General features: G+C 38.8%; 1 protein-coding gene across 1 annotated transcript; it reads left to right on the top strand.

Moving 5' to 3' along the window:
• The first annotated feature begins 39,777 nt into the window (after window positions 1-39,777).
• On the top strand, window positions 39,778-62,737 carry LOC136865694 (CDGSH iron-sulfur domain-containing protein 3, mitochondrial). Its single transcript, XM_067142425.2, has 3 exons — window positions 39,778-40,053; window positions 45,855-46,034; window positions 61,786-62,737. The coding sequence occupies exons 1-3, from the start codon at window positions 39,955-39,957 to the stop codon at window positions 61,957-61,959; spliced, it is 453 nt and encodes a 150-aa protein (XP_066998526.1). The 5' UTR covers window positions 39,778-39,954; the 3' UTR covers window positions 61,960-62,737.
• Window positions 62,738-72,089: the final 9,352 nt, after the last annotated feature.

Genomic DNA, 72,089 nt, shown 5'->3' with positions numbered 1-72,089 from the left:
ACTTTTCTAATATAATAGAAGAATATTAAGACAAGTACAGTCCCCTGCTGGGGTTCTTAGCCAATACCCGAAGGTAGGTTCATAGTTTTTTGTGTCGGTAACCACTCCATTATTAGTAGTCAACGTCCGTTTTCGTTCAAGCCAACCAGTCGACAGGCACACTCAGATCAAGGCCACAAGGAGCGACACTGCACAGCCTCGCAACACTTTCTAGGTCGTTGGTCAAAACACACCTTGCGGTAGCAAAGCACGTACATAATAGCGCAAGAGTACATGTTGCTGTCCACAGTACGATCAAACACACTAGATATAACTTGCAGGAACGTTACGCGCTGTCATGTCGCAATAGTCATACATACATACAATCAGTAGTATTATCATCCACTTAGTCACATAGTGTTGAATTCCAGTTTCAAATAGATTATGGCAATATTACCGCTCATCACATCGGCACATTGTCAATAAAGCAGAGTCCAACAGTAAAATGCCTAATTCACAAAATGTTACTTGTGCGCATAGTGCACACAATTTAACAAGTGTCGCGTAGAAAGTTGATAGTACAAATTGTATTACATAATTAATGTTTCTTTTGCGTAATAACGCCTCAACTCAATGATGTATCTTTGCAGTTATGCAGTGACTAGGCGATTATTATTATTATTATTATTATTATTATTATTATTATTATTATTATTATTATTATTATTATTATTATTATTATTATTATTATTATTTTTATAACCTCTGTAATAACAAGTATAGAGTAACTAGACACATATTATTGTTAACTAATTGTTTCATGTTCTCTCTTTAACAAGCAGTTCTTTTAAGTTGTTGTTTCATTAGGAGCTTTGTGACATTGAGGTCATCATCGTCGTGTACTTGCACACATGTAGAATTTGTCTGATAACCTGCATTTCTGTGGTAACTGTAGTATTGTGCTAAAGTGTGCCAGGGCCAGGGATTGGGGTAGACACACTAAGGCATAAAACATTGTACCATACTGGCATTTGCCTAAAATGAGTATAAAAGAACCAACCAAGGAAACCATACTCAGGATGACTGCTGCTGACACTAAAATTTAAACCTGTGGTCTCAAGACTTGCAGCAGATCTCCAGTACAGCTGTAGTACATGAATTAATGTGCTTGGTAATTCATAATGTATCTCAATACCTGTGCGAGATATAATTATGTACTAAAAAAATGCCACATCAAGTAATATATACTCTGCACACTTTTAAATCACATGTCCTTGTTGCTATACCTTGTGTGTATATTACACCCTATTACACACCAATCTACACAGCAGTGCATGTAGCATAATCATAAAGAAGCATACTACTGTAAGCTAGCTTTAACTTTGAAATATATCTCTGGAATGAGGAACCCAGAAAAAAATGAATAATGGTACAAAATTTGTCAAATAACATCCCTTTTCCAATTGAACACATTTTCATCCTCTAAATGAGTATACTAATAACATTTGCAAAGAGCATCTACATAAGTTCCTTTTAAATATAGAATCATATTCTATTCATCTTCTCGTGTAGAAAACGGATTCGGGATTTACACCCCAATTTCTCAGAAATTTTATAAATCCAGGACCGTTCATGCTAGAAAAATGTTTTAGCTTAAAATTCATAAAAAGAATCTTTTAAACAATGCATTGCCTACATATCAAATCACTCCTAACTGTTTCCATTCAAACTTTCACATAAAAATAACTTCTAACATTAAAAAAGCTTTCTCAGATTATACTTCAAATTACTTTTGGAGTAAAAAATACATTGGGGGTGAAAACATCCCTTAATTTTTTTAAAAAAATCATTCTTTCAAACTGGCGGTCCTAGAAAGCTGTTCTTTTACTTCAAATATTTCGATTGACCAGATCTACATCTTCGCATAACATTTTGACCCTTCATCCGTATGTTTTCAAAATATTGGGTGAGGGTGCTTAGAATATTAGCAATATCACATTCATTCTTGGTTGATATGTTACTTAATGCAAAATTTGATAGGGGTAAAACTACTACAATTTAACATTTGATATCCTGAGAACTACTAGTCTAACAGTAGTCACCTACAGCTTAAAATGCATCGCATGACGCACCCTGAATCTTTATCTACCGTTTACTCCTCAGTCTACCTCATTTTGCTATTTATTGATCTTTTCTGGCGGCAGTGTAACTCGTATTGAGCATTTTAGAGGACAGTTCCCCACTGAAAGGGGAATCAATGGAGTGGGGGATCGGCCAGCATGAGAATGGACTGACAAGGTAGGCAGAATACCAAGTGATTTATCTGCATGTGTATTTTTAGAATTAGGTGTCGACTATGTTCCAATATGTAGAGTATCATGTTTACATCACACATGGTTTATTATTATTACAGACTTTTCCTTGGTTCGCAGTGGGAAGGAAACGTGAGGGGTGAATGGCTGGACCAAGCAATATTTACAGTTCAAGAAAACCTATTACAATTTCCCTAAATATGCATGTAGGTAAATCACATATTTGGTATTCTGCCTACGTACGTTGTCAATCCATTCTCAAATTGGCCGACCCCCCATCTGCACCGATTCCCTTTTCAGAGGGGGAACTCCCCTCGCAGATGCTCAATACAAGTTACATCATTACCCCAGCCCGGCTGACAAGACTTTCACACCCGCAGAACGCTTGCGGCCTTCTTGGGAAGGATGTTGTCAAGCTGTGCTCAGTGTTGACAAACTCTGTACTTAGGAACTAATGAGTGAGTGGTGCTTTGATAGCTGGTGGTAGTGATTATTGTTACACGATTGGTGAGGAGTTGTTCTTGCCGTGTGGATGTTAAGATAGGACCTGGACAAGAACCAATGATACCGGGACAAGCAAAGGGGGTCTGGAGGCGAAAGCCCCCAGGTTAGAAGCCGCGAAGCGGCCCTAGGCCCCTAGTTTCATGTGGAAACACGATTGGTCTGGACTTCTGGTTCTTGCCGTGTGGACGTTAGGATAGGACGTGGACAAGACCAAAGAGGATGGAATAGAATAGAGATGTAACTCAATGATGAATTTCGGTGCCAAGCCACAAGGCGCTAGTAGTTCCAGTCCAAAATTTGAGATAGCGTCACAGTGCGCTTTGTGTGCAATACCTTACTGTTATTATCAACAGATAGTGCAGAGAAGTAACATCCAGCGTACTGACGCACATCCGGTTATGCTTATAGCTCCTTCTCTACCTCCTTTTCCCCTGACTCTTCCCCCTCCCCCTCCCGGCGATTATACTGCAGTTCTACTACTTCCATGCCCAATACATTGTAATTCATATATTTTTATTTTCAAGTACCGGTACTTACTGTGTTGTAAATAATGATCTGATACCCCTAGTTCGTATGGCATACTATGTTATTGAGAATATAACCTCACACCGCAGGTAGCAGGTAGGGACCCTCCTCGGAGACAGCCCTACCCAGGGAGTGGTGCCCCTGCCCATGTAAGTCCCAGAGCGCACTGACCCGGTGTGTATTGTGTATTATCTGGTAACGGTCCCAGCTCAGGGTTACGAGTGAAGACCTCAACGACATCTATGGCGGAGAAGATGGACTTCGGTACGGTATAGATGGCAGAAGTGGCAGCCCAATACTCGGGATTAATAGAGTAACCACCGGTATAAGTGGTTCACCTCTTCCAAGTGCCAACGGCCTCTTTGAGGGCGGATGAGTGGAAAAGAGGGCAGGGCACCCTGATGTCCTTGGAGTAAGAAATTACTTCTTAAGGCGGATGAACCTAATTGTAAGTCAACGGCATAGAATGTGGAAGGCAACGGGAAACCACCTCATTAACGATTCTTGTGATATCCCAAGAATAGAAAGCATGATGATGCCTTAGAACGTAAAATATTCCAGAGTAGCCCCCTATTCGGAACTCTGGAGGGGGATACAGGAGAAGGCAAAGAGCAAATCCTACAAAGTAGGTGCATGGAACGCGAGATCCTTGAAAAAGTGTGGTAAGCTGGAGATAAAGAATTGAAATTAAGCGACTGGGAATGGATGTTTTGGGAATGAGTGAGGTAAGATGGCCAGACAGCGGAGATTTCAGAGTTTTGTACTCGGGCTGTTCAGACAAAAAAGGTAGTGTTGGATTTATACTGACAAAGCAGTTAGGATAACGAGGGTCAGGTATTTGGGGATATGATGAAAGAATACTGCTCATAAAATTAAAGACAGAACCAAGAGATACAACTCTAATCCAGGTGTACATGCCCACCTCTCCATACACAGATGACAAAGTGGAGGAAGTGTACGAAAAACTGGAAGAAGTGTTACTAAAGGTCCAGGATGAAGAAAATCTCATCATCCTCAGTGACATGAACGCAGTTGTTGGAGAAGGCAGAGAAGATGATACGGTGGGCGATTATGGTCTTGGTTCCAGAAACAAAAGGGGAGAAAAGCTCATTGAATTTTGTTGAAGTCACTCCCTTGTAATTACAAATACTCTCTTCGAACAGCCAAAAAGAAGAAGATATACATGGACAATGCCTGAAAATGGTAATAGATATCAAATAGACTATACAGTATAATAGTTAGAGAACGGCATTCAAATCAAGTAAAATCAAGTGAAAGCTATCCTGGGGCTGATATTGACTCCGATGATAACCGCGTAGTAATGACAGGCCAACTAAAACTTAAGAAAAGAAGAATAGAAAGACGCCCCCAAAATGGAATTTGAGTAAATTAAAGAATGACAGCGAGACTATCAAAATGTTCAAAGAAGAAACTAATAACAAAATTAATACTGGAGTACTGGCTGGAAGCAGTGCTCATGAAAAATTGGAAGAAATCAAGAAACAAATAACTAATGCAGCAGAAGATTGTTTTGAAAGTAGAGAGGAATATCTATAAGCCATGGGTTACAACCCACATTTTGGAACTAATGAACGCGCACCAGATGGCCAAAAGGAAAGGAAATCATGAAGAATACATGAAAATCTCTCTATATAAAATAACTTGTCCTGACTGACTGACTGACTGACTGACTGACTGACTGACTGACTGACTGACTGACTGACTGACTGACTGACTGACTGACTGACTGACTGACTGACTGACTGACTGACTGACTGACTGATTCATCATCGCCAAGCCAAAACTACTGGACATAAAGAAATGAAATTTAGGGGATACATTCATATTACAATGTAAGTGCTCACTAAGAGACGATTTTCGATATTCCGTCGCTAAGGGGGGTGAAAAAGGGGGTGAATATTTAAAATGAGTGTATTTATATCTCAAAATCTGAACAGTTTAAAGACATATAAAATGGTATTTGGAATCTCCTTTAAAAATAAAGAAACACGTATTTTTTTGTTTTTTGGGATATCCTGTTAATAGGGGTGAAAAAAGGTGAAAAAGTGGTTGAATACCTTTCATGTGGATACTTGTATTTAAAAAACTGAAGATCTTACACTAATGAAAACTGGTATTTGGAATCTCCTTTAAAAATAAAGATACACGTATTTTTTTATTTTTGGAAAATAGACCTAATGGGAGGTGAACAGGAGTGACAAGGGGGGTGAATTTTTAAAATGAGTATATCCACAGTATATCTAAAAAATGTAAAATGTTACAGACGTGATAAGTGGTATTTGGAATCTCCTGTGAGAGCAAAGGAACATGCATAATTTGTTTTCTGAAAATCCACTAAGGGGAAGTGTTAAAGGGGGTAGATTTTTAAAATGAGCGTAAATACAGTATATATATCAAGAACTTAACATGGTACAGACGTGAATATTAGTATCTTTAATCTCTTTTAAAAATAAGAGTAACAATTATTTCTTTGTTTTTGGAAAAAAACACTTCAGTGGGTGTAAAAGGACTGAAAAAGGGGGAGAATTATTTTCATGTTGATACTTATATCTCAAAAACTGGATATGTTACAAACATGAAAATTTTTATTCGGAATCTTCTTTAAGAATAAAGAAATGCGTATTTTTTGTTTTTGGAAAATCCACTTAAGAATGTGGATTCGGTGAAGAGAAGTGAAGAAAGAGTTGAATTCTTTTTATGGGGATACATATACATCAAATACTGAAGATCTTACAAACATGAAAATTTGTATTTGGAATCTGCTTTGAAAATAAAGAAACATGCACTTTTTTGTTTTCGGAAAATCCATGTAAGGGGTGCGTGAAGAGAAGTGAAGAATGAGTTAAATTATTATTATGGGGATACTTCTACATCAAAACTGAAGATGTTAGTCATGAAAAGTGGTATTTGGAATCTCCTTTAAAAATAGCGAAACATGTATTTTTTGTTTTTTTGGAAATCCTACTTGGGGGCGGGGAGGGGGGTGTGGTGTCGAACAGGACTGACAATGGAGATGAATTTTTAAAGTGAGTATATCTAAAAAACGTAACATGTTACAGACATGAAAATTGGTATTTTTAATCTCTTTGAAAAATAAAGTAACACATACTTATTCGTTTTCAGAAAAATCACTTAAGGGGGTAAAAGACTGAAAGAGGGGTTGAATTATTTTTATTAGGATACTGGTATCTCAAAATCTAAAGAGATTTCAGAAGTGAAAATTTTTATAAGGAATCTCCTTTAAAATTATAGAAACACGTATTTTTTGTTTTCATTAAATCCACTTAAGGGGGGTGTAAAAAGGACTGAAAAGGGGCTGAATTATTTTTATGAGAATACTTATATCTCAAAAACTGAAGATGTTACAGACATGAAAATGTGTATTAGGAATCTTCTTCAAAAATAAAGAAACACGTATTCTTTTGCTTTCGGAAAATCGAATTAAGGGTTGGTGTGCATGTATGTTCAGTCTTCAGCCTTACGGCTGGTTGGATCCTCAACAGCTCCGCTATCAGCTGTCATACATGGCCTAGGCATCACTGAAGAGGCGTACTTGGGGAATGAGGAGTGAGGTAGTTTCCCGTTGCTTTCCTCACCAAGCCAGACGTTGCTATTTTATATCAGTCTGCCAAACCCACTGAAATGTGTGCACCAACCGACCCTATGAGCAACTTTTTCACACCAGTCATAGCAGCGACTAGCTGCAGAAGGAATGGCACTACTAGCATCGCTCATTCCTCAGCCAGTTTCATATTGCCAAAGCCGAGGTTAAGACAGAGACAGATCAATGAAAGTAACGAAATTTCTCTAGCCCATACTAGAAGACATAGTGCACTGTAAACACTAGGCCCTGCCAGCAAAGGCATAAATGAATTGAAAAATGAGTTTAATTCTCTGTATGAGGATACTTATATCTCAAAAACTAAAGAAGTTACGGACGTGAAAATTGGTGTTTGGAATCTCCTTTAAAAATAAAGAAACACGCATTTTGTTGGGGGGCGGGAGGGAAACAACTTAAGGGGAAGGGGTGTAAAGGGAGTTGAATTATTTTTATGAGGATAAAAATAAGAAGAGGACTTAAAGCAATACACCCCTAACGGGTTTTTACTAGGGAATGAGGAATGATGACAAAATATATGTTTATATGAAACCGTTTGAATTACGAAGTTAAAATGTCAAATATATTGTAGGTGTTAAATAACAGAAGGTTTGAAACAAATTTAACCACTCAGAGATTTCCTCAAAACAATTTAACGCACGAAGACAAAATTCCAAATAGCTGTATATATTTTAAATCCTAGGTGTGAAATAGGAAATATTTTTAAACATTCCACCGCTAAAGTATTAAAATGAGGTTAGCTCCGTAAACTAAATTATTCATCCCTCCAAAACTGTTTGGCGTACAAAGTTCTAATTTTACGACAAGGGTCTTCTTTACGTTCTAGGTGTAAAATACAGTATACTTCAAAATATTTCTCCCCTAAGGGGTTTAGATGGTAGTTGACTCTCAAAAACACAATAGGCCTATCCATTCCTCCGAAACAGTTTCAGGCACGAGCATAACTTTTTTTATGAAGGGTGGTTTCTATATCATAGATGTTAATAAATATTTCAAAACATTCACCCCTTAAAAAGTACTTATTCCTTCATTACTGCTCGACGTACAAAATCAAAATTTGATGGGTTGGTTGCTTTTACGACCTAGATGTTAAATAAGATATGGTTTAAAACATTGAAATTCTTCTGTATGGAGTTCAAATGAGTGGTAGATTATAAAATAAATAATCATTCCCCTAAAACCGTTTGACGTATGAACTGAGGACATTTTACAGGCTCAGCTGAAAGTGGACTCTCCAAAATGTAAAACTTTGAATAATAACTTTCATTTTAAAGCCGTGGCGAAGCATGGGTATATTGCTAGTGGGAAATAATATCCATCGGGAAACTAAAAAAGCAAAAGAAGAGTGGATTGAAGCACAATGTAAACAGATAGGTGAAAATATAACCAAAGGTAATACCGAGAAAGCTTTTCCAGAAGTCCGGAGGCAGTTCCACAGTAAAACCCTTGAGTACAATAAAATAAAGCAATGGAGATGTGATAATAGAGCAGGATTACATCGCTATAATATGGAAAGAATATGTAGAAGGCCTGTGTGAGGGACAAATAGATGAAGATGTAATAGAAAATGAAAGTTGTATAGAACAATATGATCTGGGACCATGTATACTTAGAGAAGAATTTGATAAAGCTTTGAATGAGCTAAAACAACGGAAAGCTCTTGGAGTAAACTCAATTCCATGTGAAATACTACAAGCTCTAGGGGATAAGTCAAAAACTACTTTATATCAACTAGTAAATGATTTTATGCTAGCAGATAAATACCGGAAGATTTTGAGAAACCTGTATTGATACCTATCCCAAAAAGTAATCATGCAAAGTGATGTCAAGATTATAAAACATTAAGCCTGGTAACACATGGCTCCAAAATTATTACAAGAATTGTTTACCATCGCATTTAGAAAAGAATAGAAGGAAATCTCGCAGAGGATCAGTTCGGGTTTAGATGAAACAGAGGAAGAAGAGAAGCAATTCTGAGCCTTAGAACAATTATTGAACAAGCCCTAAGAATCAATCAGAACATCCTAATTGCTTTCATTGATATAGAGAAAGCGTTAACTGGAATATTATGTTTAAAGCCCTTAGAAGTCTGAAAGCGGACTACAGAGATCAGAAAATCATCTATCAGCTGTACATGAACCAGACAGCGCTTATAGGAAATGAGCAAATCAATGCGAAAATAAGAAAATGAGTAAGGCAAGGATGTGGTCTGTCACCTCTATTATTCAATGTGTATTTAGAAGAAGCATTGAAAACGTTTTCAGCCACCTCCACCCATGGTATAAAAATAAATGGCCAACTATACCAAACAATATGTTTTGCGGATGATATTGCCCTTATAGCTGAAACTGAGAAAGAGATAGAGACCTCACTAAAGAAATTGATTGATCTACTAATACTAAAATGTAACATGAATGTTAACAAAACAAATACCAAGATAATGAATTGTACTCCGGTTGGTAAATAGGATGTTAATGTTTGATTGGAAAGAGAAAAATGGGTTCAAGTAAATCAGTTCATTCATTTGGGAAGCATAATTGAATCTGATGGGAGGTGTGAAAAAGAAGTCAATTCTCAAATAGCCCAGGCTAAAGAAGCTTTCAATAAAAAAAAGAAGCCTGTTGACCTCCAAGGCAATATCCCCACCAGTAAGAAAAGCATTTCATTTGGAGCATTGCAACCTATGGCTCTGAAACCTTGACTCTATTAAAGGCTGATAAGAAAAGAATAGATGCATTTGAAATTTGGGGCTGGCATCGAATGTTATGAATACCCTGGACTCACAGGCTAACAAATGAAGTAGTTCTCAAGAGAGATGAAGAAACCGTCAGTCTACAGAAAATGATCACGAAAAGAAGATGTAGTTGGATAGGTCATTTACTCTGGCATTCATCATGGTGCACCACACTGCTTGAAGGGAAACTGGAAGGAAAGACTAGGAGAGGACGACCAAGAGCAGGGTTCCTCGATGGCATTAAAGGGCGATATCCATATCAACTAATCAAGCAGCTGGCTCAGGATAGAAGGTTGTTGGGCGAGGACAGTGACGTTACCCACCAACCATCAGGTTGAGGAGAATGAGAGAGAACCTCACACCACAAAGCAGCTTTAAATTCAAATGAATGATTGACAAATTAACACAAAGCTGATATTATAACAAATAAGAAATCCCATCAAAAGCAAGACAGAAGAGCACCCCATATGCAAGAGAAAGGAGTATCACATCAATATCCAAGTACCACATGAAAATAAAAACAGAATTCAATCAATTGACACAGGAAATATATAGAAATACATTATTATAGTATCATTCAGCTTTCAGTCCCTGACGTGTACTCAAACAGGAAATACAGGATTTCAGGATGACTGGCGAACATATATTTCGAATAAACAAGCACAAGGAAGAAAGATTTACAGCGCAAACACATGGGCACTTGTAATTCAAACCAAAGAGGATAGAATAGAGGGATTCAAACCAAAGAGGATAGAATAGAGAAGTAACTCAATGATGAATTTCGGTACCAAGCCACTAGGTGCTAATAGTTTCAGTCCAAAATTTGAGATAGCGCCACAGTGCGCATTGTATGCAATACTTTACTGTTATTATCAACAGATAGCGTAGAGAAGTAACATCCGGCACAGTGACGCATATTCGGTTATGCTTATTGCTCCTTTCTCCCCCTCCTTACCCCCTTTCCATTGTTTGTAATGCAGTTCTACTACTTCCATGCTCAATACATTGTAATTCATATATTTTTATTTTCAAGTATTTACTATGTTGTAACTAATGATCTGATATCCCTAGTTTGTATGGCATACCATGTTATTGAGAACATAACCTCACACCTCAAAGCAGCTTTAACTTCAAATAAATGATTGACACATTAACACAAAGCTGATACTATGACAAATAAGAAAAAATCCTTTCAAAAGCAAGACAGCAGAGCACACCATATGCAAGAGAATGGGGGTACCCGGTATCACATCAGTATCCAAGTACCACATGAAAATAAAAATAACATAATTAAATTAACTGAGACAGGAAATATATAGAAATACATTAATAGAACCATTCAGCTTCCAGCCCCTGAGGTGTACTCAAACAGGAAATACAGGATTTCATGAGGACTGGCAAAGATATATTTCTAATAAACAAGCACAAGGAACAAAGATTTACAGCAAGCATCGTCAATCAAGAGCGAAATGCTTTTGGAGCCAGTTTGCTCCCCGCTCTCGAGGAAAGAGAGCAGCTTAGTGAGCAAGTAGGGGAAGAAATAGGGGAAGTGCATGACGTAGTACGTGCTGCAGGCAGTGGCGCAAAGGTATAGCACATCTTTCTGAACAGATTAGATTGCGACTCGATACGCGTGACTCATGAGAGGTGACACTAATGTGTTTCCGTCTTTATCCTCACACCCCACAACGTTCAGCTCTAGTCGGTTAATGTTGCATTTACTATGGAAGAGATTTCAGCACAGCGTAGGCCATAGATGCCAACAAGTTTCAAACCTTCTTGGGAAGAAGAGTATTTAACAGTTCAAGAAAATAATACAGTTAAATGTGTAACATGTAATAAAATACCGAATCACATTTAAAAAACTTTAGAAGAATATAAAGGGGTTTTAATGTCACTGTGAGAGTAGGTTTCACGATATTCAGGCGTTAGAAAAGGATCTGCAGGTGTTCGGTATTTCCTTCTCAGTGGATGTGCAAACTGTTAGACCAGAACTGCAGCTAGAACTAATTGACTTACAGTGCGATACTCAAATAAAAGGTAGGTTTGCAAACACAAACAGTTTGACTGAATTTTATGTTTGTTTTCCACGAGAGAGATTTCATAGAGTGTACACATTTAATGCTCATATTGTAAGTATATTTGGATCAAATTATTTATGTGAACATATGTTTTCATTAAAGTAGATTTGTAAATTTAGACACAGAAGTAGGCTCACCAATGAAAACTTGAAATGTGTTTTGCGACTTACCAGTACGCAAATGATAGTACCAAACATTGACACACTATTATCTAAACGAGCCAAAAGGTCCCGTGAAGGAGGAGTACAGCATGGATATGTTTCAGTTCGTGTGTTTAATTTGTTAATAAGATAGTGTTTGAGGGATGTTCCACCATTCAACACATTGTACAAATATATTAAATTATAAGAAGACCGGTTTCGACTCCCTCGGAGTCGAAAACATATCAGATGTAAGGCTTTTCAGGCGTTTGCTCTATTAACCAGCGTTTCGTCTTAGGTCTGACACTAGACTCATCAGAGTGGGATGTGTCAGACCCTACCCACTGACGCCGGGGTGTATGCAGGTGAATTTATCAGAAGCCACTTATCAGAAGTACCCTTGGCAAGCAGAACCTGGAACTTAAAAGTTCCCAGTTCTGGCTCCAACCGTCTTGTGTTCATGGAACGTTGCATTTCAAGGTAATGTCTAGAAACACATTGATGTGTTTCCATGTAATCACCTATAGGTACATGGTGTTTCTTTATGATGATTGTCATCAGATTCCCTCCCTTGTTTTGACTTTCACCAAGAACTGATGATGACTCCAAGGGAGTCGAAACCGGTCTTCTTATAATTAATATATTTTTACAATGTGTTGAATGGTGGAACATCCCTCAAACTCTATCTTGAATCAATCAATCAATACTGATCTGCATTTAGGGCAGTCGCCCAGGTGGCAGATTCCAAATCTGTTATTTTCCTAGCCTTTTCCTAAGTGATTTCAAAGAAATTGGAAATTTATTGAACGTCTCCCTTGGTAAGTTATTCCAATCCCTAACTCCCCTTCCTATAAATGAATATTTGCCCCAGTTTGTCCCTCTTGAATTCCAACTTTATCTTCATATTGTGATCTTTCCTACTTTTATAAACGCCACTCAAACTTATTCGTCTACTAATGTCATTCCACGCCATCTCTCCGCTGACAGTTCGGAACATACCACTTAGTCGAGCAGCTCTTCTTCTTTCTCTCAATTCTTCCAAACCCGAACTTTGCAACATTTTTGTAACGCTACTCTTTTGTCGGAAATCACCCAGAACAAATCGAGATCCTTTTCTTTTGATTTTTTCCAGTTCTTCAATCAGGTAATCCTGGTGAGGGTCCCATACACTGGAACCATACACTAGTTGGAGTCTTACCAGGGACTTATATGCCCTCTCTTTTACATCCTTTCTACAACCCCTAAACACCCTCATAACCATGTGTAGAGATCTGTACCCTTTATTTACAATCCCATTTATGTGATTATCCCAATGAAAATCTTTTCTTATATTAACACCTAGATACTTACAATGATCCCCAAAAGGAACTTTCACCCCATCAACGCAGTAATTAAAACTGTGAGGACTTTTCCTATTTGTGAAACTCACAACCTGACTTTTAACCCCGTTTATCAACATACCGGTACCATTGCCTGCTGTCCATCTCACAACATTTTCGAGGTCACGCTGCAGTTGCTCACAATCTTGTAACTTATTTATCACTCTATAGAGAATAACATCATCCGATAAAAGCCTTACCTCCGATTCCACTCCTTTACTCATATCATTTATATATATGAAAACATAAAGGTCCGATAATACTGCCTTGAGAAATTCCCCTCTTAATTATTACAGGTCAGATAAAGCTTCACCTTCATCTTATTAGTTAAACGTCAACACTGAAGTGAAGATCATAATCTACGATGTTTAATTTGTTGTCATATTCATAAATGCCATACAAATATTGAAATGTATGTTAAGGAGAGTGTAAAGAATATGTACAAATCACATAAAATGTCTTTTCTTTCGGCAAATGTACGTGTCCCAAAGCTTCAATTAATCGTGAAAACGTATTTATTCAGGAAATATTGCACACTACTGCATATTTCCTTTGTCAATGAGTAATTTTCTTGTCCTGTTATACTCCATAATCTGTGCCCTGTTCGTCTCATATGATTCATCCTGCAAATAATAATAATAATAATAATAATAATAATAATAATAATAATAATAATAATAATAATAATAATAATAATAATAATAATAATAATAATAATAATAATAATAATAATAATAATAATAATAATAATAATATTATATATATTATAATATTATATATTATCCATAAGAGATCCATATTTTACCAATATACTTACTAAAAATATGGACCTTACATCAATTGATCTAATATACTACTCCTTAAACACAGAGGCTACCCCTCACTTAATTAAACTTTATAATAAACCCAACCACCTCATTACCTTAATATTAGTGAACTACTTACTTCTTACCTTAATCGTAATTGTAAAAATTACAAACATCTTCCAAGGTCCTTTGCGACAAAAATTTTAATGGCCAAACCTATACGAGTATCCCATCCTCTTTTTAAAATTGCTAATAACGCTTTAGTAGATCTACCTGCCCCCTCAAATATCTCCGCTTGATGAAACTTCGGGTCACTCCTCGGTCTTTGTTTAATAATCCAAATTGCCACAGGTCTTTTTTTAGCTATACATTACACTGCTAATGTAGATTTAGCTTTTTCTAGTGTAGCCCACATCTGTCGTGATGTCAACTACGGTTGACTACTACGCACTTTACATGCTAATGGTGCTTCTTTCTTCTTCATCTGTCTTTACCTCCATGTAGGACGGGGAATATACTATGGTTCATATAATTATTATTTTCTAAGGAGGGAACATACCCTGTAGCATCAAATTATTTAATATATTATTTCTCTCCTGTTTTTAGATTATTTTTGGCTTTGGTGACTTGAATAATTTATCCTTTTTTAACAACTTTATTTACTTTTAATTTGGGAATTTTTTTTAGTATGTACGAGTTTAGGAGTGTATACTGTAATGATTGCGGGGTGATCATCAAATTCTAATTATGCACTATTAGGAGGGTTGCGGGCTGTTGCTCAAACAATTTCTTATGAGGTGAGATTGGCATTGATTTTATTAAGATTTATTTTTTTAGTAGATAATTATTGTTTAATAAGATTTATAAGTCTTCAGGGCTATGTGTGATTTATGTTTTTAACTTTTCCTCTTATGTTAGCATGATTTTCATCATGTTTAGCGGAAACCAATCGAACTCCTTTTGATTTTGCAGAAGGGGAGTCTGAATTGGTTTCAGGATTTAATGTTGAATATAGAAGTGGTGGGTTTGCATTAATTTTTTTGGCTGAATATACTAGTATTTTATTTATAAGAATGTTGTTTTGTGTAATTTTTTTAGGTGGAGATGTTTTATCATTTTTTTAAGTTAACCTTTTTAGCCTTTATGTTTGTTTGGATTCGAGGAACTCTCCCACGATTTCGGTATGATAAATTAATATACTTAGCATGGAAGGCTTATTTGCCTTTATCACTTAATTTTTTATTATTTTTTCTGGGGTTGAGGGTTTTTATACATTCTTTATTTATTTAATGGATTTAATTTAGTAAAGTTAATAGAAGAATTGAACTTCTGTCTTATGTTTTCAAAACATATGCCTTCATAAGCTTAATAACTAATTCACTAGGTTATCTCAAATATAAAAGATTAAAGGGTTTAAGATGTAGTAGAGGAAATATAGGACGGTGAGGATTTGGGCGGTTAGAATATAAGGATCTTCTACAGGTCGGGCACCAATTCATGTTAAAAGGATGACAATAGAAACTATAGATCAAAATAGAATTTGATTGATTGGATAAAATTGGATTCCACGGAATTTATTGTTTGCAGTAAAGGGGAGAATGAGGAGATTCGCAATGGATATTACTAACGCAATTACTCCACCCAACTTGTTGGGAATAGATCGTAAAATTGCATATGCGAAAAGGAAATATCATTCGGGTTGAATATGAACAGGTGTAACTAGAGGGTTAGCAGGAGTAAATTTATCAGGATCTCCTAATATATAAGGTTCGAGAAGGGTTAATAATAGTAGAATGGCAACTATAATGATGAACCCAAAAATGTCCTTAAAGGTGAAATAAGGATGAAATGGAATTTTATCCGAGTTTCTATTTAAACCTAAAGGGTTATTTGACCCTGTTTGGTGTAGGAATAAGAGATGAATTATAACTATTATAGCAACAATGAATGGTAGAACAAAATGGAAGGTGAAGAATCGGGTGAGGGTAGCATTATCAACTGCGAATCCCCCTCAAACTCATTGTACTAAATCAATACCTAAATAAGGGACAGCTGACAGAAGATTTGTAATTACAGTTGCCCCTCAAAAAGATATTTGACCTCAAGGGAGAACATATCCCATAAAAGCTGTTCCTATGACTAAAAATAAGATTACAACACCTGTAGATCAAGTGTGTATATAATTATATGAACCATAGTATATTCCCCGTCCTACATGGAGGTAAAGACAGATGAAGAAGAAAGAAGCACCATTAGCATGTAAAGTGCGTAGTAGTCAACCGTAGTTGACATCACGACAGATGTGGGCTACACTAGAAAAAGCTAAATCTACATTAGCAGTGTAATGTATAGCTAAAAAAAGACCTGTGGCAATTTGGATTATTAAACAAAGACCGAGGAGTGACCCGAAGTTTCATCAAGCGGAGATATTTGAGGGGGCAGGCAGATCTACTAAAGCGTTATTAGCAATTTTAAAAAGAGGATGGGATACTCGTATATGTTTGGCCATTAAAATTTTTGTCGCAAAGGACCTTGGAAGATGTTTGTAATTTTTACAATTACGATTAAGGTAAGAAATAAGTAGTTCACTAATATTAAGGTAATGAGGTGGTTGGGTTTATTATAAAGTTTAATTAAGTGAGGGGTGGCCTCTGTGTTTAAGGAGTAGTATATTAGATCAATTGATGTAAGGTCCATATTTTTAGTAAGTATATTGGTAAAATATGGATCTCTTATGGATGAAATCATTAGAATTAATGTTATAAATAATAAAAAAATGACAAGGGTTTTTATAGAAGTATAAAAGAGTTCATTGGAAGCCAAACTAGTGATGTAAATAAAAAGAACTAATATACCTCCCAGGAAGATTAAGAATAGGATGTAGGAAAATCAAAAGGAGGAGGATATCAACCCAACAGTTATGGAGATAATACATGTTTGTACAATAATGATGAGGGTTATAGCAAGAGGATGATTGGCTTGTATAAAAATCATACTATTAAGAAAATTGAAGACAAGAATTCTTAAATTTAAAATTCAGAGGGTAGTTTAAATATAAAATATTAATTTTGGGGATTAGTGAAAAGAATTTTTCTTTCCTCTGAGTTTTAGAAGAAAATCTTAATATTGGTTTACAAGACCAGTGTTTTTATTAAACTACTAAAACATCATATTATAATATTATAATAATATATTATTATTATTATTATTATTATTATTATTATTATTATTATTATTATTATTATTATTATTATTATTATTATTATTATTATAAAAGCTGTTGTTCATAATTATGGTAACATTTCCGAGCGGCAAGTACAGTACGGTCACGGTAGGCCACCTGCCTGTCCGCTGCTCTCTTGTCACGTGACCAACACCCGTCCAGAGTGGAACAAGTAACACCAGCCAGCGCCTCCTAGAGAACAAGGCCTGGCAATACGAATGAGAGTAGCTGATGACGTATGTTGAAGTTGGCCCATGCCAGTAACTCAGTTAGCTTGTTGCTGCTTGGTGTATGAGGACGCGTTTCCCTATTATGTGTGTTTTTCATCGATTATATTAATGTTAATCGAGTCTTGTGTGTTAACACTCGCTTAATATTCCTATTAGTGTAAGTTCCGTTAAAGGTGATAGTACTTATAAATTGTTAATATTGATAAATTGTGTTTAAAGTGCCGGCATGGCCACCACGTGAGGTTAGAACTGAGTTTATTTTTAATGGTGTGTTGTGAATTGCGATCACTGTTTTTCAAATTATGAATAACGATGCCTCAGAAATGCAGTGTTCCAAATTGTAAGGGCAATTATCGCACTGGCCCTAAAGTGAGTGTTTTCTCGTTTCCAACTGACGACTCGGAAAGAGCTAAGTGGTTACGAGCTATTCGCCGAGATGATTTCGTTCCTTCCAAAAATGCAAAGGTAAGTCTTAGTTATTAGTGTATTATATATGATTTCAATCATTCAATCACTTAAGTTGTGGAATGGTCCTTGAAATGGAGCCCTGTGTTGTAGGTGTGCGAGCTCCATTTCAAAACTCATGAGGTTGAAAGGACAACCAGCATGTATGATGAGAGAAATGGGAAATTATTGACTGCACCTTTATCTCATCCAAGGCTTGTGAAAGGTTTGTGGATAGGTCTTTTATATCTTTGCTATTTATAAATGAAATAGTAGATTTTTCCAGGGTGATTTATATCTTACTGATTTAAGCGTTTGCTGTATTAAATTGACCAGTTATTACATTTAGTTTGGGATGTGCTGAGTATTCACATTACTTCATAGGACTACTATTGTGGGTATGGTGATATTCTGGAAAAACTTGTAGGGCCTAAATTATGAAGGCATGTAAGGTATTGGCTTTCAAGTATTCCTTCTGTGCTGGACCCTTAACTGCAAGTGAGGCAGTTCTGTTTATTACATCGCATGAGGGAATATACCTCTTAGTGTGGGTTAATATTTTTAGTTCAGGCTAGACAGCAATGTTATTGTGTTTATTGCATTTATGTTAAGTTCTGTATAATTATTATAAGTTACATTCACTCAATGATTTTCTCTGTCTCTTGGTGTGTTATTCACTTTATGTTAAAATCAACCAGATATATCTAAGACATGACATGGTCCTGTGAAGTAAGTAGTGCCATGAATTAATAGACGAGCACATTTATATCTAGGCGAATGCATTCTAACTTGGTCTAAATATTTTAGGAGCTGTTCCTTCTCAGTTTCCAAACTGCCCAGAGTACTTGTCTGATACCACATCTGTCCACCGAGAAGCTCCAGATGATAGGCGTTGTCGAGTAGACAATGAAAGTTTGGTCAAGGCTCTTGCTCAAAGTTTAGAGACCTATGAAGCTCATGTCAGTACTGTTTCTTTCAAGAACTTCCAGGAATTTAAAGAAAAATTAAGTTCAATATCTGTAAAACAAGACTGGAACTGCATTGAAAAGGAACAGTGTGTTTACTTTATTTTAATCAAGGACGAGCCTATCCCACATCTTTATTGCTGTGTTAAGGTAGGAAGTGACTTACGTGCCTCTTTGTTTGTGAAGAATGTTGAAGTAAGAAGATGTAGAAACTTAAATCTCCCTATGCCTGTTGGCTCACTGATGGATATTGAAAATATTATTGACAGTGTGCACTCTGTATATGGTGGGTGTGATCAGTTTGGAACTGACAGTGTTGAAGACTCGATGGTTATTTTTAATACTATATTAGATAATCTTGAGAAAAAGTTTCCTCTAAGGAAACATATGGTATCATTTTTACGGGATCAAATTCATTTGCTTCACAAGCCTCGAGTTAGGAATTATTCATGGGAAATGCTTGTTTTTTCATCTTTAACTTATTCTATTTCCCCTCATTGCTACAAATTTATTCGGTCATCTGGTAATATGATTCTTCCTGCACCACGGACTTTGAAAATTGTTTGTTCAAAGCTGCTAACCAACCCACTAAATGAGCAAAGTGGCAATTTTCTTCTTTACATGAAGAACAAATTTTCTGTCTTATCTAAAGAAGATCAGTTGGTTTTACTTTTAATGGATGAAGTCCATATAAAACCTCAGTTAGACTTCAAGCAGGGCAGAATTGTGGGTAGTGCAGTGAACAGTAGTGAATGTGCCACTAGTGCTTATGTTTTTATGGTGAATAGTTTACATTCACCATACAAGGATGTAGCTCACATTGTGCCTGTAACTAATATCAGAGGAGAGGGACTGTTTAAAATTCTAAAGGACGTTATTCTTGGTTTGGAGGAGATAGGGTTTGAGGTTCTCTGTTTGGTTGCTGACAACAGTGCTCTAAACAGGAAAGCTGTATCTTTCTTGAGTGACCCTCCTGAATTGAAATTTGTATATGCTCATCCTAAAGATCCTTGCCGTAAGTTATTCTTTGCCATTGATTCTGTCCACATCTTAAAATGCATTAGGAATAACTGGTTAAATGCCAAAAACCAGGAACTATACTTTCCTAATTTTACAGATCATAACAAGATAGAAACAGCCTCATTTGATTCATTAAAGGAACTTCATGCTCTAGAGAAGAATAATTTGCTAAAGTATGGATTTACCCTAACCCTGAAGTCATTGTATCCAACAAACATAGAACGCCAGAATGTTCAGCTGGCTTTACAAATATTCAACAGCCCTTTAGTTACTGCAGTGAAAGAGATAGGACCAAAGAAGAATTTGACCAACTGGGAGAGCTCAGCACATTTCATAGATTTGATTTGCAGGTGGTGGGATGTAATGAATGTAAAGACACTGTGGAAAGGGAAGCGTTTCAGAAATCCTCTTCAGGAACCCGTAACATTAAAATCATCACACACAGAATTTTTGAATGAGATGTTGTCATGGTTAGATGCCTGTAAATCTTGCAAATCACCTGGAAAACTCAGCAATGAAACCCATAAAGCACTTTCTTTGACTACAAGATGTGTGTTAGAAATGGCCCAATTTTGTCTTACTGAGAAAGGACATAGTTTCTTCCTACCAGGGAAAGTGCAAACTGATAACTTGGAGGCACGATTTGGAAAGTATCGACAACTGGCAGGTAGTCAGTATAATATATCCCTGCGGCAAGTATTTGAAGTTGAGAATAAGCTGCGACTTCAGAGTGTCCTAGATTTTAAAGCTGACGTGAGTAACTACATTGAAGAAGAAGTGTCATGTGATGTCAGTGCCTTCAGTACCTGTGTTGCAGAAGAAAGTGATGTGGATGATTTACAAGAGGAGTATTGGCCTCTTTTAAACTACATTAGTGGTTATTGTGCTTATAGCTTCTTGAAGCGGTACAGTTGTAACTATTGTGAAGTTTTTCTTTGCAATGAAGCAGGTCATGGGAATCATTCAAGTCTTATAAGTGCAAACAACAGAGGAGGATTGAACTATCCACAGGATGATGTTGTCAAATGCTCAGCATTTGCATTTATAGTGATGAACAAACTTATTACGAACTTCAAAGAAGAATTTTTGCATCATCAGGACTAGAAGGCTGTGTTAATTTTGGTAACACTGAAGTGTTTGCCACTTGGATTGTTTTCAGGACATGATTGCCACCTACATCCTTCAACTTTTATCAAGAAAACTCTCCTAGGTACTGCTAGCAATATCCTGATTAATAATTTTGTAAGTGATGTTAATGATAAGTTCTCACAAAAAACTTTAGCTCAACACAAAAGGAGGAAAATGGATTAGTTCCTTCCCTGTGATAGTTGAGATAGAATGATTGCATGTAGTCATTGTCCTGATGAAATTGGGTGTGGACCACAACTACAATTCAAAACAGTGTAAATGGTACAGTGACTGATGACATTGGATACTCTCTGGACTAGAAGCGTTGATTTAAACTGGTATGTTATTTACTAGCTTAGTGTGTCATGAAAAATAATTGAGATATAATTGTTAGATCTTTTGTGATTTTGTATTTCCAGTTAATATGAAGTGCATTTAAATGTATTTTTGTAGTTGCAGTAAGCTTCATAGCAGATTATTTCATTTTAGAGCATATAATCAAGAACTGATGCCATGTAGCCTACTGTATACATCTTCAGGCAAATAATTGTTGTGTCACAGTGACAGATAGTAGTGAATATTTTCTAAACTAGAAAAAACTTGCATTTATATTGGTGCGTTATTTGCTAGCTTTGTGTCTCATGGTAGGCAATTTAGGTCTTACAAGGTTTTTCACTTCTTGTGTTGATATGAAGTATTTATAACTAAATTGGTGTGGCACAACTACAATTCAAACAGTGTAAATGATACAGTGACTGATGACATTGGATACTCTCTGGACTAGAAGAAGCATTGATTTAGACTGGTTATTTACTAGCTTAGTGTGTCATGAAAGACAAATGAGATTTAATTGTTAGATCTTTTGTTACAACACAAAATTGTTATAACTTCATCCTCATATATTTCATAGGGTACTTTTACTACTTATGATAAAGTAATACTGTCTACTAAATCTCTCAATGCAATGGTTGGTTGCCTTTGCTAATTTAAGAATGGCAATATTTTTGTTTGAATTGGTAACAAGTGTTTGAGTACCTGTGGCAACACAAGTGCTCCGTTACTCAAAATTGTGGTAATTGTACTACTTGTTTTGCAACAAATCATCCAATACAAGAATTGCTTATGCTGGGGTGGGTTTGTAGGTTCCAGAAACTCCTACGTGGTATGGGTATGGTATTACTGAACTTGTGGAATACTTCAGTGTGTAAGATGAAGGGGTTGTATTTTAATATTGTGCATGCCATATTATTTATTATGTTGATAATGTGACAATATTTAGAAGTTTGACCTTTTTTTGGGGGGGGGCAACAAGGTCTCTGTACAGTATGTACTTCTTGACACATTGCCAAATTTAGTAGCTCTATTTTCCATAGTAGTTTCTTTAGAAGAGAACACAGTAATAACACAAGGGCACTTTTATTTTATCGTACTTATTGCCAGGTGTTATGTTTTCAGGGAGTGATGTTACATTTTTGAGAGGGCACCTTTTATGTTAAACAGGTATTTTGTCATTTAACAAATACGGTTCATTACCTTGGTGGCACATATCCTAAAAAATCATTAACCATCCTTTCCTTTTGTCTGTGGTAAGCTGAGGCTTTCTCATTGTTTTAGTACATTAGGCCTACTATTATTAATTACTGAGTTGATGAACCTCTATGAATTCCATTCAAAGGGAATGTGTAAACTCTGAATTCAGGGCTATTCACTGTAAGTTCCTTCAGTAGTAAACATTCCTGTTTGAGTAATTGTGAATTCAATTATGAATTTCCTCTTGGAGAAAGCACTCCTCCCAGCTTTTGTTATGTAATGAATCTAACATGCATCTGTGAAAAGTTGGGGATTAATTACTTAATTGATCTCATGTGTGTCATATATATATAATGCAGCTGGTTCATAAAGCATGAAATGAGTAGTTCAGTGTGTGTTCTGCTACTTTTTTATTAATGTAATGGCAGGGATGCAAGTTCTTAATATGATTTCTTAGGATTTTAACAACTAATGTTCATAGAGATTACCATTTATATTTTCTTATATCATGTTCACCTCATGTCCATTTCAATTTTAAGCAACCTGGTGAAAAAAACCTGAAAACAATTTCAGAAAATGTCTGGGTGAACTTCAATTTTTCCCCTGTTCTGGTTATTTTAATCAGGGTCCAAAATCATATAAGTACATTTATATACACTAGGGAATGTGAATATAATTTTGATGACTTGATGAACAAACTATTGTTGGCATGTACTGCAATCATTCTCTTTGCATAACAACCAAACTGTGTGAGCTCTTCACCCCCTTAATTTATGTTAGGCTTCTATTGTAAAAAAATGTTTACCTGTTTTCATGACCGACAACACTGAGCAATACAGCTTGTATGTTCCTGGACTGCTACTAATATATTGCAACCCAGATAGGTCTTATGGCGAGTTTTGTAAAAGGGACTAATAATTTTTTACTCTGAAATATACATAAGAAAGTGTCATATTGGCATTTTATTAAAGTTGTTCAGTATTCTCTTAAATAACTGAATTCTTTTTTGCATTTTTGATTGTTCTTTCTAATTATTACGGTATATTACTCATTACGCTTCCGATATGCGCGTCTACGAGAAAGAATATTCGAAGAATGTACTTTAACCAGCGTATTTTTCAATTTTCGTAAGGAATTAGCTTCATCTACTAAGCACTCGCGCTGAGCCGTGGTGGTCAAGGCTGAGCCCAGTCGCGTGACGTCACGAATCGTATTGCCAGGCCTTGTTCTCTAGGAGGCGCTGCACCGGCTGTCCAGAGCAACTACGTGATGACGTCTGATTTACAGTACAAGCACATGGATAGAGCGGGGAACGGAGCCGTTGCTCCTATGATTGCAATCGGTAGTGCGAGTGCAACGCTCCATCCGGTATTCTCCGGTAGTAAACTGTTGCTTAAAAACCAATTGGTGTTTCGGTGCGTGAGCGCAGGGCGAGCGGAGGATGGAGGAAGAGTACTGAATGTGTGCTCGCTTGCAGTTCCAGTGGTGGTGTACACAGATGTGTTAGCGACGTAGTAAATACTGCTTTATAAGTACGAAGAAGGCAAATATATGAAATATATACATTCTCATTTATTGATAGTGTTTAATAATAATATAATAACATAATATATAATTATTATACATTTATAACCATATAATTATATTATATTATATTATATTATATTATATTATATTATATTATATTATATTATATTATATTATATTATATATAACAATTATAATTATAGTAATTATAATTTTAGAACATAATATTCTTTCATTCTTAATCTGTTTACCCTCCAGGGTTGGTTTTACCCTCAGACTCAGCGAGGGATCTCACCTCTACCGCCTCAAGGGCAGTGACCTGGAGCGTGAGACATTGGGTCAGGGATACAACTAGGAGGATGACCAGTACCTCGCCCAGATGGCCTCATCTGCTATGCTGAACAGGGGCCTTGTAGGAGGATGGGAAGATTGGAAGGAATAGACAAGGAAGAGGGAAGGAAGCGGCCGTGTCCTTAAGTTAAGTACCATCCCGGCATTTGCCTGGGGGAGAAGTGGAAAACCATGGAAAACCACTTCCAGGAAGGCTGAGCTGGGAATTGAACCCAACTTTACTCATTTGACCTCCCGGGGCTGAGCGGATCCCGTTCCAGCCTTCGTACCACTTCAAATTTCGTAGCAGAGCCGGGAATCGAACCCGGACCTCCAGGGCTGGCAGCTAATTACACTAACTACTACACCACAGAGGCAGACATAATATAATATAATATAATATAATATAATATAATATAATATAATATAATATAATATAATATAATATAATATAACATAATATTATTATTATTATTATTATTATTATTATTATTATTAATATTGTCTACCTCGGTGGTGTAGTAGTTAGTGTGATTAGCTGCCAGCCCTGGAGGTCCGGGTTCGATTCCCGACTCTGCCACGAAATTTGAAATGTGGTAGGGCTGGAATGGGTCCACTCAGCCTCAGGAGGTTTACTGAGTAGAGTGAGGTTCGATTCCTCCTCAGCCATCCTCGAGGTGGTTTTCCGTGGTTTCCCACTTCTTCTCCAGGAAAATCCTGGGATGGTACCTAACATAAGGCCACGACCGCTTCCTTCCCTCTTCCTTGTCTATCCGTTCTCATCGTCACATCCCGTCACAAGGCTCCTGTTCAGTATAGCAAGGGAGGTCGCCTGGGCGATGTCGTGTGTCTTCGCGCTCCTCGCACGCAACAGCCTGGATTGTTCTCGACTCTACGAGACGTCTGCACTGCGCTTGCCTGTTACATCAGCCAGCTATATAAAGGCGCTGCCTTCCAGCCACAGGGAGGACTTGCCAGTGGCCAGCACCAGATTACGCCGAATGTCGAACACGGAGGCTATCCCTCTTAAAAAGGTGTCTCGAATAGGTGAACTGATTCTGAGTGTTTGAGGTTTCACCTCGGGTTACTGCCTCCGCTCTCTTTTCCCGCAGCCACGTCGAGCCCGATGACAGTATTCCCTCAGTCCCACCTAGGCTCAAACACATCAATTAGTATTCTACTAATTATGCATTTCAATGTCAGTTCCTGACAAGTTTACAGAAACAACTAATATTCTATTAGTGCAAGCTTTCGCTACTAATTACACTTGTGACGGTATAGAACAGATAGTTTTCACCTATCAAGAACTCTAGCTTTTCAATGGACTTTCGCATCAAGATAGATTCATGTATATATGTATATAAAGTGTACATTCTTTTGAACTTCAGTCTGCAAGCAACGTTAACTGTTTATAATTTTCATACTGCTTCGAGGAAAGTTTTATTTGAATGTATGTATATATGTTGTTAAGACTATCTGAAGCAATCAAATATAGATGTGTTCCTGTATACCTGTTCTTGTATACAACACAACTAAAATTGGCGACGAGGTAAACTAACGCGCGCAGCCCTCGCCAATTACATTTAAAATTGGCGACGAGCAAAACTAACACGCAGATTTCGCAAATTACATTAACATTGGCGACAAAGTACACACAGTACTACGTACCTCACTTACCACACAAATTCGGCGAAGAAGTAAACAACGTCATCGTACTATAACCAGCACATCGGGACCAACTGTACTCTGCCAACAGTTCGCATTTATCCAGCACAATTCTACCTCGCAACGACTCCGTCTAACTACGGACAGTCCGCTTCCTTTTCACGGCTCGCCCTCTTCCAACACCTGTTCGGCGCACGCCAAGCTCTCTCTCACTCCCAGCTGCTTGCGTGAAGGTCAGGTTGTCCGCCAGTCTCAGTACACGCTGCTTCATAAGTTATTCTCTCTCTCGCACTGCACACCATGGCTACGACGGAGCAATTCGCTGCTATATTACAAGCTTTACAACAGCAGCAACAGCAATTCATGCAACAACAACAAACAGCATTGCTTACAGCTATACAAGCTCTTTCTGCTTCTGCACAGCCCACAGCAGTCCCAACATTTTCTGCTTTTGACCCGGCTCACGAAGAATGGTCAGCCTATTACGCCCGCCTTCAGCAACACTTCATCTGCCATTCAGTCACGGACGAAAAGCGACAACGTGCTCTATTTCTCAGTTCAGTTGGAAATTCGACGTGTGAATTATTGCAAAAATTAAGCCCTGAGGAGCAAATTTCCGAAGTGGCTTTCGCGCAGCTATTAGCTCGTATCAATGAGCATTATACTAGAGATCTCCATCCACATCGTACCCGCTCGCTACAAGTTTTTTCAAAGCAGGAAGCAACCGCACCAGACTCATGCCGAGTGGATCGCGGAACTACGTGGTCTCGCCAAGCCCTGCCAGTTTATCTGTTCCAAGGACGGTTGTGGTACGCCCTATACATATTCTCTCATTCGGGACATGGTCATTCTCCATACTCCCCAGGACAAAGTTCGTTTTGACGCTGTTAAGAAGAGTAACCCTTCTTTAGAAGAAGTACAGCGTATAGCTACTGTATATGAACTCACTACAAAGACTGCCGCGGAAATTGCTAATAAACATGAGGTCGCTCACGTCTCGCAGCCTGCCCGCCAGTCATCTGCTCCTTCGAACCGCCCCAGCAAATCGCTTTCTGCCAAGCGTTCTCGCCAGGTTCCCTCCCGCTCTTCTCCAAGAAAGCCTCCTGCTCAGAAGACGTCTCACCTCCTGCCTTCCTGCAGAGGATGTTTCAAACATCACGACCGCCGTGACTGCCGTTTCAATCAATCAATACTGATCTGCATTTAGGGCAGTCGCCCAGGTGGCAGATTCCCTATTTGTTGTTTTCCTAGCATTTTCCTAAATGATTTCAAAGAAATTGGAAACTTATTGAACATCTCCCTTGGTAAGTTATTCCAGTCCCTCACTCCCCTTCCTATAAATGAATATTTGCCCCAGTTTGTCCTCTTGAATTCCAACTTTATCTTCATATTGTGATCATTCCTACTTTTATAAACGCCATTCAAACTTATTCGTCTACTAATGTCATTCCACGCCATCTCTCCGCTGACAGCTCGGAACATACCACTTAGTCGAGCAGCTCTTCTTCTTTCTCTCAATTCTTCCCAACCCAAACATTGCAACATTTTTGAAACGCTACTCTTTTGTCGGAAATCACCCAGAACCAATCGAGCTGCTTTTCTTTGGATTTTTTCCAGTTCTTGAATCAGGTAATCCTGGTGAGGGGTCCCATACACTGGAACCATACTCTAGTTGGGGTCTTACCAGAGACTTACATGCCCTCTCCTTTACATCCTTACTACAACCCCTAAACACCCTCATAACCATGTGCAGAGATCTGTACCCTTTATTTACAATCCAATTTATGTGATTACCCCAATGAAGATCTTTCCTTATATTAACACCTAGATACTTACAATGATCCCCAAAAGGAACTTTCACCCCATCAACGCAGTAATTAAAACTGAGAGGACTTTTCCTATTTGTGAAACTCACAACCTGACTTTTAACCCCGTTTATCAACATACCATTGCCTGCTGTCCATCTCACAACATTTTCGAGGTCACGTTGCAGTTGCTCACAATCTTGTAACTTATTTATCACTCTATAGAGAATAACATCATCCGCAAAAAGCCTTACCTCCGATTCCACTCCTTTACTCATATTTTTTATATATATAAGAAAACATAAAGGTCTTCAAAGCCACTTGTAATCTTTGTCATAAAATCGGGCACATCAAGACAGTCTGTAACAGTTCGCTCCGCACTGCCAAGACTTCTTCGACACGAAAGCCTAATACTCAACCCCGACAGGACATGGAAATAGATCAGATCAATCTCATTCTGCCTACCAAGAATTCCAGCAAGATACTAGTTCCACTCTCTTTCTCTGATCGCTCTATTGAATTTCAGTTAGATACTGGCTCACCTGTCTCTATCATCAACCTGGCTAAGTATCATGACTTAGGCTCACCTTCGTGCTCTCCGGCTGACATGCAGCTTGTTACGTTTAACAAGAGGAAGATTGATATTAAGGGCCAGATCACTCTTCCAGCCAGCTATAAGGGTATTCAGAAAGTCATTACCTTACTAGTAGTAAACAACTACACAGCTTCTAATATTCTTGGCATGGATCTCTGCAATTTATTCGGCTTCCAAATTCATGACAACGTCAATGTAGTCTCTACCTTGCAACCTACCTCTGATGTTACGAATCTCCTGGAGCAATTTCCTGAAGTCTTCGACTCTACACTAGGCACCGCCAAGGACTACACTGCTCACATACAGCTGAAATCAGGAGCCAAGCCTCGCTTTTTCAAAGCCCGTCCTGTTCCACTTGCACTTCAAGACCAAGTTAATGACGAGTTAAACAGATGGATAGAAGCCGGTATAGTGGTCCCTGTTCCTTCCAGTCAATGGGCTACTCCTCTGGTCGTCCTTAAGAAACCCAATGGCAAGGTACGCCTTTGTGGTGATTTTCGCTCTACGGTCAACTCACAGATTGAAACCGACGTCTTTCCAATTCCCCGTCCGGAAGAATTATTTCGCCGTTTAGCAGGTGGTCAATTTTTCTCTAAAGTGGATCTAAAAGAAGCCTATCTACAGCTACTTTTAAACGACGAATCCAAGCAATTTCTCACACTCAACACTCCTATCGGACTGCTCCAGCTCCAGCGTCTCTCCATCAGCTGCTATTTTCCAGCGCTATTTAGCGCAGCTCACCGCCTCCATTCCTGGTTGTGCGCATTACCTTGATGACATTCTTGTGACTGGTAAAGATCATCAAGAACATCTCCATAATCTGCGCTTACTTCTCACTAAATTGAAAGAAAATGGTCTCCGCGCGAACTTAGATAAATGCACTTTCTTTCAACCGCAAGTACACTACTTAGGTCATATCCTCGATAAGAACGGCATTCGACCTAGTGAACGGAATGTCTCTGCGATTGTCAACATGCCTGCACCACAGAACATCAAGCAGCTCCAATCTTTCATAGGCAAAGCGAACTATTATAACAAGTTCATTCCACGCTTCGCTTCAGTTGCTGCTCCGTTGAACGCCTTACGCAAGAAAGGTGTTAAATTTCAATGGTCTCCGCAATGCCAACATGCCTGGCAAGCTATCAACAAAGCCCTTGTTCAAGCTGTCAAACTTACTCACTTTCAGCCCGGCAAGCTCCTCACGCTCGCCACGGACGCCTCAGATTATGGAATCGGCGCCATTTTCTCTCAGAAGGATCGTCACGGACAAGAACATCCTATAGCTTTCGCTTCAAAGACGCTCAATGAGCATCAACGTCGTTACTCTCAGATTGAAAAAGAAGCTTTAGCTATCATCTTTGGTTTCGCCGTTTCAACGAATATCTCTATGGCAACCAGTTCCTGATCATTACTGATCACAAGCCTCTTGTACACTTATTCCATCCTGGTAATAAGATCCCTGAGCATTCGCTCCGTAAACTTCAACGATGGTCCATATTCCTTTCTGATTACTCCTATCAGATCGCCTATCGTGCCACATCCCAGCATTGTAATGCTGATGCCCTCTCTCGCTTACCAGTGGGTCCTGACACCACCTTCGATTCCCAGGAATCAGAATGTCTCCAGTTGGACATCGAACTCGAAGACACTGTATCCAGCTTTCCCATTGACGCTACCTGCATCGCTAAAGCAACGGATAAGGACAATACGCTTGCTACAGTACGTACTTACATACGCAATGGTTGGCCTCTTCAGAACAAACTCCCTTCCAGCCTAGCGCCTTATCATCGTCTTCAGCATCGTCTCACGACTCGTGCCGGAGTTATCCTCTTAGAGACAGGCTCCCTCTTCCGAGTAGTTATCCCACTGAGTCTACGACAACGAGTTCTCGACTTGTTACATCAAAGTCATTGGGGAATATCCCGCACTAAGCAACTTGCACGTCAACACTGCTACTGGCCCGGTATTGACACCGCCATAGGGAAGCTCATCCGCCATTGTGAACAATGTCCAATTCATCAGAACGCCCCGTCCTCTGACCTCGCTCCATGGCCTCCTTCTACTTCTCCATGGGAACGAGTACACATCGACTTCGCTGGACCTTTTCTTAACTCCATGTGGCTCATCGTGATAGATTCTCTATCTAACTTTCCCTACGTAATTGACATGCATTCTACTACTACTACAGAAGCTACCATTCGTGCACTTCAGAAGATATTTACAACTGAAGCAGGGGCGTATTCTCCTTGAATGCAAGGCATTCATTGCATGCGTTATGATAATACAAAGAACTGTCTGATGTACGATTTTAAGTTGTTTCAAATCAAATATTAACGATTTCATCTCTCAGAAGTTCAAAAGTTACGCGCAACTGTACTAGTTCCGTTGCTTGACTGCGTGTGGTGCTGGTGTAGTCTCGCCGTCTACTCCACTCTAGGAAGAAAGAGACAGCAAACGGAGTAGTTAAGGATGAAAGGCATTCAATTTTAAGATTGCATTCGGCGGCATACATAGTTCTGAAACCCTCCGAATATGTCGCTGCAATTGAAACTTAGCCGGACTTTGTCACCCCATACACGTGCTACCGTCTGCCATCTATTAGCAACTTGGAGAAAATCATGTCCAAATTTACACCTAACGGGATCCACGGATTACCCCAGCGAGAATCCAATGTGATGAAACTGACCAATGCCACTGGGGTGACTTAGACCTACCTCCAGTGCTTGAGTTCTGGCTGACTAGTGAGTTCATTCATTGTGTTTTTTTTTTTTTGCTGATTAGTGAGTTCATTCTGTGTGTGCTGTTCCTGTGCAATTCGTCGTTTTCGGTGCTCTGTTATATTTTATGCCTATGTGGTATTAACGATGGATGAGTCTAAAACGGATATAATTGTAAATCTGTTTGAAAAGCCATTTGCTGGCCGTTCGTTTTATGAAAAGATTAAAATAGTTAAAGCCGGGAGACCTCTCCCTTCCCTCGCAAATTTAAAAACAGAAAACAAGAACTTCGTTCGCACGTTCAATCCAGAAACTTACAGTAAAACGGTTTGGCTCTGCGGCTCTGAGTCACTAAACAAATTATTCTGTTGGCCTTGCGTATTGTTTGTTGCTGAAAATTCCCCTTGGAACAGCAAGAAACGTGGATATGCAGATCTAAACAATCTGCACACTGCTATTGCGAGGCACGAGAAATCAGATTGTCATATCCACGCATGGATATCCTTAGGTACCTTTGGAAATACTAGGATAGATTTGCAGTTGGATAGGCAGAAGCAGGAAAATGTTCTAAGGCATAACGAAGCCGTTAAGAAAAATAGAGAAATTCTGAAACGGCTGACCGCGGTGACATGCTTTTTGGGGAAGCAAGAGTTACCATTCCGTGGTCACAACGAGGCTAGTGAATCCAACAACAGAGGGAATTACATAGAACTAATTAAATTGTTAGCCGAGTTTGATGAAAAATTAGACAGTCACTTCACAACAGCGAGTGTATTTACAGGACTCTCTCCACTCATCCAGAACGATTTAATTCAAAGCATCTGCACCGTAATGACTGCTGAAATAAAGATTCAGGTTGGGGAAGCTAAATTCGTAGGAATTATGATCGATGAGACTTCTGATGTTTCGAACTTTTCACAGTTATCTATTGTCCTCAGATACGTTCATGATGGTGATGTTGTTGAAAGATTTGTTGGTTTCTATAATGTGAGTTCTGATAGGACAGCGAATGCATTGGTGAGACTTGCGATTGAGTGTCTGGATAACTTCGACTGCCGCGAAAAGTTAGTTGCGCAGACTTTCGATGGAGCTGCGGTGCTTGCAGGTCAGCTGAATGGTGTGCAGGCTAAATTAAAAGAAGTAGTTCCTGAGGCTGTATTCACCCACTGCTACGCTCACAAGCTTAATTTAGTCCTCTCTCAAGCCGTATCATGCACAAAAGAATGCCGTATATTCTTCGCAACGATGAGTGGCTTTGCGACATTTTTTAGTAATTCTTCTAAGAGAACTAACCTGCTGGACAGTGTCCTCAAGAAAAGGTTTCCTAAACTAGCTCCAACAAGGTGGAACTATTCTAGCCGTTTAGTACAGACCATCGCGGAATATCGTGCTCCTCTCCAAGAGCTTTACGAAAGCATTTTGGAGGAACCTGGAAACTGGGATAACAATACAATTAATGAGGCAAGCGGGTTTCTTGCGAAGTTAGTAGAATTTCAGTTCAATTTTCTTCTGAACGTTTTTAATGAAATATTTTCATTGACTGATGTTACATATAACATCCTTCAATCTAAGACACTAGACATTGCATATTGTACCAGAGAAGTGAGCTCTTTAGAAACTAAAGTATCTATAATGCGAAACAGTGGATTTGCTAACATCTGGGACAGAACAGAAGAGAAATGTGATCCACCAAGGAAGAGAAGAAAGGAAGAAACTTCATTTTCGGTTAAAGATGAGTATAAGAGGGTTTACCTGGAAATATATGATATTATTCTAGCACAGTTAAAATATCGCTTTTGTTCATTAGGAGATCTGTACTTCATTGAAATGCTTGATTGTAAGAAATTTTCATTTTTTCCGTCGATTTTCCTGAAGAGCAATTCAGTAAATTGATTGAAGTTTATGGAAAATATTTTGATATAGTACGACTTAAATCCGAATTGAGGGCAATGTTCACTTCTGAACACTTCAATGATAAGACTGTGGCTCAAATCCAGAAATTCCTATTGACCAGTGGTCTCCACAGCGGTCTTCCCGAACTTTATAAGTTGTGCACATTGATTACAACTATTCCCGCTACATCATCATCTGTAGAACGCTCTTTCTCGGCTCTAAAGCGAATAAAATCTTTCGTCCGCAACTCTCAAGGTCAAAGTCGTCTCTCTGCATTAGGAATGATGTCTATAGAGAAGGACCTTCTTGCCGAGATGAAAACACGTGAGGACTTCTACGGTGACGTCATCAAGGAATTCTGCAAAAAGAATCGCAGAGTCGAGTTCACCTACATGTAATTAGGGTGAGTACTATTGAAATTTACTGAATACATTGTGTCACTGCATGGTTACTAGTTGCATGCCTTGGTGGAGATTCCAGGATACGCCACTGAACTGAAGGCTTACCTCAACTGCTAATTTCCGACAATGGACCGCAATTTACTGCTACTGCTTTCCAGAACTTCTGTACATATAATGGTATTCGGCACATCCTAGCACCGCCTTTTCACCCTCAATCTAATGGTGAAGCTGAACGTTTTGTGCAAACTTTTAAGAAAAGTATGAAGAAAGCCGTATCTTCAGGTTTAAGTAAAGAGCAAGCCTTGTTACAGGTCATAGGAAATTATAGAACTCTGCCCGGCGCTGACAATGTAACTCCCGCTCAAAAGCTCCATGGACGCCCTCACAGAACTTTACTTTCTCTGTTGCAGCCTCTTCCTGCCCAGCCGAAGCACTCTCCAACGAAGTTTAATGTCCACGACAAGGTCTACATTCACACCTTCAAGTCCAATCCGCTCTGGCTATCTGGTGTCATCTGCCGCACCTTAGGTCATCGTCTCTACGAGATTCAGACTGCTGAGAAACGCATCTGCCGCCACCAGGACCAGATACGCCTCCGATATCGTCCATATCCTACTATTGATTGTATTGTTAAACCTGCCAAGTCTATTGCTGAACGAGCTCTAGATCACTTAATTCATATGGGTTCCTTTCAGGAAGATCCTTCTCCACTTCGCCCAGTCCCGGCTCCAGACAACACGACAGAGACGGCCGAATCTCCTGCCCAGCATCGCTGCCGCCGCCAACGCCGCCGCCGCTTCGCGCCGTACCGGCGTAATTAGGAGGGGAGGGTGTCGTGTGTCTTCGCGCTCCTCGCTCTGCGCCGCCTGCTCCGCGCACGCAACAGCCTGGATTGTTCTCGACTCTACGAGACGTCTGCACTGCGCTTGCCTGTTACATCAGCCAGCTATATAAAGGCGCTGCCTTCCAGCCACAGGGAGGACTTGCCAGTGGCCAGCACCAGATTACGCCGAATGTCGAACACGGAGGCTATCCCTCTTAAAAAGGTGTCTCGAATAGGTGGACTGATTCTGAGTGTTTGAGGTTTCACCTCGGGTTACTGCCTCCGCTCTCTTTTCCCGCAGCCACGTCGAGCCCGATGACAGTATTCCCTCAGTCCCACCTAGGCTCAAACACATCAATTAGTATTCTACTAATTATGCATTTCAATGTCAGTTCCTGACAAGTTTACAGAAACAACTAATATTCTATTAGTGCAAGCTTTCGCTACTGATTACACTTGTGACGGTATAGAACAGATAGTTTTCAACTATCAAGAACTCTAGCTTTTCAATGGACTTTCGCATCAAGATAGGTTCATGTATATATGTATATAAAGTGTACATTCTTTTGAACTTCAGTCTGCAAGCAACGTTAACTGTTTATAATTTTCATACTGCTTCGAGGAAAGTTTTATTTGAATGTATGTATATATGTTGTTAAGACTATCTGAAGCAATCAAATATAGATGTGTTCCTGTATACCTGTTCTTGTATACAACAGGCGAGGTACTGGTCCTCTTCCCCAGCTGAATCCCCGACCAGCGGGTGAGTTGGCTCTGCGGTTAGGGGCCCACAGCTGTGAGCTGCATCAGGGAGATAGTGGGTTCGAGTCCCACTGTTGCCAGCCTTGAATGTGGTTTTCCCATTTTCATACCAGGCAAATGCTGGGGCTGTACCTTAATTAAGACCACGGCCGCTTCCTTTCCACTCCCAGGCCTTCCCTATCCCATCGTCGCCATAATACCTATCTGCATCGGTGCGACGTAAAACAAATTACAAAAAAAGAAGTATCCGCGACCCAAAGTCTCGCGTTCCAGACACTGCCCTCGAGGCGGTAGAAGTAGGATCCCTCGCCGTGTCCGAAGGTAAAACCAACCCTGGAGGGTAAACGGAAAGAAATATTATTATTATTATTATTATTATTATTATTATGATTATTATTATTACTATTATTGTTGTTGTTGTTGTTGTTGTACGTCCCACTAACCACTTCTGTGGTTTCCTGCGACGTCAAGGTGCCGGAATTTTGTCCCACAGGAGTTCTTTAATGTGCTGGACACGTACCGATATGAGGCCGTCATATTTGAGCACCTTCAAGTACCACTGAACAAAGTCGGAATTGAGACTGCAAACTTGAGCTCAGAAGGCCAGCGCTCTACCGTCTGAACTACTCAGCCCGGTGAAAATGAAAACCTACAACCTGTTTTCCAGTCATTGACCGGGTCAGGGATGTAATGAATGAAGCACATATAGGCTGTTAGTACGATGAGGTCACCACTCCCAAAGTGATTTATTAATGAGTGAGAAGGGAGCGTGTTGCTGGAATGAAAGATGACAGGGAAAACCGGAGTACCCGGAGAAAAACCTGTCCCGCCTCCGCTTTGTCCAGCACAAATCTCACATGGAGTGACCTGGATTTGAACCACGGTATCCAGTGGTGAGAGGCGACGCGCTGCCGTCGGAGCCACGGAGGGTCACTCAGCCCGGTACAGCATATAAAAGAGTCCAACAAGTTCTTCCTCTTCAGTAATAAAAGAGCTACGAGTATAATTCATGTAAGAGCATTGTAGGCCTATATAATACATGTTCACATGCAATGGAATAGAATTGTTACTTAAACATTTTTACTATTAATAATATTGTAAGTGCATTAACAAGGGCATAATATACCGGTATGGCAATATTCAATCTACATTATTCTATCCACCTGCACCTATTGCAAACTGAATTTCAACAGATCAACATCTGTTATTCATAGCGTAACAAATAATGCCGCAATCTTCAAACGACTGCAGCATTTGAATGACAAACGTAGGAAAACACATGCATGTGTGGAATTAGTACTGAAACCTAAATTGTAATTCCACCTAAGATAGTGTTGCCATAAGGTTCAAGGATGAAATTCAGGACTCCAACATCGACAAGTACCAACCATAGGCGCCGACTCCACGGGAGCACTTGCCTCCATACATATAGTAGTACGCTAACGCAATCGTGCTTTTGTTGTTGTTGTTGCTATTTTGCTTTACGTCGCACAGACACAGATAGGTCTTATGGCGACGATGGGACAGGAAAGGCCTATGAATGGGAAGGAAGCAGCCGTGGCCTTAATTAAGGTACAGCCCCAGCATCTGCCTGATGTAAAAATGGGAAACCACGGAAAACCATCTTCAGGGCTGCCGACAGTGGGATTCGAACCTACTATCTCCCGGATGCGAGCTGATAGCTGCGCGCTCTTAACCGCACGACCAACTCGCCCGGTCAATCGTGTTTTTGCTCCCGTAAGAATATTTGATATTTCAACCTTGCCCCCGTGCTCAAGACCAAAAATCGGCGCCTATGGTTCCAACGAGTGTATTTGGGTAATTCTATATGAACTGCTCCGTCCGTTACCAAAATACACACTTGTTATATGACGTTAATGTTAAAAATCAAATAGAGAAATAATAAGAAATCATACTATATGTAAAACTCCTACTTTACAGACCACTGTCCGGTTCCATGCTGGCCTTTGCCCACAGGGGTCCCGGGTTCGATTCCCGGTAGGGTCTGGAAATTTAACCATCATTGATTAATTTCTCTGGTACGGAGGCTGGGTGTATGTGTTGTCTTCATCATCATTTCATCCTCATCACGACGCGCAGGTCGCCTACTGGTGTCAAATCGTAAGAACTGCACCTGGCGAACCAAACATGTCCTCGGACACTCCCGGCGCTAAAAGCCATAGGGTACGCCATTTCACTTTTACAGACCACTCCAAAATTATATAATATTCAGTGTTATTTGCACAGATTTTTAAGCAACAGATGGGACAGCTCACGTGGAATTACTCATTTCTTAATAACACGAATAAATGGAAACTAAAACCAGATTTTTTTTTAACTTTGCTTAAATATATTTATGGCACAGAAGTGCCCTGATGCTGATACCAATCATACTTTTGACACACTTTTTAGCAACTAATTTTTAAAAAATGTAATCGTTAAATTACTACCAATATATTTCTTTAAAATTCCAATGCAGCAATAATATTGATTTAATAGATTCTACTGTCAGTCTTTTCTGTCATCTGTCTATTGTGAATTCATTAAAGAAAACATTCTTAAGAGGATAGAATTAGAGCTGGGAACGGAGCCGTTGCTCCTATGATTGCAATCGGTAGTGCGAGTGCAACGCTCCATCCGGTATTCTCCGGTAGTAAACTGTTGTTTCGGCGGGCGAGTGGAGGACGGAGGAACAGTCTTGAACGATTTCTCTTATATGATCCAAGACCGACTCCAATCCTCAGACCTTAATGCAACTCTCGATCGTTCAAAGATGGCGAATCGAGTAGCCGGAATTGTTGGAAATGTGGGTTTGTTTTGGTTTGTTGTTATCGTATGTAGTCGGTGTAATTTTATGGAAGTTGACGATAAATGTTAGTTTCTTTGTAGAATATAAGTGTGCGAGTGTATTTATATGAGTCAGTGGACACATAGGATCTGTAATTATACACAGTAATGTGAGAATGTGCTTGTTTTGATCGTGTTTTTACCTATTAAAGAACATGAGTGCACTAGGTGTACCAGGTTTTAGTCTAACTATGGCAATGCCTCTCACACAACTAATTCTTAAGTTTTCTACGGAATAGAACATTAAGAGAGAAGTGGATTACGAATATACATCGTGATTATTTTGAAGTCCATGAGAAAACTGTGGCGTGCATACATCATTTTGAGAATAGGTCTGAGGTTAGGGAAGCCATTTCTCTACTTCCAAACTGTTCGTGTTCCTCGAAAAATGTTAATTTAGAATATACCTGATATTGTGTTATTCCGTCAGTGTCTATGTGCTTCAAAATGTCGAGTGATTTAGACGAGAGTGTATTTTACAATAATCTGTGCTTTGCCTGCGGAAATGTTTGGCTGGATCTTGGAGTATAACAAAACTTATAAGTGTGACAGATGCAGCAATCTGTATACGGTTACACAGAAAATATAGTGACTTGAGGGATGAGCTGGGTTTGTGACGTAGGATTTTACACTACCAACACCTTCAGACTCATGCTGTGGTTATATGTTATCAAGCAGACAGCGCCAAACTGAAGCTCGTCTATGTTGTCATGATGCTTGTTGTTTTAAGGGGCCTAACATCGAAGGTCATCGGCCCTCCATGTTGTTAAATATCAATGTTTAGTCAATAGAGTTTTTGCACTCGTGTTGATTAATGGGTAAAAACCAATTATATATTTAGTGTCTGAACGTTTCATTACTAAGGTTACTATCATTGTGTGAAGCGCTGTTATGTCATATGTCAACATTATATTAACATTACCAGGGCCGTTCATTGGGTTAACATAATCATTTCGGTTGTACTTGGGCAGAGTGACTCAGACGGTTAAGGTGATGGCCTTCTGACCCCAAGTTGGCAGATTCGAACCTGGCTCAGTCCGGTGGTAATTGAAGGGCTCATATACGTCAGCCTTGTGTCGGTAGATTTATTGGCACGTAAAATAACTACTGCAGGATTAACTTTCGGCACTTCGACGTCTCCGAAAACCGTAAGAAATGTAGTTAGTGGGACGAAAAGCCAATAACATTATTATTTCGGGTGTACTTCCCATTCATTGGGTGTTAAACTTAAGAAATTGTCCACCACTTCAAAACTAAGGTAACAAATTACGTTTCACAGTTCTCATGAGAGCGAATAAATCAAGGAATTCCGCACCTTCTTTTAATTTGAAACATTCAAAATGATGTTATAAATATAATTTTAACATTGTTATCATGTATTTTCATCTATCCAGCGAAGTGAAATCTAAGAGAAAACGTTATTTGAGGAATTGACATTTCTAAATAATCACAATGTTGGGCTCTTTTCTAGTAGAATATATGTGATTCTAGTTGATTATATGTGGTGCGTACTTGTTGCCGAAGCGTTTTCATGCGTTTAAAAGTGATTTTCCCTATGATGGTGCATTTATCATGTTAAATTACCGCCGTTTATGTAATATGTACCGGTACGTGATATTTTCGTGTTAGCCAATACCAGCAATCCGGCTACTTCGGCCGCCATGTGTTTTATACATTACGGTCTGAGGATTGGAGTCGGTCTTGTATGCTCCTTGCTTGAATGTGTGCTCGCTTGAAACATGCCAGTAGAAGGAGAAGAAGAAGAAGAAGAAAGAACGAATGGTGCAGTAAAATCAGCTGTTGGCGAAGCCCGATAAACAAAACAGAGGAAGAAGACATCAGCTGTTGGATAGTACTTTTTTTTTCTTCATTCTTAACGAGCCCATATCAACTTCACGAACAGAACAGAACTCTTTTTTTCATTCTTCTCTGCTTTCTACCTGTTCGAAATGAATTTTAACTTCGTTGCCAGTGTTTGTGGCAAACGTATCTTAACACTGAATCGGAGTTGCTTTAGTCATTGCAGAGCGACTAATACCTTTGTTAGGGTGGGTATTTACTCTGTTCTTTGATTTCTTAATTTCCGGACCTAGGTGTGAAAAATTATTAGATGTGTTGAGAAGGTTCGAGTGTAGTACAGATCTGGTTATGTGTCTTGAAGATACCAATGTGAAGAATGAGGGTAGAAATACAGTATAATACCTGCCCCGCAGAGCCTCCGTGGCTCAGACAGCAGCGCGTCGGCCTCTCACCGCTGGATGCCGTGGTTCAAATCCCGGTCGTTCCATGTGAGATTTGTGCTGGACAAAGCGGAGGCGGGACAGGTTTTTCTCCGGGTACTCCGGTTTTCCCTGTCATCTTTCATTCCAGCAACACTCTCCATGGTAAAACTTTACATCCCGCAGCCCAACGTTTATAACATTATAGGGAAGTGAAAATAATGTAACCAAACGACAGTCGTTCCGCGCGCAGCTGAATGTAGCGAGTGCTGGGCTGCGAGAAGTAAAGCATTGATGAAAAGAGGTTGTAGGTTTTCATTTTCACCTGCCCCGCGAGGTTTACAACATAATATTTAAGTTTCACTGCTGCTTTTCTTACCTAAGAATCATTCATTATAGAGGAAAGATGTGTTCGTTACGGGAGTCACGAAACGAAGGAGCACTCACTTGACATTAGATGCTCTAATATCACAGAGTCTGAAGAAAACAAAATGTGAAGCCCTACAATATAGAAAAGCTCATATAATTGATCAACAATAACATTTCATTGACCATTGTTTGTTGTGATGTGCTTTATGTCTTCTGTTACCACTCATCTCCGATGGATGGGATTACTGCTGTGTATGGGGTATAACAGCCTGCCTGAATATTGGCGGGAAGTAGCTGGGGAGTTAGATAACTCTCTCTTTTAGCATGCCACTCCTCTGGTTCATAAATTTTCTGATATTACTGGTATGTAACACACTGGTTCATCATAGTATTCCAGCTGTTTGATCCCTACTCTGAGGCACTGATTGGAATGAGCAGTGTACACACTTATAGGAATAATGAAAAATCATCAACTTGATTGTGACATGGTAGGCAAGAGGGCCTGCCTACCATTACATTGAAAATTCCCTAACCCAGTCTTCACATGAGAAAAGACGCATGGTGACTTCCTCCTTGCGTTTCTGAGGTAACGTTAAGAGCTGTGCAATTTAATACAATCTTACAACATGTATACTACTTAACATAGAATTCTGTATTCAGTGTAGAATTCCGTAGTGAAGCATAGGTATAGTATGCGCACTTTTTAGTGATAGATTTTTGTACTCGTTGGAGAAGTAAGAAGGGGGTACTGCCGGTTCCGGTAATACTGCCAACTGAATGGAAATGAAATCTGAATTGAATTGATAATATGATCAATCGATATGAATTTTCTAAACTTTTATTATTTTAAGCAAACAACTGTGTCACACACACAATATATAATATTATATAACATTTCTCGTTGTGAAACGTGTTCCTAGCATGAATTCTATAGTTTGGCTTTGCTGTGTAAACAACAACAGTACGAGTACTTAAAGTGTTCGCCAGATGTTGCACAGCGATGATTAGAGATTCTTAGTTTGTGTTTCAAAGGTTGCCAGTACGAATCTCGAAGATAACTGAAGTCGACCGATTTAGCACTAGGGTGTAAATCTATCGCTAAAAAGTGCACAGATAGTACATCAGCTAGTAAGCAATAAAATCTAACGTTTTTGTAAAATGTAAATAAGCTGTATTGTTGCTGTTGTTGGTTTAGTAGTAATACAGTTGCTGTATGAAGACTACTTTGCTCTGCATTATAGCTCATAAAATATGGTGGTTGCAGAGTAACAATTACAGCAAGTTATTAGGAGAGTGGAACAGTGGATCTTAGAACATGGCTTTCAGTTTTCAACTGCAGAGACCTCTGTTGTTCACTTCTGCTGGAAGCACACTCTTCTTCCCCATCCTTACCTTTATTTAGGGGATGTTGCTCTTCCTGTAGTTGACACTTACCGATTCGTTGGGCTCCTGTTCAATAACAATTTATCGTGGGAGCCACACATGCGTCAGTTAAAAGCCAAATGCTCAAAGAAGCTGAATAATTTGAAATTTGTTAGCTGCACTACTTGGGCGGCGGACCGCACGGTGCTCCTACATTTCTGTAGGGCACACAGGGAGGACATACTCGCAATACCATATTCAAGAAAATGGAGTCCCGCAGGTTAGACTGTGGCAGTGCAGCATATGGATCAGCAAGGCAAGGCGTCCTTGCAAAACTGAATAGCATCCACCACAGTGGAGTTAGTTGGCAGCTGGAGCTTTCCGCACAAGCCCCATTGCCAGTCTGCTCGCTGAATCTGGTGTGCCACCTTTATGCCTGAGACGCCAGTGAATACTTTTGTCTTATGCTGCAAATGTGTGACAAATGCCACTCCACCCAAGCTATCCGTGCGTGTTGCAAAATGGATACCATCGGCTGTATGCTGCTTATCCACGAGCAATGTGGCTGGTGGTATAGACTTGGATGGAAGTCACTGATTGTTTGATGTACCTTCAGTTCCTTGTCTTGTCACACAATCAGGTGGGGTACCTCCATGGATAATACAATGGCCTGAAATAATCCTGGATCTCCGCATCGGCTCAAAAGGAAGCACTGAACCTCTCCATTTATCGGAGACTCTTCTTGTCAGTTGTTAGCCGGTATCCAGATTCAGTAGTTGTTTACACAGATGGTTCAAGGGCAGAAGCGAAAGTAGTCTGTGCCTTCGTTGTTGACAATAACAGGTTTATTTTTCCTCTACCGGAAGCCTATAGTGTGTACACAGCAGAGCTCAATGCTATCTTTGGAGCTCTGCTGTACGCGCTGTCCAATGAACGTCAGCACTTCCTGCTGTTTACCAACTCCGTGAGCTTGCTACAATCTCTTGATGTATGTTTCCCTTGGCACCCTCTGGTGCAGTGGATTCATGACCTTCTGTCCGGATGTTGGAATGCTAGCCTCAGAATCATGTTCATGTGGCTCCCAAGTCACATGAGTCTAGACTGAAACGAGTTAGCTCATGAGGCTGCCATGGAGGCTGTCACATTGCCCCGTTGCCTTAGAAGGTTCCAGCCAGTTATATTTGTTCTCAGCTGAAACAGTTGGTTATGTCCCATTGGGAGATGGAGTATCAGGCCACTCCTCTCCCAGATAAGCAGTGAGCGATAAAAGGAACTATGAAGGTATGGAAGACTTCCCTTTGGGCCTCTGGGAGGGAAGGAAAAAATGAAAATCCATAGCCTGTTTCCAGTTATTCGACCGGGTCAGGGATGGGAGGGAAGCAGTGTTGTTATGTCTTCTTCGGATCGGCCATGGTATAGCAATGCACTCCTACTTACTGAAGGTTGAAGGCCCCTTGGTGTGTACTTGCGGTGGTTATCTTACCATGTAGGTACACATCCTTACAGAGTGCGTGGACCTGGCCGATCTGCACCATTGTATAAAACTTCCGAGTACCACCTCCCTCATCCTATGAGATGGTGAGCAGTCAGCAGACCTTGTCATCCATTTTATGAGGGATAGTGGCCTGTTTTATCATGTATAGTATTTTCTATTAGTTTTTATTTTATTGTTAACTATGTTTTATTCAATTACTCTATTTTAGTTTGTGTATTTTAATGTGTTATTTTAACTTCTAATTTGAAAGATATACAGTATATGATTGCACTTCAAGGCAATACCTGATTCTATTGTAATCTGTATTTTCTATCATTTTATTGGAAAACTAGCTGTTACCCACGGCTTTGCATGCGAAGATTTCGTAATTTAATAAAAATTAATTGTTCCTCAGTACTGCACTAAGACATTAACTGAAAATCCCTCAAGTATAAAAACTCACCGAAAAATTGCATTTCATTTACCCCAGAACCTCTTTGTAAACCACGTTTGTGGCATTGCTTTTTGCGGCTAAGATGACCAGGCTACTGGCAGAGCTAAATCTGGAACATGTGACATGGAACTCTGCGTGTGAGAAACAATCCTCTTTTAAGTCGAGAGAAAAAAAAAAGGGGGTTTCTTTACTTTTAAAGGAGATTCCAAATACCAATATTCATATCTGTAACATTTTAGTTTTTGAGATATAAGTATTCTCATAAAAAGAATTTAACTCCTTCTTCACTTATTTTCGATCTCCAGCTTAAGTTGATTTTCTGAAAACAAAAAGTACGTGTTTCTTTATTTTTAAAAGAGATTACAAATACCCATTTTCACACCTGTAACATGTCAAGTTTATGAGGTATACTAATTTAAAAACTGCCCCACTCCTTGGCTGAGTTTTCTGCGTTGAGGCCTTCGGTTCACAGGGTTCCGGTTTCGATTCGAGGCTGGGTCGGGGATTTTAATCGCGTGTGATCAATTCTTCTGGCTCGAGGACAGGTTGTTTGCGTTTGTCCCAACACTCTCCTCTTCTATTCACTCAACACACCATATTACCAACCACAACAGGAATACGCAATAGTAGTTACATCCCTACACATACAGTTGGCGTCAGAAAGGGCATCCAGCCGTAAAACAGTGTCAAATCCACATGTGTGACACAGTTTGCACCCGCAACCCTACAGGTGTGAGATAACCAGTAGAAGAAGAAGAAGATACTCATTTTAAAAATTCACCCGCTTTTTTTATTATTTCACCCTCTTATGTGGATTTTCCAAAAAAGTGTGCTCATTTATTTTTAAAGATATTCCAAGTACCAGTTTTAACGTCTAACATCTTCGGTTTCTGAGATATATGTATCCTCGTATAAAGAATTCAACTCCTTCCTCACTTCTTTTACCCCCCTTAAGTGGATTTTCTGAAAACAAAATTTGTGTTCTTTTATTTTTAAAGGAGATTCCAAATACCAATTTTCATGTCTGTAACAAGTTAGGTTTTTGTGATATATTGTAGATAATCTCGCTGCTGTAAGAATACTGGAGCTGACATTGCCATGGTTATGGCAGTTCATTTCATTATCCGATTCCTAGAACAGGGGTAGTGTGGTGCCAATATCTCCATGACGGTTGGTTTTGGGGCCTTAAAACATAGTTTTCAGGCCCGTACGGCTTACCGAGTTTTGTTCTTCGCGTCAAGGGGCTTAAATTGAGTTTTGTCTCGTCCTTGTACGACAAATATTTTGCCTATATTAGCCTAGTATTTTTATATCTCCCCACGTCGCCCCATCTCCCCCTCCCTTGAATTGTTTCGAAAATAAAATATAGCCTATAGCATTCAGGGATAATGTATCTTGCTGTTAGTGAAATAATTTTTAGAATTGGTCCAGTAGTTCCTGAGATTGGCCATTACATACAAACTAACTTTACCTCTTTATATAATAGTATAGATAAGGCATTGCGATTAGATCCACTGATTATTTTAATTCATAATCATATTTCATCATCATTTGTTTTAAATTCTAGTCAGTGGATACATTTTAAAATTTTAATTATCATTTAATTTTGTTCCACCTTGTACCATTAGAGGCCAATATCCTAGATGTTAGGCCCCTTTTAACACCATCATCAGCAGATAAGAGACAAATTTTGTTCACTCCTCAGTTTCCTCTTGTTACCGTGAAATAATACCTAGCCTTTGTCACTCCTAATTTCATGGGAAAGATGTCTGTGAAAATTTAGTCAAAATAAGTCCAGTAGTTTTTGAGCGTAGCGCGAAGAACAGTACCTACTTTGTCTCTGTATAATAGAAGTGTAGACTGTATTGACTAATCTTATACTTCTACGAGACACCCTGTATTATTTAATGTAATGTCTGTTGATGGTTCTTTATATCATTTTTGTTCATTTTATCTCAATTCTTTTTCTAGGTAGCTTCTCTATGTAGTAAGGCTGCCGAGCCAGATATACCAAAGAATACACTTGCCGACCTCTACAGTGCTTCTCATCAAGCAGAGAATGGACGTATTTATGACAAAAAACCATTTAAGTTAAGACTTCAAAAGGATAAGAAGTATTCCTGGTGTCTTTGTGGCAATAGCAAATCACAGGTTCAGTATTTTTTCCTTTATGTTTAAAATATAGCATTGAAGAGGTTTTTTTTTTAATAATCTGAGAGGATAAAATGTTGGGTTAAAAGTGTTCAACACCTTCCATGTCACATCAGGATCAAGAAATATACTGAAATATAGCAAATCCACTTGGGATAGCTGTCCTAATACTAGGGCAACCACAAAGGTTCAATCTACTTATTAATCCATAAGGAGAGTAAGAAAACACATTTAATTAATATCATTGGAATTTTTTTAAATGTTGCAATATTTATTAATTTTCGTGCAGCTACCCCCAGTGGATTCTATTTATGTAATTAACTTTTAAGTTATAGGCTATGGATGCTTTTGTACTATAGGCTCTGTGTGTTAATGGGAGAAATGCACCGCTATGCTGCGTGTGGCGAACATTGTTATAGTGAGTCGCTACACGATCTGTTGTAGTCTCACCCAGTGTTGCAATGACTGACTAAATACTAACAGTGGGACTTCAAAAGTGTTTTATATGTGACAGCTATCAGCCTAATTCTTCCAATCTTGCAGAAAGTGATCATATTTACAAGAAAAACAGTTCCCAGAAAATAGCAGTAGAATAACAATTGCTAATGTGATAAGAGAAACATCAGTTACTAGCTACCCTACCATTTCATGATAGAGGCAACGTAGTGATTTTTATGTATGAGTAGTAGTGATAATGAGATTAATGTTCATCTATATATTCAGAAAAAAATAGTTTTGGCCTATTTCTAATGTGATATGTTAGTGAAGGTAAATGCTGCTAGGATGGCGATTAATTGTTCCCGTGAATGCTCTCCGTCAGAGAAATGTAAGCATATTCCAGTTGTTATTTATGCAGTTCACTTAGAACTAATCTATCCTGTGAATGTTTTGTTAAGTAGGAAGTCATACTTCCATTGTCAACTCCGTTAAATGTAACTTAAATTTTTTTCGGTCTGTCGAATACATTAGATACACACGTTCAGTATAAATATTACTCAAAAACATACTATTGAACAAGGAATAAAAATACATGCTATTAAAACAAAGAATGGCATGTTTCGTTCTTAAAAGAAAATCAGATTTTGACTTGATGGAATTCCTAGTGTAATTGATTAGCGCTATTAGCCACCCTCCTCAGGTGTCCGCTTTTGATTCCCGATACCGCTAGAAATGTAAGATGGGCATTAGGGCTGTTATGTGGTAAAAACTGTATATACAGCTCATTCCCGCCAGGGTTGTGCCTGAAAACAGTTGCACCACTTCGGGACGTCGATACGAATTTACGCATGTGTTCTGTTCTGAGCACTCTACTAAATATAGGTATATATTCAACACTTAACATTATGACATTGGCACTTGACTATGAATTCGCACTCGTCTAAATTGCTCGAAGAGTTGTGACAAAATCGGCGATAGACTGTCCCTCTTTCTGATGGACATTTAAAAAATAATGCTGAGAAAAAATGACCCTTTTCTTGGGAACAAGTATTTGAGCGAACAGTTTAACCATGTCTGTAAATGACTGAGTTCTGATCGATTTTTCTGGGCCTAGAAACACAGAGAGACTGATTGTAATGCACAGAACCTATAGAGATGCATAGAAGCGGTGCTTTCTTTGCCTCATAAGTGATATTTTTCATCGCTACATAATTCGCAAAACCTCTCCATATAGAATGCACATTTTTCTTTCCTAGAATCAAAATTTTCAAATGGTTGTATACTTCAATAGTTACTGGAATGCAAGACTTCTATTCCTGATTCTCTTTGGAATATTGTTATAAACTGAGTAAGCAGGGTTTGCTGTTGTCGGTTGAATGCATCTAATAGTTTAGCAAATTGTTCTGCATCCATTTTCCTGAGCGTAACCAAATTGTGTCAAAACAGAGGTATGGTGGTTGATTGACAGTACTTTGCAGGATTTTTTTTTTTTTTTTGCTTTACGTTGCACTGACACAGACAGGTCTTATGGCGACGATGGGGTAGGAAAGGCCTAGGAATTGGAAGGAAGCAGCCGTGGCCTTAATTAAGGTACAACCCCGGCATTTGCCTGGTGTGAAAATGGGAAACCACGGAAAACCATCTTCAGGGCTGCCGACAGTGGGGCTCGAACCCACTATTTCCGATTACTGGATACTGGCCGCACTTAAGCGACTGCAGTTCTCGAGCTCGGTACTTTGCAGGATATTAGCAATACTTATTTATACTTTCACTTCATCACCAACTCCTGTGTTCTGAGCACTCTACTAAATATATATGTTCAGCACTTAACATTATTTTATTTGGATATGCATTTGCTGCACAGCATGGCGTATCTTTTCATTACAGTGAAAGTCCCAATGAGAAGAACAGCTATTCTCTCCAGAGAGTATACATCTGTGTCCTTGCGCTGATGTTACCTGCGCTCTGAATGTTTTAAAAATACACAACAGCATGATTTTGCATTTGTAAAATAAGGTATTTCTGTGAGCTATTGGTATTATGTAATGCAGACCTATATCTGTACTTATATTTCTATATGCTGCATTTTAAAACTGATTATGTGAGGTCTTGACTGAATACTATAACATTTCACACATTGCTCTGTATTGAAATATGGTATATTACTACTGTGCTTTAAAATAAAGATGGCCTACTGCAGCTTACTTTGCAAATATAACATTGCTATAATAATTTGTTTGTAATTGTTAAGCTACACAAGTATGAAGGATGAGTTCTCCACCTAATCAGAACTTTATTTTACATAGTGTCAATATTATTTACATAAAAGAACAGTACCGGTTTCGACCTGTAAATGGGTCATCTTCAGCTGTTGAAGAACCTGCTTAATAGCGACTGTATAGAATAAATACTACTAAAATTAAAATTAAACAAGAATGCCATTAAAATAAACATGAATGCCACTATTCTAAAATATACTTAAGGTTAAGATATATACATATGGTACAATTTTGGTGGTTAGAGGGCTTTTTCCCTGGCCCCATGATATCTACATATTTCAAAAATTATATTCAAATGAATACGATGTCCCCGCATATTTGCTGCCCAATAATGCACTTTGAAACATCTCATAAAACCGTTGGACATAGTATTAGCATTTAACATAGATATTCGAGCTTGACACCAGAATTTCAGTGATTCTTGATAAACTCTTAAATTGTATCCAACCTCAGCAAATATAATGTTTGAAATATGTAGAAATCATGGGGCCAGGGAAAAAGCCCTCTAACCCCCAAAATTGTACCATATATATATTTTTTAGAATAGTGGCATTCATGTTTATTTTAATGGCATTCTTTTTTAATTTTAATTTTAGTAGTATTTATTCTGTACAGTCGCTATTAAGCAGGTTCTTCAACAGTTGAAGATGACCTATTTACAAGTTGAAACCAATACTGTCCTTTTATGAAAATAATATTGACACTGTAAAATAAAGTATTGATTAGGTGGAGAACTCATCCTTCATACTTGTGTGCTTGAACTATCAATATGGACTATGAAGCTAATAGATTATAGAATTGATAAGCTATTTATAAAAAAAATTAAAATAAGTTCCGTAAAGAGTTATTTTGTATTAATTCAAATATTTAAACCGAGTTACTTCTTGCGATTTACTGCTGAGATCCACCGTCTTTGAAATCATTTTCGCTAGATCGTGAGAGAAAGGTCTGTATTATTATAGTATCTATTAATGCACCCAACAGTAAGCACATAGTTCTGCCGGAACGTTATGACATTAAAAATAATAATCTAAAGACAACATTATAAAATGATTGAATAAATGCATGTAATAATTGCACATACTCCAGCTCCTTACGGTTATTTGTTGATGAACATGCCTCTAAGTAGTTCTTGTAGTATCCACCCGCAGCAGCACATTGCTATACGCATGGAGCCTTTACCAGTAGGGGGGGTGACGCTACAAGTAGGTCTAAGGAGTGCTGGGCGTAAGTTTAGTTACTGCAGCCTTCTTTTAGTGCAGACATCTAGGCGTGATTGCACTGTCCTTCGTTTCTTTCTCGCAGACTTCTCGTGGTTGATGTGATCTTGTGATGCACAGGGCTACCAACTCTTGAACTTAAGAACTAGTCGTACATTGTTAGGTGCAGCAATGCAACTTTTGAACTTGCGAACTAAGTGAATTGTTACTGACAGAATAATTGGACTATGATCAAGCAAAGGGGGTCTAAGTGCGGAAGCCCCTAGGTTAGGGCCGCAAAGTGGCTGTTAGGCCTCTATCATATTGTAGGGTGATAGCAGCACTTCCTTTGTTGGACAGTGGCGGAAAGTTGAATTAATTTAACATGTCTGCTAGTAATAAAGCCATTGGTCTGGAATGGTTAGGTCTGACTAGTGACAAAACCATTGGTCTGGATTGGTTAGGTCTGGTTATTGACAAAACCATTGGACTGTGATGAAGCTGCGAAGCAGTATTAGGCTTCTAGCATTCTGTAGGGCGATAGCAGTACATTCTATGTTGAACAGTGGTAAAAAGCTGAATTTGTCATGGCAGCTAGTACAAATCAATTGGTCTGGATTGGTTAGGTCTGGCTAGTCACAAAATCATTGGTGTGGATTGAAGCAAAGGGGAAATTATTGTTGTTCTGTATTGAACATTGTTTTGTTACAAATTGCATTTACAGTAGTCTGTTTTTATTGTGCACGGGTTGGTAATGGAATACTTTTGACTTGATTGGTGGGAATGATGTCAGTGGAAGTGTGGGTCCGGTACAGAAGCAGACCATTGCCAGTTCAGGTCTCGGGAATTTTTTAACCTAAAAAAACCACCAGGTCCAAAGAAGGATCTTAGATGCAAAAATTATGATATTTTGCAATTCTTGATTATTAAATGAAAATATTTGTCAAGCGCTAAGACTCTTGCCATGCTAGCCATATTTATGATGTCATAGTTCAGTCAGTGCATCGCTTCAACTTGTTGAAGGTCAGCCATGATGAAACTATGACATCACGAGCCAACACCTGACATTTAAATGTGCATAAAAACACAAACTAAGCACCCCATGGAGCCTTTACCAGCAGGGGGGGTGACGCTACAAGTAGGTCTAAGGAGTGCTGGGCGTAAGTTTAGTTACTGCAGCCTTCTTTTAGTGCAGACATCTAGGCGTGATTGCACTGTCCTTCGTTTCTTTCTCGCATCACATCACAATGAACTATTAAAATACTGGAAATTAAAAACAAAGCAACAAAACATCAGAGATTGGTTTGATAATTACGGGGCAATTTATGGTTCACAATTTACAAACGTGGGTGCATGTTTATGAATCAGAAAAGCATGTACGAACGATATGAAATGATATGTGAAGCAGCAGTGAGGGGACACCATTCCTTTATGCTTGCCAGGGACCCACTGACCCACTGTGTTATTACTTACACAGAAGAATTGAAACAGAGACTACATTAAATTGCATGTTCACACAGTAGCAGGAACATTCCATTTTGGCCTCAAAAAGTACATCGTTAATGAGCTTTCGCGTGAAGAGATGTTTCCCTTGAAGGTCACATAATTTATGGGCTAAATGTTTTCCATGAGCATCAAATGCATCTTCAGAATGGAGAGCTTCTAATTTCTCTCCAGCTAACTGCAGCACTTATTGTCCATCTTGCATGAACACAAAACTCTTGCCCATCAGTCTTTTGCTCAGTCTTCAAAACTCATTTATTTCAAGTAAGACTTCGCATTTACCGTCCACACGTACGTTCAATCAATCAGTCACTACTGATCTGCATTTAGGGCAGTCGCCCAGGTGGCAGATTCCCTATCTGTTGTTTTCCTAGCCTTTTTTTCAATGATTGCAAAGAAATTGGAAAATTATTGAACATTTCCCTTGGTAAGTTATTCCAATCCCTAACTCTCCTTCCTATAAACGAATATTTGCCCCAATTTGTCCTCTTGAATTCCAACTTTATCTTCATATTGTGATCTTTCCTACTTTTAAAGACACCACTCAAACTTATTCGTCTACTGATGTCCTCCCATGCCATCTCTCCACTGACAGCTCGGATCATACCACTTACAAGTAACTATCCTCATTTTGGTTCCGTATTGAAGTTGATGTTTCTTTCTGAGGCTCGTTTTCATTTTGAAAGCAACTGCATTGTACTCCTGTACTGACTTGCTAGGCCTAACGTACTAGAGGATTTTCTTTCAGGGTGGTCTCCCTTAGCCTTTGGCAGTCCCCTGCCTCACTGCAAGGCAGCAGCTGATGAATTTATGTGTTATTTCCCACACAAAGGTCTCATCTTATCCAATCTTCTAAGGGAAAACTCCTCTGCTCGCAGCTATTGGTTTTCCCTTAGTTTGCCTGGTTTGGTATCGGCCGCCAGACCCTCGGCCGGACAGTCGCAGGTAGTACCGTCTACTGTCGCATACGATAGCAGAATATATTCTGACCTGACACCAACTATCCCAAAAAGCAAGGATGCCTCTTCCGCCAGTTCCGCCGTACCAATGATCTTCATCTCCGCCTTCACTGCCGTTGAGGTCTTCACCCATAACCCTGAGCTGGGACCCTTACCAGATGATACACACCGGGTCAGTGTGGTCTGGGACTTACGTAGGCAGGGGCGCCACTCCCTGGGTAGGGCTGCCTCCGCAGAGGGTCCCTACCTGCTACCTGGAGACAGCAGATGGGAATATAGTTCGCAATATGAAAGATATCACGGATACAATGGGGCACTATTCTGACAAGCTCCTAAATGGCCCTAAAGAGATCTCTGTTGAGGATGTAGGACAGAAAACAATAGAGGAAGATATCCCAATTACATGGACAGAAGTAGAGCAAGCTCTCCACAGGATGAGAAGTGGTAAGTCAGCAGGAGCTGATGAAATTACAGCTGACATGATTAAAGCTGCTGGTCCACCAGGAATACAGTGGCTGTATAGAGTTCTCAGAACAATATGGAAGGATAATGAAATACGTGAAGATTGGACAAAAGGGGTGATAGTTCCTATCTTTAAGAAAGGGAGTAGAAGGAAAAGTGAAAATTACAGAGGCATTACCCTCCTATCACACGGCCTTAAAATTATGGAGAAGATCATTGAAGCCAGAGTAAGGGATATACTAGAGCCTATCTTAGAAGAGGAACAACATGGTTTTAGGACTGGAAGAAGCACAACAGATCTGATATTTGCTTTGAGGATGTTGGCAGAGAAACACTGGGAAAGAGGAAAAGACCTAATTATTGTGTTTATGGACCTTGAAAAGGCGTATGATAATGTTCCTAGATCAACTATTTGGAAAAGTCTTAGAAAACTTGGTGTACCGGAGTACCTTATTAGGAAGATCCAAATGCTATATAGTAATTGTAAAAGCTGTGTCAGAATTGGAGATGGTCACTCTGAATGGTTCAATACAACCAAAGGAGTACAACAGGGAAGTGCCTTGTCACCACTTCTATTCATAGCAGTTATGGATACCATTTTAAAGGAACTAAAAGGAAAAGGTAATAAAGATCTTCAGGCTCTGGTGTTTGCAGACGATGTGGCAATATGGGATGAAACAGAGGAGGGAGTGCAAAATAATCTGAATGCATGGTGTAAGAAGTTTGATGATTATGGAATGAAATTGAACCCATCAAAAACAGTAGCATTAAAAATCAGCAGACATTATACAGAATGCAACATAAAAATACAGGACCACCAAGTTGAAGTAGTACACCAATTCAGTTATTTAGGAAGCGTAATCACTAGTAATAACAGAGCTGAGATAGAAATAACAAACAGAGTAACCAAAGGCTCTAACTTTTACAGCATCGTTAGACACCTACTATGGGATCAGAAAGTCCCACAAAGAACAAAAATGACCCTGTACAAGTCATATTTCATTCCTATCCTTACATATTCTCTGGAAACCTGCACACTAACATCAAAGGATCATAGTAGGATTCAAGCCTGTGAAATGAAATTTCTTAGAACTGCCCTCCAAAAGACCCGACTTGATCATGTGAAAAATGATGAGATCCGATCTAACCTAGGTCTAAATGAATCGATGGAGGAAAGACTTAGGTCATCTAGACTTAAATGGTTTGGGCATGTTAAACGAATGAATAGCACAAGGTTACCATGTGCTTATTTGGAAAAGAGAATAACAGGTAGAAGACCAGCTGGAAGACCAAGAAGAAGATGGATGGACCAACTGAGGGAAGACGTGGAGAGAAGAGGATGGAATTGGGAATCTGTCTTGGACAACGAAATGTTTTTGAATAGGCAACTTTGGAAGACGCTCGTTTTCAAACACCCTACCCGGCTCGCTGGAAGGGCAAACCGATGATGATGATGATGATTGAAGTTGACGTATGTCTCAAATATTATTACAATATTTATAAGTCCACCTGTTCAATACAATACAATATAATCCCCTATTTCATATGGTTAAAATTTATACATAATACATAAAAGTCAATGGTACATGTTTCACCCTCCTTTACGGGCATCATCAGCCTATATCAATCTTAAAAATAATACATATGGAGTCTTTCTAAACTTATAAATTATAGGGTAAAATGTTGAACAACGATTTCATAAAATATTATACAATAACATCTAAAACAACGATATTGCACCAAAGTGTGTTAAAAAAAAAACAACAGTAAATTAACAGTTTTTGAAGATTAAAACGTGGTTAAACGTGAACATTTGAGAGTTTAAAACCAAAATGGACCCTTTTGTTATATATCATTTAAGACTGTGACGGCCTTGAGTGTAAGCACAATCATCAAAGGGGGATGTTTCTTCCATTCCCATAGTATGAATCCAAGATGGTAAAATCACTGTCAGTTATTTAAAACAGAAGTGTGAATGTAATAAATATGTTAAGATGTATACGGTTGATATATCTGAAAGTAGAAAAGAAAATGGAACTTCTTGTGGAGGCATTGCTAATAATAAAATGTTATGTTGAAGCTAGCGGATGTCAGTAATTATGTTGGTGTGGTAATCAATTGGATCCAAAAGACGGTCAAGTGGGTGTTATAACCCCGTTGAAACATTTGTTGGAAGAAATGATCGAGTTTTTCTGAAACAAAATGTTAAAGAAAGTTAGTTAAATAGTACTGTACAAGAGACTTCCCGTACATCAAAAATGCCTAAGGTGGTACTTAGTCGTACGGTGCGTATTAAGTACGTCGGGCTGTTCCAGCAACGCAAGCTTGACTGAGCTTTCTACTTCTAGTATTATAACGGTGTGGCTGAGGCAGTGAAGGACATGGAGTGGGGATAAGGGTGGGTGGATCCTTGCGCGCAGGTGTTGTTATTGGAGGGCTGTTAGGAGCAAGATGGGCGGGCCTAACATTTGATGAGGTGGTGGAAGCTTTAGAACAAAAGTCTGTGGGATTGTACTATGTTTTGAATTCACAATGCCTAATAACTTTGGAGTTAGCTCATATAAAGGATTTTTTGGGATTGTATTATGTTTTGAATTCACAATGCCTAATAACTTTGGAGTTAGCTCATATAAAGGATTTTTTGCCTCCGTGGCATCATTAAGATTATGGTCTTTGTTATAGGCTTGGTCTAAAAAGATGTAAAGACTTTCTAATTCATTCATAAGTTTTCCTTTGCCTATAAATTTTAGAATAGTGAGATCCTTATCAATTGATGTAAACTGATGTCCTGTTCCACTCATGTGTGAGCTCATCGCTGAATATTTGTTGTGTTTTAAGGCATTGTAATGCTCCATATATCTCGTATAGAAGCTGCACCCAGTTTGACCAACATAACTAAATCCACACTGAGCACAAATTAATCTGTAAATACCAGATCTCGAAAAACGGCTGTTTTTATAATTGACTTTATTATGATTAAAAAATATACTTTGATTTGTATTTACTGTTCTGAAAGCAATATTAGTGTCATATTTCTTCAGTGTGTTGGCGATCTGGTGGATGGCTGGGTTATTGTATGTAAACGTAGCGTAACTAGTTTTTTTAGGTTTATCCGGAATGAGAGTTGTGGATAGTTTATATTTAACTTTATTGATTAACTGGTTAATCATTTCAACTTTGAACCCATTGAGTTTAGCCAAGTTCCTTATATAGTTTAATTCTATTTTTAAGTTGTGAGGGGAGAGTGGGATTTTCAAAGCTCTGTGTATTAAATTATAGAATGACGCTTGTTTTTGAGATTTGGGATGTAAAGAGGAATTATTTATGGTTATAGGAGATTGTGTGGGTTTTCTGTAGATTTGAAAATCAAAAGTATTATTGGCGCGCGTGATCGTTATATCTATAAAAAATTAAGGACTGTTTGACTTTGCCTTCCTTAGTGAATTTTACATTAGGGTCAATTTTATTTAAATTCTCTAAAACTTCGTCGCTGTTAGTAACATTTTTGTCAGTAACCACAAAAGTGTCATCCACGAATCTTAGCTACAAACATATACCTTTTATATGTTCTTTGATTTTCGTATACTCTATTGAGTCCATGTAAATGTCAGCCAAGATGCTGGACAAAGGGTCACCCATGGCTAAGCCAGTCTGTTGATAAATCTTTCCATTAAAGGAGAAAAAGTTGTTATTCAATACAAAATTCAAGATCTTCATAAATTCATCCATTTCCAGCTTACTCAGGCTGCTATGTTTTGAATCGGACGTACGGGAATGTTGTTTTTATGGATTTTAGGTAGGGCTCTGGCTATTGGAATGCTGGGGTTGATGTTGATCAGTCTCTGTTGTTCCTGTTCATTGAGAAGGAATGTGGAGTTCTTAATTATAGATTTCAAATTGCGTTGTATTCTTACGATAGGATCTTTGCTAACTATTGTATAAAAACTATTGTACAAAACTATCGAGGTCACCCTGTAGCCGCTCACGATCTTGTAACTTATTTATTACTCTGTACAGAGTAACATCATCTGCTAACACCCTTATCCTTAAAAAATTCTTCAGTTTTATTTATGTAATTGTCCTTATCCATTAATACTATAGACCCTCCCTTATCAGCTTTTGTGACTATGATGTCATTATCTTCTATTTTAGTTCTCAAATTACGTATTAAAGTGTTTTGATTAGAGTCAGATTTAGCATTAAGTTCTTTAGCTAGTGTAGGTAATTTCTTTTTTATATCAAATCTAATGTCATTTTGAACTTCTTCCAACAAATGTTTCAACGGAGTTATAACACCCACTTGACCGTGTTTTGGATCCAATTAATTACCACACCAACATAATTACTGACATCCGCTAGCTTCGACATAACATTTTATCATTAGCAACGCCTCCACAAGAAGTTCCATTTTCTTTTCTACTTTCAGGTATATCAACCGTATACATTTTAACATATTTATTACGTTCACACTTCTGTTTTAAATAACTGACAGTGATTTTACCATCTTGGATTCATACTATGGGAATGGAAGAAACATCCCCCTTTGATGATTGTGATTATACTCAAGGCCGTCACAGTCTTGTTTTAGATGTTATTGTGTAATATTTTACGAAATCATTGGTTAACATTTTACTCTATAATTTATAAGATTAGAATTCTCCATATGTATTATTTTTAAGATTGATATAGGCTGATGATGTCCGTAAAGGAGGGTGAAACATGTACCATTGACTTTTATGTATTATGTATAAATTTTAACCATATGAAATAGTGGATTATATTGTATTGTATTGAACAGGTAGACTTATAAATATTGTAATAATATTTGAGACATCATACCATGCTCTATTGGTGGAAAAATATCTAATTCCCTCCATGGGAACTTAGAATTTCCATTCATACCACTTAATCGAGCAGCTCGTCTCCTTTCTCCCTAGTCTTCCCAGCCCAAACTTTGCAACATTTTTGTAACGTTACTTTGTCGGAAATTGTCCAGAACAAATCGAGCTGCTTTTCTTTGGATTTTTTTCTAGTTCTTGAATCAAGTAATCCTGGTGAGGATCCCATACACTGGAACCATATTCTAGTTGGGGTCTTACCAGAAACTTATATGCCCTCTACTTTACATCCTTACTACAACCCCTAAATACCCTCATAACCATGTGTAGAGATCTGTACCCTTTATTAACAATCATATTTATGTGTTTACCCCAATGAAGGTCTCTTCTTATATTAACACCTAGGTACTTAAAATGATCCCTTAAAGGAACTTGCACGCCATCAACGCAGTAATTAAAACTGAGAGGACTTTTCCTATTTGTGAAACTCACAACCTGACTTTTAAGCCCTTTTATCATCATACCATTGCCCGCCGTCCATCTCACAAAACTATCGAGGTCACCCTGCAGCCGCTCACAATCTTGTAACTTATTTATTACTCTGTACAGAATAACATCATATGCTAACAGCCTTATCTCTGATTCCACTTCTTTACACATATCATTGATATATATAAGAAAACATAAAGGTCCAATAATACTGCCTTGAGGAATTCTCCTCTTAATTATTGCAGGGTCAGATAAAGCTTCGCCTACTCTAATTCTCTCAGTTCTATTTTCTAGAAATATAGCCACCCATTCAGTCACTCTTTTTTCTAGTCCAATAGCACTCATTTTTGCCAGTAGTATTCCATGATCTACCCTATCAAATTCTTTAGATAGGTCAATCGCAATACAGTCCATTTGGTTTCCTGAATCCTGGATATCTGCTATATCTTGCTGAAATTCTACAAGCTGAGCTTCAGTGGAATAACCTTTCCTAAACCCAAACTGCCTTTTTTAAACCAGTTATTAATTTTGCAAACATGTCTAATATAATCAGAAAGAATGCTTTCCCAAAGCTTACATGCAATGCATGTCAAACTGACTGACCTGTAATTTTCAGGTTTATGTCTATCACCCTTTCCTTTATACACAGGGGCTACTATAGCAACTCTCCATTCATTTGGTATAGCTCCTTCATGCAAACAATAATCAAATAAGTATTTCAGATATGGTACTATATCCCAACCCATTGCCTTTAGTATATCCCCAGAAATCTTATCAATTCCAGCTGCTTTTCTGGTTTTCAACTTTTGTATCTTACTGTAAATGTCATTGTTATCATAGGTAAATTTTAATACTTCTTTAGTATTACTCACCTCCCCTATCTGGACATTATCCTTGTAACCAACAATTTTTACATACTGTTGACTGAATACTTCTGCCTTTTGAAGATCCTCGCATACACACTCCCCTTGTTCATTAATGAATCCTGGAATGTCCTTCTTTGAACCTGTTTCTGCCTTGAAGTACCTATACATACCCTACCATTTTTCACTAAAATTTGTATGACCACCAATTATGCTTGCCATCATGTTATCCTTAGCTGCCTTCTTTGCTAGATTTAATTTCCTAGTAAGTTCCTTCAATTTCTCCTTCCATAACCATTTCTAACTGTATTTCGTTCCAACCTGCACCTCCTTCTTAGTCTCTTTACTTCTCTGTTATAATATAATGGATCTTTACCATTCCTTACCACCTTACGTAACGTTTTGCATGACCAATCTGGCATGATCATGCAAGACTGACAGTAAAACATTATGTGTAGATGGCACTTAATAATATTTATAGTGCTTATGTTATGTTATTTTGTTTCATATTAGTTCTAGTTTGCAATGGTAGTTTCTAAGATAATATTTATTCTGCTTACATTTTGTCTCATGTTACTTCTAGTTTGTAATGGTGGTTTTAAGATAAGATTATGAATATTTTTCCTCAGATGTACACTATTAATGAAGTGTGGTTAATTAGAGAGGACCTCTTAACTTTGCCACTATGAATAAAGACAAATATAATAATAATACCTGCTGCTTTGATGATGCCTGCAGCAACTTCAATCCCAAATGACTTACTACTTTTCATCTTTTTGTAGAGCACTTTCTGCCTCAGACCAAAACATATGTCCTCAGCTTTTTTTCCACCTTTTCAGTAGTTTCTGTCTCATTCAGGAGTGTATCCTTTAGCTTCTAGTCTTTAATCCTTGGTATCCTCTTCCTGGTCTTTGTCTTTTGCACTTTGATTCCAGTCAGGTCAGCCACCAGAAGCTTCTGGTCACTATCAAGACATTCACTAGGAATAGGTTTCACATCTCACACTTGTTCTCCACACCTTAGTTCAGCTATCATATAATCTATTACCTCTTCATCAGAAAGTTATTTCTGAAGTACAAATCAAGTAGTTCTCCTCATGTGTTCCTTGTCCCATATCCGAAAGGCCCCATAATCCCTTCCTATCCAGATGTACCTACAATCTGGGCATTGGAATCACCCATTAGTAATAGGTTCTCCTCATTTATACAGTCTGCTAGTTGTTGGAGGAAGTTCAGCTTTTCTTCTTTACTACAACCCTGCTGAGGGGCATAGACTTCTACAACTGTTAGATATTCTCCTTTCAAACACACCTTCGCTTCAATAATACTCTCATTAATGCAAGTAACATCAGAAATGCAGTCCTTATCAAGCACAAAGCCAATTCCATTTCTTGCTTCTGTCTTATTTCCACACCACTACAGTTTGTATCCATCATTCGGTAGTTTTATGTTGTATCCCTTCCACTTTGACTCACTTGGACCCAAGATGTTAATGCAATTACGTTTCATCATATCTGTTATTTCATTACATTTTCCAGCGTTAATATGTTCAAGGTAGCAGTTCTGAGGCTGGCTTTTCTGTTATTTCATCTCCTTTTGGTGTTTTTCTTATATTGTTTGGATGTGCTTCGGACTTGTTTGAGTCGTCATTATTTCCAAACGTACTCCAAGTTTGGTCTTCATTGAGATATTTTTTTTTTTTTTTTTTTGTTCTGAAGCCCATTCTTTTGTTGAAAGTAATTTGCAAGGTCCTCTTCCAGCTGACTTGCTAGGCCTATCACCGAAGAGGATTTTTTCTATCGGGCTTTTTCTCCCTTAGCCTTTAGTAGTCCCCTGCCATTTCTGCAAGGCAGCAGTTCATTGATGAATTCTTGTGTCATATCCTACACAGAGGTTTCATCAAACCCTTTAAAGGGAACTCTTCTGCCCAATGCCATTGGTTCACCCTTAGGTTGTTGAGTTTGGTACTGGCCGCCCAACACTCGGCAGACAGTCGCAGGTCATACAGTGTACTGTCACATATGGTAGCAGGATTCCTCCTGACCTGTTAATATACTTCTTTTGTTTTATAAGTCCCAGTAGAAAACTTTTTCATATTTGTTCTCTCGTGTTCTTCTCATCTTTTAATACTCTATTCTTTTCTTCAGAAATGGTACATATAGCTTTTGTTGTACTAGTATATACACAACGTAAAATGCATGCATGTCGAAAGACTGTATTAAATGTTTCCGTATCACTGTTGAATAGTTTTCATTTGCATATTCAATGGTATGTTTTCTCATTCAACATGTTTTCTCTCCTTGTCCACTGCAGAAACATCTTAATGAGGTTTTACAGTAATATATTTTTCTACTGATGTAAGTTATGTTCACTTTCTTTTAATGAATTGAGAGCCGAGTGAGTGGCTGCACGGTTTGGGTTACATAATTGTCAGTTTGCATTCAGGAGATAGTGGGTTCGAACCCCACTGTTGGCAGCCCTGAAGATGGTTTTTCATGGTTCCCATTTTTAGTCCAGGCAAATACTGGTGCTGTACCTTAATCAAGGCCACAGACACTTCCTTCCTACTCATAGCCCTTTTTTACCTCATAGTCGCCATAGGATTTCACTGTCAGTGTGACGTAAAGCAAATTGTAAAAATAAAAATTTGTAAGGGTGGCCTCAAACTGAATATTTCCACATTAAGCAGTTTTTATGTAGTAATTTTCTTTTCTGTTTACAGCCGTTATGTGATGGGACTCACAGGAATCCATACTTAAAAATCAAACTGCGACCTGTTAGGTTCCAAGTTCCTGAGGATAAGGAATATTGGCTTTGCAACTGCAAGCAAACTTCAAATCGCCCCTTTTGTGATGGGACACATAAAAGAGAAGATATACAAGCAAGTGTAAAATAAATGTAGAATTAAAAGTCTGAAGTTTTTCTTAATAGTTAGTTGCATACAATAAATCTATTTCTTTTTACAATATTTTGTTTTTCTCTATGACCCTAGTGTTGAGGATAAGATTGTTGTCACTTGTGAATGTAACAGATCCTGCTTATTGGAACCTCACTTTTGTTTAATTTCTCTTGTACAGCTTTTGTATACCCCTTTCAGACCTGAAAGAAAACTGGAGGTGTGAATTTTTGTTTGTACGTCAAAAACTGACTAAAATACATATGTTTATAGTTTATTTTACAAAATAAAAACTATCATCTAGGAAAAAAAGCACCCACACAATCGTGCATGTCAGACTTAATTCACTACTTACAAAATAAAAGTTCAACTCAATACATGTAATTATACATATGTACATGATCAGATGTTCTGTTTTACAGTGTGGAACAATTTAAAACTATTAAAATCTTATACATTACATTTTGTACATCGAGTACGAGTTCTGCTTTTACAGTCCTCTTGGTGGCAGCACACAGCACTTCCGTATGCATTGTGTGTAGGGAAACCTAGCCCGCACAATTGTGCATATTCTTCTATTAACTTTACTAAATAGAATACATTAAATTAGTAGGGAAAATTCAAAACCTCATGGTATTATGTACATTGTTGTATCTTCACAATTTATATTCATTAACAAATTTACACAATCATTGATTACATTCTGATATTCAGTAAAGCTTCTAGATTAATATGAATGCTATAAATAAATAACTTTGGCATTACTGCTTCCCGCAATCTTGCCGATCAACTGTATTTTTAAACTCTTCTTCCTGCACCCTGGTGATCAAACGCTAAATAAAAACAACTGAAGTACATGCTATGTGTCTCGCACAAGTAATGCAGTCCGGTCTAGCACCAAGAAAACATCAAATACGCTCAGACATAAATAAAATACAAACCCGCACAGTTGTGCGTACGTGGTCTGAAAGGGTTAAACTTAATATCTCATCAGCATTTGAGATTCTTTTGGTGAGTATTTGGACTACATCTTTTGCAGTCTAAAATGAATCCGATATTGAATATTTAGCTTCTGACCACATTGTACTTGAAATAGATGTTCACTTTTCATCTTTCACTGTCTCCATAACATCACACTGTTTTTTTTAAAGAGGATATCCGAAAGTATACAGTTCCCTTTTGCCAGTTTCCTGAAGTAACACTCTCTTCAAAATGCCAGCGTATCAGGTCATGCACCATCTCCACTGCTGGCCCTACCAAGTGAATAACTGCATGGTTTGGGTCACGTTGCTGTCAGCATGCATTCAGGAGATATTAGGTTCGAACCCCACTGTCGGCAGCCCTAGAGGTGGTATTTCTTGGTTTCCCATTTTTACCACCAGGCAAATGCTGGGGCTGTACCTTAATTAGGGCCACAATCGCTTCCTTGCCGGTCCTAGTTCTTTCCTATTCCATCATTGCGTAAGACCGATCTGTGTCGGTGAGACTTAAATAGTAAATAAAATTAAAAAACTGCTGGTACTGCTTCCACTGGGACCATCACAAATTCTGCCTACAATATACACTGAGTGGCCAAAATTCATGGGAAGACTGAATGTGATGTTAATACGAATTGCTCCTCCGCGAGCCCTTAAAAACTGCAGCAGTACGGCAAGACATCGACTCTACAAGGTGGTGGAATCATTCTGGAGGATCTGGACCACGCATCTTGCACTGCTACCCACAATTGGTCTTGTGTAGTTGGTGCGAGGTTCATGGAGCGTACACCAGCATCGACAGCATCCCACAAATGCTTGATCGGATCAAGATTGGGGGATCTGGAGGGCCAATCCATGGTCGTGACTTCACTGGAGTGCTCCTCCAGCCACTTTGCGCCACCACAGAGTGGTAATATGGCACATTGTCCTGTTGAAACATGGCATCCCCATCAGGGTACTCTATGACCAGAAAGGGATGCAGACGGTCTGAAAGAATGTCCACATAACTTGCACCTGTCAGCGCTCCCTGCAACCGGAAAATGGGGCCTAATTGCGACCATGAGTATGCTGCCCAGACCAGAATGGAGCCACCACCTGCCTGGACACAACCTTGTTGACATGCAGTATCCATAGCTTCATGGAGCATACGCCACACTCTCACGCACCCATCAGCTGGAACCGAAATTCATCGGACCATACCACACGCCGCCACTGTTCCATGGTCCATTGCCGATGTTCACGGGTCCATGCACGTCGTTGAGCTCTACGTTGAGGTGTCGGCAAAGGGACATGAGTTGGTCATAGGCTGGTGAAGCCTATGCAGTGCAGTTGCCTCCTTACAATCCTGCTAGAAATGGGCTCCGGACTTCCAACATTCATCTGGGCGCCCAGTATTGTTTTGCGGAGGCGACGTGGTGTCCGTTCATTAAACACCTGTGGTCCTCCCGTGGGGCGGTTTACGCTGGTGGTAACATTCTCTCTGCTATATTAAAGATTCACCCTCGACACTGTTGACCTCAGAAACTCGAATTTGCATGTAATCTCCGCAGTGCTATGACCCATGGGCTATGCGCTGATAATCATTCCACGTTCGAAGCCGGTTAACTTGCGACGTGTCGCCATCTTCATGACACTGGTGTCTGTGACAGACTGCTCAGCTATGCTTGCAGCTAGCTGCAACACTCGGGGGCACATTTCCTAATGGGACATCCATCCTGTGACTTTTGGTCACGCAGTGTATAATACAATCAAAAAGATTCATTAGAATTTGAACAAAGTGTAGAATGTTCACATGCAGTACATCAGAAGGTTCCATTATTTTTATCTCTTTGCACATTATACATGCTTCTGCTATTACTATTATTTTCATCTGTTGGTTTACTTCAATTAAACTGTTTTACAACTCTTACACTAATTGTACACTCATTTATTTTCTGCTGCTACTATAGGCTTAAAAATAATTCCAGCAGGTTTTGATGTCAATAATAATGAAATGAAATGATAGTTACTTTTCACTTTTGCTATCATTTTTACAAATTTTAAAATTCTAATTTACTAATGTATAACATCAAACCAGGACAAAGTGACAAATCAGCAGGGACTTTGGGACAAGACCATCAAACCGTGACTGTCCCGGTCAAACCATGGTAAGCCTAGTTAGAATGCAAGTGTGTATCTAGTATCCTCTTGCTCGTACAGTAATTTTTGCTACGAGATGTGCATGCAACTTCTTGTAACCCCTACTATGTATGCAACTCTACATAACCATCACGCTGGCAGGGGGATACTTGATTCTTGTATGTATTCTAACTAGAGATAGTTTAGTTTTTGTCGATGCTCAGTTCCAATAAATAGCTGGCCATACACGGACAGATTTTTTCGCTGGCCTCGCCTTTGGGGCCAGATCCGACAGACCGCCTGCCAGGCGTGACCTTCAGAGACCCGGCCTGCTGCTCGCCACCAACTGTGACACCAAGCCTGTCGTGTTGTGCAACATGATCTGTCAACATTCCAGACCCTCCCGTTAATGGGATGGTTTGTGAGCTCTCGGCAGGCCAAGTCTCATCCGCTGGCCTTTCAAACTAGTTTGAAATCCTTGCCGGTCAGGTCTGCCATGTTTAGAGCTGTGCGATGGACATTGAAGCAGACAGTGTCCAGAGAAAAAGAAAATTTGCTGTTGTGGCTGCTGGAATGTGCATTTCGTTATATGTTAAATGTTGCAAAAAGAAAAATCGATCCAAGTGGATGAAATCATGGATAAGACAGCGAGACAGCTTTAGTCACATGCGTCTCATACAACACTTGAGAGAAAATGAACCGGACGATTACAAGAATTATTTGCGAATGGACCACAGCGATTATGATATGCTGTTAGGTAAGCATGTATGGATCTTTCTCGTTATTACGTTAAAGTTGATTTGTAATACATATGCATAATGACTAATATTTCGTAGCTATTACTGGTGAACAGTCTAGTTGATAACGTATTTACTGTATTTATTGCAGGTATTGTAGCTTCTAAGCTGAAGAAGGAGGACACTGTTATGCGACAAAGCATATCACCTGAAGAACGCTTGATTGCGACACTGAGATTTTTAGCTACCGAGCGGTCTTTCGAAGATTTGAAATTTACCACAGGAATTGCAGCTCAAACATTGGGGCGTATAATACCGGAAACGTGTGAAGTCATATACGAGCTTCTGAAAGATGAATATATGAAGGTAAGTTTAAATAAATAAATATGGATGACAATATTGAAATTGCAAAATTACTATATTTAAAACATGAAAGAAAATTACACAATCCACCAGGAAATATTTTACAACAAATATAGCCTAATGCCATTGTTGCTACACTTATTTTTCTACATAGTGGAGTGGTATTCTGAAGCTGCAGATGATGTACTGGAGTTTGGCGACATCATAGACTGCTCTGGTATAAAGGTATCTGTAGCCTGTTGTGAATTGTTTGGGGTTGAATGAAAAGAAGGTTGAGGTCGTAAATCTACGACGTCCGTATTTTCATTTAGTTTCTCCAGTAGCCCTTTTGTTATTATTTTCTGGATGAGAGCTTCGGCATAAATTTGCTGAGTGCCATTCATTTTCCTCAGTTTCTGGGAAACGTACTTTCCTAGGGCATCACAGTCATCACTCTCCTTGGGCTTCTCATTCAGCACGGCACTGCAAGACTGAATAAAACTTGCCATGTCAACCTCAGCCTCTTGGATGTTTTCAATTTTTTTTTTTTTTGGGTACAGATGGAGGTTCCCTGAAAAACTGAAAAAAATACCACACATGACGCGGACTACTTTAATTGATGTCCATATCTTATACTGTAGTATATTACGGATTAAGAATGAAAACGTCGCATTTAACTAAAACCTGGTTTTACATGAGCCATAAAATATTCTATATCGTTGAAAATTGAAAAAGAATTACAAGCTATGGATTAAACTCGGTAATAAGTGTAAGGCATAAAATAAATAAGTACATAAATAAATACATAAATTTGCAAAAAAAAAAAAAAAAAAAGCGTTTGGCTATTGAAAGGTTTTAATTTTACATTTACGAGTCATCTGTATGCTTCCATTCTTAAGTGATGGCTAGGGCTTGGATGTAGGCCTATATGGAAAGTCATATTTTATTCCCAACATTCTTTTGCACTTCTAAAGGATATTTAATGCAAATTCAGTCATTCCCATCACTAATAAGTGGTTTCTATTTCTCATATAAATGCATATTTTGGTCTTATTTTACCATTAGGAATTATTTTTAGTTTTTTGTTAAAATCTTCATATTTTATTCATATTTGATGGTAGCTGTATGTAGAACAAGAGAAGATCCCTGTCACTAGCTCGTTTACTTTAACATGAATAGTACCGAGCTCGATAGCTGCAGTCGCTTAAGTGCGGCCAGTATCCAGTAATCGGGAGATAGTGGGTTCGAGCCCCACTGTCGGCAGCTCTGAAGATGGTTTTCTGTGGTTTCCCATTTTCACACCAGGCAAATGCCGGGGCTTTACCTTAATTCCTAGGCCTTTCCTATCCCATCGTCGCCATAAGACATATCTGTGTCGGTGCGACGTAATGCACAAAAAAACCTAAAAACACATAAATAGTCGCTGTACAACGTTATTTAATTATACGTCCAGGTCCGAAAAAGTAATAGTCTACCTTTCATGACATGATGACCAACGCAACATAATTCTAAGAGAGGATTTAAGACCAATAGAAAAGATGGTAAATGTATACAACAGTATTCAAATAAATCTATATATATAAAATAAGAGTTTTGTCTGTACATTGCTCAGAATTTGAAAATAATGGTATTTCTGTATCGATCATGTCCACAGTAACAAGAAAATGCAGTTTTTACTTTTCCGTAATTTCTGTCTGTCTGTCTGTCTGTATGTATGTATGTATGTATGTATGTATGTATGTATGTATGTATGTACACGCATCACGAGAAAACGGCTGAAGAGAATTTAATAAAAATCGGTATGTAGAGTCGGGGGTTGAGACGCTACAATCTAGGCTATAAATTTATTTACGCTAAGTGAAATGGTAGTTTAGGGGAAGGCCTAAAATTCAATTCTCAAATATTTATATTATTAGTGGTCATATCGATAAATACTACATAACTAAAGTTATGTAACTAAAGTTATGTAGAATTAAATTTCTGATCATTTACGTCTTATGCATTTTTTACCGTACCGGCTATGATAAACAGAGATATTCATAAATTTGGATTTATGTTGCTAAGTCCTTATCAACGCCGAGCCCCGACAAAATGGGTAAACAGAATTTAATGAAAATTGGTATATAGGGTCGGGGAATAAGAAACTACAGTTTAAGATATAAACAATGTTATTCACCCTGGGTGAAATGGTAGTTTAGGGGAAGGCACCTAAAATATAATTTTTAAATACCTATTTTCTTGGTCCTATGGAAAAGTACTACATAACAAAAGTTATAGAGAATATAATTTCCGATCATTTATGTTTTATTCAGTTTTACTGTACCGACTATGATAAGAGTGGTATTTCAGAACCAGAAGACAATAATGTGACGGCCTACAATATCGAAAGCGCGTAACATAGATCAACAATAACATTACACTGACCGTTGTTTGTTGTAATGTTCTTTGTCTCTTATGCCGACATTCAACTCCGATAGATGGGATTACTGCTGCGTACCGAGTATAACAGCCTTACTGAATATTGGCGGGAAATAGCTGAGGAGTTAGATAACTTTCTTCTTTAGCATGCCAATCCTCTGGTTCATACATTTTCTGATACTGCTGGTACGTAACACACTGGTTCATAGTATGCCAGCTATTCGATACCTACTCTGACGCGCTGTTTTGAATGAGCAGTGTGCGCACTTAAGTCAGAGGCTCAGTTAGTAGTAGTAGTAGTAGTAGTAGTAGTAGTAGTAGTAGTAGTAGTAGTAGTAGTAGTAGTAGTAGTAGTTTTTTAATTATTTTTTTTAATTTATGGCAGGGGAAAATCTTTTAAAGACACCACTCTGTATGGGAGTTGGATTTCCACCAACTAAAAACCCCTGCCCTCTTCACTCAGACCATTCTGGAACTGCTTGTCGGCATGACATCAGAATGGAGTGATCTATGTTATTAAGTTCTTCCTTTCTCTTCTTTCTCCTTCATCCCCATAATGCTTGTTGCCATTGCCTTTACTGTGTTCCAGGCAAATGGGCTCTCTAACATAATCTGAACCAGATTCCCTGGCGTGAGTTGTCGGCCAAGTTGTTGGCAGGCTTTTCTTCGTTCTTCTTCCCATCGAACACAGTAGAAAAAGGTGTGTTCTACTGTATCCCTTTCAGAACAGTACCAACAACCATCTCCCTGCGTCTTTCCCATCTTCATGGCGTATACGCCGAATCTTCCATGTCCTGTCAGGATCTGCGAGAGATAGTAATCTACCTGCCGATGTCTACATTTAAGCCAGTCTCCTATGTTGGGTATTAGCTTTTTTGTCCATTGGCCAACATCGGTTGTGCCATCCCATCGGACTTGCCAGTCTAGTAAGAGTTGGTTCCTCGAGGCTTTCTTTTCCTCAGCAGATATAGTTGCACCCCTTTCATGCCAAAGTTTTCTCTCTACAACGAGGAGGTCAATGGGAATACTGGCAGCTACAACTTGTAAAGCTGCTGTCGAAACAGTTCGATATGCACAGGTAACTCTGAGCAGCATTTTCCTCTGTACTCTTTCCATAGCTCTTCGGTGAATCTTCCTCCTGAGTGCATTGTGCCAGATAGGTGCAGCATAAAGTAAAATGGAATATACTGCAGAGCACATAATCTGTCTCTTAACTGTTCTTTTCCCCCGATGTTAGTAGTAGTAGTAGTAGTAGTAGTAGTAGTAGTAGTAGTAGTAGTAGTAGTATGAACTGGTCTGGAATTACAATTTAGCCCTATTCCAAATTATAGTACAAGAATTCACTAAATAACTCAAAATTCAACCTTGAAAAGAGCCGTTTCTTAAGGAAAAACTTCTTCCTCTTCACTTTCATTAAATCTACATTAATTTTATTCCAAATTAGCAGCGAAGATGTGGTACCTTCTCTGCTTTGGAGGAAAAATTGCCTCCACGTCAGATAGTTCTTTCCCCCGCCAGTGTAGTGAAATGAGATTTTCCGACTTATCGGGTACTCCCAGGAAGCCGATAAGTAAACGGGCATAGTTTTTGCCCTGGGACTATACACTATTTGAACAACCCCCCCACCCCCTGCCGAAAAAAGGACGAAGATTGTTCACGGATCACGGATGTCTGCGTCTTGGTCATTCCAGCTCTGTAGCTTTGGATTGTTAGTTCGGCAGCGCGTAACATAGATCAACAATAACATTACACTGACCGTTGTTTGTTGTAATGTTCTTTGTCTCTTATGCCGACATTCAACTCCGATAGATGGGATTACTGCTGCGTACCGAGTATAACGGCCTTACTGAATATTGGCGGGAAATAGCTGAGGAGTTAGATAACTTTCTTCTTTAGCATGCCAATCCTCTGGTTCATACATTTTCTGATACTGCTGGTACGTAACACACTGGTTCATAGTATGCCAGCTATTCGATACCTACTCTGACGCGCTGTTTTGAATGAGCAGTGTGCGCACTTAAGTCAGAGGCTCAGTTAGTAGTAGTAGTAGTAGTAGTAGTAGTAGTAGTAGTAGTAGTAGTAGTAGTAGTAGTAGTAGTAGTAGTAGTAGTAGTATGAACTGGTCTGGAATTACAATTTAGCCCTATTCCAAATTATAGTACAAGAATTCACTAAATAACTCAAAATTCAACCTTGAAAAGAGCCGTTTCTTAAGGAAAAACTTCTTCCTCTTCACTTTCATTAAATCTACATTAATTTTATTCCAAATTAGCAGCGAAGATGTGGTACCTTCTCTGCTTTGGAGGAAAAATTGCCTCCACGTCAGATAGTTCTTTCCCTCGCCAGTGTAGTGAAATGAGATTTTCCGACTTATCAGGTACTCCCAGGAAGCCGATAAGTAAACGGGCATAGTTTTTGCCCTGGGACTATACACTATTTGAACAACCCCCCCACCCCCTGCCGAAAAAAGGACGAAGATTGTTCACGGATCACGGATGTCTGCGTCTTGGTCATTCCAGCTCTGTAGCTTTGGATTGTTAGTTCGGCAGCATAGTACTGTTACATGTAATAAATATCATTTTGGTCCGTATTGATGATATTTGATTGAAATAATAACATTAAGTTATTTCAAGCATAGTACTGTTCGTTAAAAGTGAAAAAATGTGTGGTTTTTCATTTGATCGAGTATTTCGTATGAAGGCATTGATTTTAATCGCGCCATTCCTACCGATGTCATTGTAATGACCCATGTTCATTTCAGTTCGGAAAACCACTACGAGAGTCTTGCTGAGAATCCATAAGGGCAGGCGGAGAGTGAGTGTCTGCCATTATAATGAAAACTCCCCAACCTGATTGTGACTGACGGTAGGCAAGCTGGCCTACCGTTACAATGAAAATTCCCTAACCCAGTCTTGATATGAGAAAAGACGTTTGTGACTTGCCCGTCGTGCTTCTAGGGCAACGTTAAGGGCTATGCAACTTAATACAATCTTGCTCACAACGTTTACACTACCTAACCTAGAATTCTGTATAAAATTTAGAATTCCGTAGCGAAGCACGGGTACATCAGCTAGTATATACTAAAATAAATAAATAGTGGAAGTCTGATGTAATAATAATAATAATAATAATAATAAACCGGGCGAGTTGGTCATGCGGTTAGGAGCGCACAGCTGTGAGCTTGCATCCGTGAGTTAGTGGGTACGAATCCCACTGTCGGCAGCCCTGAAGATGGTTTTCCGTGGTTTCTCATTTTCACACCAGGCAAATGCTGGGGCTGTACCTTAATTAAGGCCACGGCCGCTTCCTTCCAACTCCTAGCCCTTTCCTAGCCCGTCGTCGCCATAAGACCTGTGTCAGTGCGAAGTTAAGCCATTAGCAAAATAATAATAATAATAATAATAATAAGGCAAGAATTTAGCACAAATTCTGCAATTGTAATTTTTATTTTAAATGGAACAGGCTATATTATGTTATTCTTGAGTCACATTTTGTTAATTCCAAGGTCATATTTGCATGCATATTTGGATGATTTTTA

The sequence above is a fragment of the Anabrus simplex genome, chromosome 1 (assembly GCF_040414725.1).
Source record: "Anabrus simplex isolate iqAnaSimp1 chromosome 1, ASM4041472v1, whole genome shotgun sequence".
Taxonomy (NCBI): Eukaryota; Metazoa; Arthropoda; class Insecta; order Orthoptera; family Tettigoniidae; genus Anabrus; species Anabrus simplex.
Note: the sequence above shows the minus strand (reverse complement) of the source record. Positions and strands in the feature narration are given on the sequence as shown.

Excerpts from the sequence above, each read along its gene's own strand:
- LOC136865694 (XM_067142425.2), top strand. The coding sequence starts at position 39,955 with ATGAATTTTAACTTCGTTGCCAGTGTTTGTGGCAAACGTATCTTAACA. Across the intron at positions 40,054-45,854 it reads CGACTAATACCTTTGTTAGG|GTAGCTTCTCTATGTAGTAA; the intron begins GTGGGTATTTAC and ends TTCTTTTTCTAG. Across the intron at positions 46,035-61,785 it reads GTGGCAATAGCAAATCACAG|CCGTTATGTGATGGGACTCA; the intron begins GTTCAGTATTTT and ends TTCTGTTTACAG.